General features: G+C 45.1%; 5 non-coding genes across 5 annotated transcripts; all 5 read left to right on the top strand.

Moving 5' to 3' along the window:
- Nucleotides 1-36,526: 36,526 nt before the first annotated feature.
- TRNAS-AGA (transfer RNA serine (anticodon AGA)) lies at nucleotides 36,527-36,608 on the top strand. The gene has a single exon. It is a non-coding gene; the product is annotated as a tRNA-Ser (tRNA).
- A 728-nt stretch (nucleotides 36,609-37,336) lies between these two features.
- Nucleotides 37,337-37,408, top strand: TRNAQ-CUG (transfer RNA glutamine (anticodon CUG)). Its single transcript has one exon. It is a non-coding gene; the product is annotated as a tRNA-Gln (tRNA).
- A 903-nt stretch (nucleotides 37,409-38,311) lies between these two features.
- TRNAS-AGA (transfer RNA serine (anticodon AGA)) lies at nucleotides 38,312-38,393 on the top strand. The gene has a single exon. It is a non-coding gene; the product is annotated as a tRNA-Ser (tRNA).
- An 18,757-nt stretch (nucleotides 38,394-57,150) lies between these two features.
- Nucleotides 57,151-57,222, top strand: TRNAQ-CUG (transfer RNA glutamine (anticodon CUG)). Its single transcript has one exon. It is a non-coding gene; the product is annotated as a tRNA-Gln (tRNA).
- A 901-nt stretch (nucleotides 57,223-58,123) lies between these two features.
- On the top strand, nucleotides 58,124-58,205 carry TRNAT-AGU (transfer RNA threonine (anticodon AGU)). The gene has a single exon. It is a non-coding gene; the product is annotated as a tRNA-Thr (tRNA).
- Nucleotides 58,206-72,089: the final 13,884 nt, after the last annotated feature.

Below are 72,089 nucleotides of genomic sequence, written 5' to 3'. Positions count from 1 at the left end.
ATGATTCCGCAAAATTGATGTTACCAGCAGATACTGTGGTTCTGTTACGGTTTGAGTGCTGAACACTTGACGGTCCCACGGTTGGCAAGTTGGAACTGTGAGATTCACTACGTGCACCACTGGTATTTTGTGGAAAAGCACATGTAAGATTCTGCAACAGTCTCTGCTGATACTCCTGCATGTGTGCATCCCTTTCTATGGCAGGAATAATTTCTGCAAATTTACTTTTGTACCGGGGATCTAACAGTGTGGCAACCCAGTAGTCAGGATTATTTCTAATTCTCACAATTCGAGGGTCATGTTGCAGGTAGTGCAGCAAGAAGGCACTCATGTGTGTTGCGCATCCTGGAGCACCAAGTCCCTGTTGTGTTGGTGGCGAGGTAACAATCATGCTTCCTTCCTCTGTCCTCTCCCCCCAACCTCGCACAACAGAAATGTGATCAAGGTCTCCCTCATCTGATGAGTCTTCCATCAGTTCGTCCTCCACTTCTTCCTGGGCTCCTGCACCTTCCTCACTAGTTTGGCTGCTACCATGCGCCCTGGTAAAACCATCTCCCCCACCCTCACATGCCTGCTGCCTTGGTGCTGCCGACCTTCTGGACCTTGCAGATGTTAGCCCTTCCGCATACAACTCCTCCTCCTCTACTTCCTCCACCTCCTCTTGTGCCACCACCTGACTCCGAATTCTGTTTAACATGTGCTCCAGCATGTAAATCACCGGAATACTCATGCTGATAATGGCATCGTCAGCACTAAACATCTTCGTCGCCATTTCAAAACTGTGCAGAAGGGTGCATAGGTCCCTGATCTGAGACCACTCCTCCAGCGTGATTTGCCCCACCTCTGAATCTCGTTGGCCCAGGCTATACGTCAGAACGTATTGCACCAGGGCTTGTCGGTGCTGCCACAGTCGCTGCAACATGTGCAGAGTTGAATTCCACCGGGTAGGCACATCGCATTTTAGCCGGTGAAGTGGCAGGCCCAACGACTTCTGTAGAGATGTAAGTCGCTGAGCTGCGGGATGCGAACGGCGGAAGTGAGCACACAGCGACCGTGCCCTCTGCAGAAGGCCATCTAGTCTGGGATAGTGGGCTAAAAATTGCTGGACAACCAGGTTCAACACGTGAGCCATACAAGGCACGTGTGTGACATTGCCCCGGCGAAGGACCGCACCCAGGTTTGCAACATTGTCGCACACGGCCTTCCCTGGTTTCAGGTCCAGTGGAGACAACCATTCATGAAATTGGTTCACCAGAGCTGACCACAACTCCTCAGCTGTGTGACTCACATTTCCCAGACATTTCAATGTAAAAACCGCCTGATGACGTTGAGCCCTACTGCCAGCATAGTAAGGAGGTGTGCAGGATCCCTTCTGCGCAGTTAGAAAGCTTGTGGCATGACCAGACAGGCTTTGGGTGCAGGTGGAAGACCGAGAGGAGGTTGAGGAGGCAGAAGCAGTGGAGGAACTTTGACATAAAGAGGATTGACGCACAACTCGTGGGGACGGCAAGACTTGGACAGCAGCCCCTTGTCCTGCTGTCACCATAGTTACCCAGTGCCCAGTCAGCGTCATGTAACCCCCCTGTCCATGCCTACTCGTCCAAGTGTCTGTGGTGAAATGCACCCTGTCACACACAGAGTTTCTCAAAGAAGCGGTGATGTTGTGTGCGACGTGCTGGTGGAGCGCAGGCACACCTTTCTTTGAGAAGTAGTGCCGACTGGGCATCTGGTACTGGGGCACTGCGACGGACATAAGGTCTCGAAAATCCTCTGTGTCCACCAGGCGGAAAGGCAGCATTTCTGTAGCCAAGAGCTTGCAGATGGTGAAATTCAACCTCTTAGCTTTCTCATGGCTAGGAGGAAATGGTCTTTTACTTGTCCACATCTGAGGGACCGAGGGCTGGCTATTGTGCTTAGACGGGGTTGATAAGGGGGTCCCCGGCAAACTGCCGGTCTGTGAGGAAGATGCAGGCGGACATGTTAGGTTGCCTTCATCCAAAGGTGGTGCTATCGATGTCGGACAGCGCTCAACACCAGCTGGTGTTACCACCTCCAAAGAAAATGATGACCTGCCAATCACGCTGGCTGTTGCGGGTAAAGAGGTGGCAGGTCTGCGCCCCAAAACAGGTGTGACTGCTGTCCCCCCAGTCACAGAGGATGAAGAGGCCGCGGATGCACAAGATATGGCAGACGGTGGTTGGCCCGGCCGGCTAGGCCGCATTGTAGCACACTGAGCTTCCCACTGCAACTTATGCTTCATGTCCATGTGCCGGTTCATGCATGAAGTACTCAAACTATGTATTTTTTGGCCTCTACTTAGCTTTTGCTGACAAATGTTACAGATAACACGAGTTGGGTCATCTTTATCGATCTGAAAAAATGCCCAGGCTATGCAAGGCTTAGCACCCATGCGACCTGAAGAGCCACCACGACTTGTGGTGAGAGGCAGAGTTGTGTTTGAGGATGCAGTTGTTGACGTGCTTCCAGTACTACGTCTCTGTCCAGGAAGGCGCAACCTGACCTCGTCGTCACTAGCTTCTTCCTCCACCTCCTCTGCTGACCTCATCTCTTGGCTGACTGTGGGTTGACAGTAAGTGGGATCTCCGACCTCATCATCACCACCCTGTGCGTTATCACACCCGTCGTCCTCAGAGCCAACCTGTTCCTGCCCTGACAAAAAACTAAAGTTGTCGCTCCAATCAGGTATTTGAGTCTTATCATCGTCTTCCTCTTGTCTCCACCAACAGGAGTTACAGTTTGGGAATGAGGGTCTACATTATGGTCAGAACCTTCTGCGTCTGGTCCTGGATCCGACTCAAAAAGATTCTGGGCATCAGTGCAGATCATTTCCTCGTCTGGATTCACAGAAGCGCTGGAGTCGACCTCTGATTCCCAGGCTATAGTATGAGTAAACAGTTCTGCAGACTCAACCATCTGTTCTACCTCATACTCAGACGGGCAGCTGGAGATTTGGGAGCTGTGAGGAAGCAAGTGCGATTTGGGTGACACCTTTGAGGACTGGAGTATTTGTGATGTTGAAGTTGATGTGGAGGAGAGCCCACTTAAAGGAACACTTGATATCCGTTGAAGCACCTGCTGTTTTTGTGCCTCATCTGGAATTTGTAGCGATTGGCGTGGCCGTAAGAAAGGGATCTTATCACATTGTCCGCTAAAAGAAGTAGACATTTTAGTTTGGCTGGAAGATGGTCTTTCTTCTGCAGATGTTACTGTTGCTTTAACACCTACCCCACGGACACAACCTTTTTTCCCCTTCCCAACACGCCTATTCCCCTTTCCACCAGCAGCAGGCCTTTTTCCACTCATTTTGGTGGTTAACTAATTCACAACTCTGGAGCTGTTTGCACAAAAAAACAATGGATGGTAACCGAGCAGTGCTGAGTGGCCAAACTGTGGTATTAGGCCAAAACTATTGACTGGGTTAGATGCAGAAAAAAATTATTTTGAATTTGCAACCTGATGGAGGTCAGTATAGATGGACTAATAGAGAAAGTCCGACACACTACTAGAAGGCCAAATATTTTTTCAGAGGTAGATGCAGAAAAAAATATATTCAGTTTGCAACCTGATGGAGGTCAGTATAGATGGACTAATACAACAAGTCCCGCACACAGCTAGAATCCCAAATATTTTTTCAGAGGTACTGTAGATGCAGATAAAAATTATTTTTAATTTGCAACCTGATGGAGGTCAGTATAGATGGACTAATAGAGAAAGTCTGACACACTACTAGAAGGCCAAATATTTTTTCAGAGGTAGATGCAGAAAAAAATATATTCAGTTTGCAACCTGATGGAGGTCAGTATAGATGGGCTAATACAACAAGTCCCACAAACAGCTAGAAGCCCAAATATTTTTTCAGAGGTACTGTAGATGCAGATAAAAATTAGTTTTAATTTGCAACCTGATGGAGGTCAGTATAGATGGACTAATAGAGAAAGTCCGACACACTACTAGAAGGCCAAATATTTTTTCAGAGCTAGATGCAGAAAAAAATTATATTCAGTTTGCAACCTGATGGAGGTCAGTATAGATGGACTAATAGAGAAAGTCCGACACACTACGAGAAGGCCAAATATTTTTTCAGAGGTAGATGCAGAAAAAAATATATTCAGTTTGCAGCCTGATGGAGGTCAGTATAGATGGACTAATACAACAAGTCCCGCACACAGCTAGAAGCCCAAATATTTTTTCAGAGGTACTGTAGATGCAGATAAAAATTATTTTTAATTTGCAACCTGATGGAGGTCAGTATAGATGGACTAATAGAGAAAGTCCGACACACTACTAGAAGGCCAAATATTTTTTCAGAGGTAGATGCAGAAAAAAATATATTCAGTTTGCAACCTGATGGAGGTCAGTATAGATGGACTAATACAACAAGTCCCACACACAGCTAGAAGCCCAAATATTTTTTCAGAGGTACTGTAGATGCAGATAAAAATTAGTTTTAATTTGCAACCTGATGGAGGTCAGTATAGATGGACTAATAGAGAAAGTCCGACACACTACTAGAAGGCCAAATATTTTTTCAGAGCTAAATGCAGAAAAAAATTATATTCAGTTTGCAACCTGATGGAGGTCAGTATAGATGGACTAATAGAGAAAGTCCGACACACTACTAGAAGGCCAAATATTTTTTCAGAGGTAGATGCAGAAAAAAATATATTCAGTTTGCAACCTGATGGAGGTCAGTATAGATGGATTAATAGAACAAGACCCACACACAGCTAGAAGCCCAATATTTTTTCAGAGGTAGATGCAGAAAAAAATATATTCAGTTTGCAACCTGATGGAGGTCAGTATAGATGGACTAATAGAACAAGTCCCACACACTGCTAGAAGCCCAAATATTTTTTCAGAGGTACTGTAGATGCAGATAAAAATTAGTTTTAATTTGCAACCTGATGGAGGTCAGTATAGATGGACTAATAGAGAAAGTCCGACACACTACTAGAAGGCCAAATATTTTTTCAGAGCTAGATGCAGAAAAAAATTATATTCAGTTTGCAACCTGATGGAGGTCAGTATAGATGGACTAATAGAGAAAGTCCGACACACTACTAGAAGGCCAAATATTTTTTCAGAGGTAGATGCAGAAAAAAATATATTCAGTTTGCAACCTGATGGAGGTCAGTATAGATGGATTAATAGAACAAGACCCACACACAGCTAGAAGCCCAATATTTTTTCAGAGGTAGATGCAGAAAAAACTATATTCAGTTTGCAACCTGATGGAGGTCAGTATAGATGGACTAATAGAACAAGTCCCACACACTGCTAGAAGCCCAAATATTTTTTCAGAGGTACTGTAGATGCAGATAAAAATTAGTTTTAATTTGCAACCTGATGGAGGTCAGTATAGATGGACTAATAGAGAAAGTCCGACACATTACTAGAAGGCAAAATATTTTTTCAGAGGAAGATGCAGAAAAAAATTATATTCAGTTTGCAACCTGATGGAGGTCAGTATAGATGGACTAATAGAGAAAGTCCGACACACTACTAGAAGGCCAAATATTTTTTCAGAGGTAGATGCAGAAAAAAATATATTCAGTTTGCAACCTGATGGAGGTCAGTATAGATGGATTAATAGAACAAGACCCACACACAGCTAGAAGCCCAATATTTTTTCAGAGGTATATGCAGAAAAAACTATATTCAGTTTGCAACCTGATGGAGGTCAGTATAGATGGACTAATAGAACAAGTCCCACACACTGCTAGAAGCCCAAATATTTTTTCAGAGGTACTGTAGATGCAGATAAAAATTAGTTTTAATTTGCAACCTGATGGAGGTCAGTATAGTTGGACTAATAGAGAAAGTCCGACACACTACTAGAAGGCCAAATATTTTTTCAGAGGTAGATGCAGAAAAAAATATATTCAGTTTGCAACCTGATGGAGGTCAGTATAGATGGATTAATAGAACAAGACCCACACAGAGCTAGAAGCCCAATATTTTTTCAGAGGTAGATGCAGAAAAAAATAAATTCAGTTTGCAACCTGATGGAGGTCAGTATAGATGGACTAATAGAACAAGTCCCACACACTGCTAGAAGCCCAAATATTTTTTCAGAGGTACTGTAGATGCAGATAAAAATTAGTTTTAATTTGCAACCTGATGGAGGTCAGTATAGATGGACTAATAGAGAAAGTCCGACACACTACTAGAAGGCCAAATATTTTTTCAGAGGTAGATGCAGAAAAAAATATATTCAGTTTGCAACCTGATGGAGGTCAGTATAGATGGATTAATAGAACAAGACCCACACACAGCTAGAAGCCCAATATTTTTTCAGAGGTAGATGCAGAAAAAAATATATTCAGTTTGCAACCTGATGGAGGTCAGTATAGATGGACTAATAGAACAAGTCCCACACACTGCTAGAAGCCCAAATATTTTTTCAGAGGTACTGTAGATGCAGATAAAAATTAGTTTTAATTTGCAACCTGATGGAGGTCAGTATAGATGGACTAATAGAGAAAGTCCGACACACTACTAGAAGGCCAAATATTTTTTCAGAGCTAGATGCAGAAAAAAATTATATTCAGTTTGCAACCTGATGGAGGTCAGTATAGATGGACTAATAGAGAAAGTCCGACACACTACTAGAAGGCCAAATATTTTTTCAGAGGTAGATGCAGAAAAAAATATATTCAGTTTGCAACCTGATGGAGGTCAGTATAGATGGATTAATAGAACAAGACCCACACACAGCTAGAAGCCCAATATTTTTTCAGAGGTAGATGCAGAAAAAACTATATTCAGTTTGCAACCTGATGGAGGTCAGTATAGATGGACTAATAGAACAAGTCCCACACACTGCTAGAAGCCCAAATATTTTTTCAGAGGTACTGTAGATGCAGATAAAAATTAGTTTTAATTTGCAACCTGATGGAGGTCAGTATAGATGGACTAATAGAGAAAGTCCGACACATTACTAGAAGGCAAAATATTTTTTCAGAGGAAGATGCAGAAAAAAATTATATTCAGTTTGCAACCTGATGGAGGTCAGTATAGATGGACTAATAGAGAAAGTCCGACACACTACTAGAAGGCCAAATATTTTTTCAGAGGTAGATGCAGAAAAAAATATATTCAGTTTGCAACCTGATGGAGGTCAGTATAGATGGATTAATAGAACAAGACCCACACACAGCTAGAAGCCCAATATTTTTTCAGAGGTATATGCAGAAAAAACTATATTCAGTTTGCAACCTGATGGAGGTCAGTATAGATGGACTAATAGAACAAGTCCCACACACTGTTAGAAGCCCAAATATTTTTTCAGAGGTACTGTAGATGCAGATAAAAATTAGTTTTAATTTGCAACCTGATGGAGGTCAGTATAGATGGACTAATAGAGAAAGTCCGACACACTACTAGAAGGCCAAATATTTTTTCAGAGGTAGATGCAGAAAAAAATATATTCAGTTTGCAACCTGATGGAGGTCAGTAAAGATGGATTAATAGAACAAGACCCACACACAGCTAGAAGCCCAATATTTTTTCAGAGGTAGATGCAGAAAAAAATATATTCAGTTTGCAACCTGATAGAGGTCAGTATAGATGGACTAATAGAACAAGTCCCACACACTGCTAGAAGCCCAAATATTTTTTCAGAGGTACTGTAGATGCAGATAAAAATTAGTTTTAATTTGCAACCTGATGGAGGTCAGTATAGATGGACTAATAGAATGATGCTATGCCCAAAAGATTTTACTTCATTAGGTGCAGTAAAAAAATTGGTATTCTATACACAGGTGGTATATCTTGCAACACAGATAGGCTACTCCACTGACTAACACACTCTGCAATAGGCCAAAAAGGATTAGCTTTGCTAGATTCAGCCCAATGCTGTGAAAAAAACTTGCACAGCACTGGCACAGACCTGCCTGGCAAAAACTGATAGGAACTCATGTAACCTAGTCCTGAAAAGGACTGCAATTACAATTAGTCTTTACTCCCACAACCGATCTATTTAAGAGCACAGACCTCCCTGATAAAAGTCGTAGGAAATGCTGTAACCTAGTCCTTAAAAGGACTGCAATCACAACTATTCCCTACTCCCAAGCTATCTGTATATTTGTGCGAAAATTGGCTTGAAATTAGCAAGGTATAGCGCACACAGCAACAGCGGTGCCGTCTAACACGCAGCTGCAGCAGTGAGAAAATGGTGGCGACGGGGAAAATGGCTTGGTCTTATAGGGCAAGGACATGTGACATACACTGCCAATGACACATGCCCTTGCTTGTGTGAAAAAAAGCACTTCGCTCCGTGTGTGCGCTGCTGATAGGCTGACAGATTGCACCTCCCCACTGTAAATGCGGGAAAGAGAAAAAAAAATGGAGATCTTCATTGTTCCTGCAGAGATCCATCCCCTGCCCCTCCCCCCACCCCGCTGTACACTCAAACTGCGTATTAACATTAATTTTCATCATTACTGAGAAAAAATCCAGTTATGATTTTGGTGCACGAACAGTTATCGAACATAACCTCGAACAGCCGAATTTTTCTCAAATTGTTCGTGTTCGCCGAACGGCTCGAACACTGCCCAAAACAGCTCGAATTTGAGATTGGCGAACAGTTCGAGTAGAACAACGCTCATCTCTACTTATGAGTTGTGGACAGCTGTGAAAGAGCAGGCAAATCTGTGGCTGAGACCGCTGAACCTACATCCCGGCATGGTCGTGTGTGTCAATGGCCGTAACCTGGTGGCGGCTCTGAGGCGAGGTGAGATCACACACGTACCATGCCTGGCTCATGTGCTTAACCTCGTGGTTCAGCGTTTTCTTAAATCGTACCCCGAGTTGCCAGATCTGCTCGTGAAAGTACGCCGCCTATCAGCTCATTTTCGCAAGTCGGCTACAGCTTCCGCCTCCTTTGCTGTGTTTCAGCAGCATTTGCAGCTTCCGGCACACCGACTGGTGTGTGATGTCCCCACACGTTGGAACTCTACCCTCCACATGTTGCAAAGGATTTGTGAGCAGAAGAGAGCAGTTGTGGAGTACCAGCTGCAACAAGGCCGTCGATATTCAGGTCAGACTCCACACATAAGACCTCAGGAGTGGACCTGGATGTCTGACATATGTACCATCCTGACAAACTTTGAGGAGGCCACCAAGATGGTGAGTGGCGATGACACCATCATTAGTGTCAGCATCCCACTTGTCTGTCTTTTGCAACGCTCTCTGCAGAGAATTAAAGAGGAGGCATTGCAGCCAGAGTATGATGAGATGGATCAAGAAGCCATAGCGGGCGATTACACACAGCCCAGCCTCATCTCATCCCAACGTGCATTGGGGGACAATGAGGGAGAGCAGGAGGAGGAGGAGGAGGAAGAACAGGAGCTGCTATCATGCATTGTAGACGGTAGTACCTGTACAAGTGTCATACCGTCGGTTCAGCGTGGGTGGCCTGAGGACAGGGGGGAGGAGGAAGAGGAGGAGGAATAGGAGAGCATGGTCAGTCGTCATCTTGGTGAGGACTCGGAAATCTTGCCCATTACCAGTCTGGCACGCATGGCTGACTTTATGTTACGCTGCCTTAACCGTGACCCTCGCGTTGTCAAAATGTTGGGTGACAGTCATTACTGGTTGGTGACACTTGTAGACCCCCGCTACAAGGAGAACTTTCACTCTCTTATTCCTGAGGTGGAGAAGTCTGCAAAAATGGGGCAATACCAGAAGGCCCTTGCTGCAGAACTCTTAAAAAAATTCCTATCTGAACACGCTAGCGGCAGAGGTCACAGTTCGTTGCCCAACCAAGGCGTACAGGCGAGAGAGATGCAACTCCAATCCAGCAGAGGCAGGGGAACACTGTCAACGTTCTTGGACAGTTTTCTGACATCCGCCCAGCTTACAGGCCCTGAGGCACAGGGTACTCTCACAAAGGAGTGGAAAGTTTCAAAAGATGGTGAGGGAGTACCTTGCCGATCGTACCAGCGTCCTCCGTGATTCCTCTGTGCCTTTTAATTATTGGGTATCCAAGCTGGACACTTGGAATGAACTCGCTCTGTATGCCTTGGAGGTCCTGGCCTGCCCTGCCGCTAGCGTGTTATCGGACCGTGTTTTTAGTGCCGCTGGGGGAATTATAATTGATAAGCGCACTCGCCTGTCAACTGACAATGCTGACAAGCTGACCCTTATCAAAATGAACAAGGGCTGGATTGTGCCAGACTTCTCATCACCACCAAATGACAGCAGAGTAACATAAAGTCAAATCCACTGTGTTATTTCGGGAGGTGTATTCACATGCACCGCTTCACTCCCACACATGGGTATACGCTTCCTCATTTCGGCTGTTTAATCTTCTTCTCCTTATCCTCAGCCGCCACCACCACTATACCACCAGGGTGCCAGCATTGCAAGTTCCTCCGTCCTAATTTTTGGCAGCTTTTGCTGGGAAAGCATAAGCAAATACCATGGGACACCCACTCCCCAATAATGGGACTTATGTTTGTAATATGCTGTACTGCATGGCTCTTGTAAGGGGTATTGCAAGTTGCTCCGTCCTAATTTTTGGCAGCTTTTGCTTGCAAGGCATAAGCAAATACTATGGGAGACCCACTCCCCAATAATGGGACTTATGTTTGTAATATGCTGTACTGCATGGCTCTTGTAAGGGGCATTGCAAGTTGCTCCATCCTAATTTTTGGCAGCTTTGCTAGCAAGGCATAAGCAAATACTATGGGACTCCCACTCCCCAATAATGGGACTTATGTTTGTAATATGCTGTACTGCATGTGACGCGCCCCCTGGGCCGTGTGTACACGTGTGTGGGATACCCGGTGCCGGGTCTCTGGGGTCTGTAGTCTCCGTGGCGTTGACCCGGTCCCGTGGCTCAGGCTGGTCAAACCAGTGGCAGTCTTACTTATGTTTTGAGGTTAATTGTCCGACTGCGCCACCCGTGGATTGCGGTCAGGGAGTACCACCGCTGCGAGGCAGACCGCTGAGGCTGGTGTTGTGTGCGCAGCATAGAATGGGATAACTCCCCTCGGGAGGAGTATAGCCTCAGGGCAGTGAGTGTGGATGATGGGGGTGATGGTGCACGAGCGCAGCAGGAACTACTCAGAGTCTTTGCAGTGCAGTTCAGGGTCTTTACTGATGAATATAAGGTAGACCCTCCCGGGAGTACTGGCTAGCATAAGAGGCCTGGTCAGTCTGTGAGCAAGCAGGAGTTCCCCTGGCCAGGTGGAGTTGTAGGCCTCCCCGTCTGTCTGCACTCTTCCTGGCTACCTTGCTGTAAGCGGGTAGAAGTAGCCCATGTCCCTGAGTGTACCGTGTAGTGCTCACCCGTATGGCTGGTGACTTGGGGCCTTCTGTTAGCCTCCACTCCACGATGGCGGTGCTGGTCCCTTGCTTGTGACTGAGCCTCCAGGCTTCTATGGCCAGAGGACCTGAAATCCCCTGCCCGCTGGTTTCTGCTGCTGGATATATAAGTCCTCACAGCTTCGGACTCCTGTGTCCGGTTCCTATTGTCTTCTGCCAGGGTGAGCTCTGCTCAGCTTCCAGCCCCTGGTCTTTAGCTCCTAGCTCCTACAGAGCTCCTTGCTGTTACTTTCCCTTGCTCTCACTCTGACTCTGACTGTTCTCTGACTCACTCAACCCGCCCCAGATCCAGTTTATAAGGGCAGAATTCTCCCCTCCCAGGACTGGGGCAGGAGGATGTTGCATGTTTAAGGGATCCTGACCAGGAAACCTCCCACTTGATCTCCGACGTAATATCTCTATTACTGTGGTGACCAGACCCCTGGGGTGCCACACATGGCTCTTGTAAGGGGCATTGCAGTTCCTCATAATTTTTGGAAAGCCTTCCATTCACTGCTTAGGCCAACAGTGCACGGGAGACCCAGTTGCTATAAATCGAAAAAAAGGTTTAGTTAACGCCCTCTGACCTCCATGTCATTTCCAAGGGGCATTGGAGTGGCTCGAAATTTTTGGTAGGCATTGCACTCACTGTATGCCCTATAACTGTGTAGCCGAACAGCTCCTTTTGTTACAGAAATATATCCTACAAGACATATCTGGTTGACTGGCCTGATATTGATGTGAATGGTCCCTGTTCCTCCTGCTCTTTCTCCTTTTGCCACCACCTCATCCATCATTTATCACCTGAAGCTTTGTTTTAAAGGGAGTCATAGAACTGGGATAGTAGCAGGAAAACATCCAGCAATCCTCGGAGGAGGTAGGATATGCGCCAAAACGCGGACCACCTCAGGCCTAGCCGCTACTACATACATGCGCTTGCATTCCAAGAAAACAAAGCAGATGCTAACTTCTATCATCATCATCATGCTCCTCACCTAGGCACTCTCAACTCCCCTGATGGAGAAGCCAGGGCCCACCGGAGGAGTCTGGTTCTCTGGTGGGCTCGTCCAATGCTGCCCTAAAGCAGGCCAGGCTAAGAAAAGTGTGGGGGAAGGTGACAGGAGAAATCAGGGCGGCTGGGGACCGAGTATGGACACCTGGCCGCCACCTGGCGGCTGGGGACCGAGCGTGGACACCCGGCCGCCGGGCGGCTGGGGACAGAGTATGGATACCTCGCTGCCGAAGCGGCCATGATGTAGTGGCCAGCTTCGGCCTCCTCCAAACTAAAAGGCCCCATTTCAAGTGAAAGCTAGCAGTATGGTATTGCAGCCTGCGGGTGGGTGGGTGGTTGGCTGCATATTTTCGCTTGCATTGCAAGGAATGGGGGAGGTACAATTGAACACTGCCCTGGGACAAGGACTTGCACGGGGATAGTTGCAAGTCTGCATCTTCTGATGCGGCAAGGATCACTTCTGATGGGCACACTTTTAGACAGTGACCTGGGGGTCAGAGATGCTTCCAGGGGTCTTCCCCATGCTGATCCCTTGACTTTTCAGCACTGTATGCATGTGTCACACAGCACATGGCCAGATAAGGTTGTAAAATGTTAAAATGACATTTCCCAGTGAACGCATTTGTCACGGTTGAAAGCAATACAAAAGTGCAAAAACGCATGAAAAATGCTACTTGTGAACATAGCCCAAGGTGTGGAGGAGTATTTTTGTTTTTGGTTATTTATTTTACCTTATACACAAGTTTTTACCCTGGAAAGGAAATTCATTAACATATTACCGCGCGCCGGTATTTTGAAGCTTTTTTTTTAAGCTTTTTTCACTGTTTTCAGAACATTAACAATAAGAACATGGAAGATTCCTGTAGCCATTTGGTGCGCTGCATATGCTGCTACATGTTCACAGACTTGCCAGTGGAAAAGCCAAACTTCACATGCCAGAAATGCAAGCTTGTGTCCCTGTTGGAGGAAAAGTTGTGAAATCTAGAAGAGAGGTTAACTACCTTGAAAATCATTAAGGAAGGTGAAGAGTTCTTAGACAAAGCAGAATTATCTCTTCATGATTCAGAAAGAGAAGAAATTCGAACTGCACCTGACGAAACAGAGGAATGGTAGCATGTGACCCACAGAAGCAGGAGGATCGAGAGGCAGTCAGCACCCATACTGCTCAGGAACCAGTACCAGGCTCTCACGCAGGAGAACCATGAAGAAATACAGCAAAATAAGACTTTGCCAGCAATGAATAACCTTGTAAGCCCTCAGAATCCTCCTGGATGGAGAAAGAAGAATGTTGTGAAGAAAAAACGGAGATTGGTGGTCATGGGGGATTCCCTGTTAAGAGGAACAGAGGCCGCTCTCTGCAGACCATACATAACCTCAAGAGAAATGTGCTGTCTTCCAGGAGCAAAAATTAAAGATGTGTCTGATGTAGTGCCGGCGTCCCTGCCCTCTGCTAGGCAGGGACGCTGCTCCTCTCACCGCTCTGCTCCGTGCCCGGCTTCCTCCCCCCGCTCTGCTGTCAGCGCGCGCTCCGTCCCGGCGTCCTCCTCCTGCTCTGCTCTCAGCGCGCGCTCCTTCCCGGCCCCTGTGCTTAGGGCGCGCGCGCGCGCGCTCCCCTCCTCTTAAAGGGGCCGCGCGCGCCGCCCTAAAGAGTCCCCGGCCAATGGCCGGAGGACTTCATCATATATAAGGCACCTCCTCCAAAATGGAGGTGCCCGAGCAATGTTGTTTGCACCTGTGTCTCACCTGTGCTTCAGCCCTCAGGTCCCGTTGCCAGTTACCTGCCAGTTACCTGCCAGTTACCTGCCAGTTTCCTGCCAGTTTCCTGCCAGTACCTGCCAGTTACCTGCCTGATTCCTGCCTGAATACTTGTTACCTGTCTGCCAGTCTGAGGTCCGACGGTCTGCCTTACTACTCCTGTCAGTCTGTCTAAAGGACCAGCCTGCCCGCTCACCTGGGAGCGCATATCAGCTACCTGCCTGCTTGCCTGAGGTCCGACGGTCTGCCTTACTACTCCGGTCAGTCTGTCTATGGACCAGCTTGCCCGCTCACCTGGGAGCGCTTCTCCGTTATCTGCCTGCTTGCCAGCCCGGAGGCTCCGTTGTCACGTGCTGTGACCACCAGCTACTCCAGACTCTTGCCCGCTCACCTGGGAGCGCATCTCCGTTACCTGCCTGCTTGCCAGCCCGGAGGTCCCGTTGTCACGTGCGGTGACCATCAGCTATTCCAGAGACTCTTGCCCGCTCACCTGGGAGCGCTTCTCCGTTACCTACCTGCCTGCCAGCCCGGAGGTTCCGCCGTCACGTGCCGTGACCACCTGCTATTCCAGAGACTCTCGCTTGCTCACCTGGGAGCACACATCTACCACCTGCCTGCTAGCCTACCCGGAGGTTCTGCCATCACAGGTCGTACCTACCCCTTACCCAGAGACTGCCCTGATCACTTGCCGTAACTCCCTGTCCGTTCACCCAGAGACTGCCACCCGCTCCCTTACAAGGGCCGCCCCCTTGTATAGTAGCTCAGAGGTTCCGCCTCCCGGACCCGTTACAGTCCGCCTCCCGGACCCGTTACAGTTTGCTCGGGCCATGGAACCCGGTGGCACCCAAGCTCCCTCGCTCTCGGACCTCGGTCTTGAACTGTCCCGTCAGAGGTCCCAACAGGAGGCCATCCTGGGTCACCTGCGGAATGTTAATACTCGCCTGAACACTCTGTCTGATCCACCAACAACCTCCGCCAGTGCCATATCTTGCAATCCGGCGGCTCCGCTGCTCACTAATATTATGGTATCCTACCCCGGACCCCGGCTTTCTGCACCTCCTCGCTTCGGAGGCGACCCCGTCCAGGCTCGGGGCTTCTTGAATCAGTGCACCCTGCATTTTGAACTTTTGTCCTACCAGTTTAACTCTGACCGGGCCAAAATTGCCTTCATCATGTCCCATCTCACCGGGGAGGCCCTGGCCTGGCTGAATCCTCTATGGGAGAGAGGAGACCCCCTGGTGTCCAACTTGCCTGCTTTTCTCACGGCTTTCCGGAAAGTCTTCGACGAACCCGGACGGAAGACCTCATCTGCATCATCGTTGCTACGCCTCCGTCAGGGGAGTCTCACCGTGGGCCAATATGCCATACGGTTCCGTACCCTTGCCTCGGAGCTGGCCTGGGATAACGACGCTCTGGTTTCCGTCTTCTGGGAGGGTCTGTCCGGCCGTATTAAAGATGAACTTGCCGGTCGGGACATTCCTACCACTCTCGATGACTTAATAACTCTTGCCACCCGAATTGACCTACGGTTTCAGGAGCGTGCCAAAGAGGTCACCCGTGAGAGAAGGATTCCACGTTTAGCTCCTACTTTCCAGAAACCCGTCATTCCCTCCATCTCTCCCCAGGTACACTCTCCTGAGCCTATGCAGGTCGACCAGACCAAGATGGTCAAAACCCGTCAGGACTCACGCCGTGCCGAGGGGAGCTGCTTCTACTGTGGCAGTAAGGAGCACCGGATCCGTGCCTGCCCGGAGAGGTCGGGAAACGCCTGTGTCTAGGTTCGCTCAGAGAGGTCCACCTAGACAAGAATAAATCCTCTCCATCCCTGCTGTTGTCAGTTTCGATCATCTACGGGGAGAACCGTTATTTCGAACTAGCCCAACTTGACTCTGGAGCAGCCGGGAACCTTATTTCACAGTCCCTGGTTGAGAAATACCGCATCCCCACCAAACCTCTGGCTGTACCCTTGTCTGTCGCTGCCGTGGATGGGGGCCTCTTACCTCGCCCCATTCAACTCATCACCGAATCCATTACCCTGCAGGTGGGAATGCTGCATTCTGAAAGTATCTCCTTTCATGTTCTGCCTGGACTCTCTCACGCCCTCTTGCTAGGTCTGCCCTGGCTCCAGAGACATGCACCCGTGCTAGACTGGCAAACCGGAGAGGTCCTTCGCTGGGGACAAGACTGTCATAAAACCTGCCTGGTTCCCGTCCATCCCGTCCGTCCCTCTCCTACCCCAGCTAATCTACCTGGACTTCCGATTCCTTATTGGTCTTATGCAGATGTCTTTAATAAAAAGGAGGCAGAGACATTACCACCACATAGACCATACGACTGTCCCATCGATCTGCTACCCGGTACTACTCCTCCCCGTGGGCGTATCTATCCTTTATCCGCTGCTGAGACCCGGTCAATGTCCGAATATATTGAGGAGAATCTGGCCAGAGGATTCATCCGGAAATCTACCTCCCCGGCGGGAGCAGGCTTCTTTTTCGTCAAAAAGAAGGACGGCTCTCTCCGTCCCTGTATAGACTATAGAGGCCTAAACCTGATCACGGTGAAGAATAAGTACCCCCTTCCGCTCATTCCAGAATTATTTGATCGTCTGAGGGGGGCTAGGATCTTCACCAAACTGGACCTTCGTGGGGCGTACAACCTGGTTCGTATTCGTCAGGGGGATGAATGGAAGACGGCATTCAACACCCGGGACGGCCACTATGAATACCTGGTAATGCCCTTTGGTCTCTGTAACGCTCCTGCCGTCTTTCAAGAGTTGGTCAATGACATCTTCCGGGACCTTCTCTACTCCTGCGTAGTGGTGTACCTGGACGACATCTTGGTCTTCTCTCCGGATCTCCAGACTCACCGGAGGGACGTTCGTCAGGTCCTGCTCAGGCTAAGGCAGAACCATCTCTACGCTAAATTTGAGAAGTGCCTCTTTGAGCAGACCTCGCTTCCGTTTCTGGGCTACATTATCTCTCAGACCGGCCTTCAAATGGATCCTGAGAAACTGTCTGCCATCGAGAAATGGCCCCGACCGGAGGGGTTGAAGGCCATTCAGCGTTTCCTGGGCTTCGCCAACTACTACCGCCTCTTCATACCACACTTCTCTTCCCGGACGGCCCCAATTTCTGCGCTCACCCGTAAAGGTACTAATCCCAAAGAGTGGCCACCCGAAGCAGAGGAGGCCTTTCTTTCCCTTAAACAGGCCTTCTCTTCCGCCCCGGTGCTGCATCGCCCAGATGGCAACAAGCAGTTCTTCCTGGAAGTTGACGCCTCCTCCTCTGGAGCCGGAGCGGTACTTACTCAAAAATCATCTTCCGGGAGGATGGTAACTTGTGGCTTCTTCTCTAAACTCTTCTCCTCCTCTGAGCGCAACTATTCCATAGGAGACCGAGAGTTATTGGCCATCAAACTGGCATTGGAGGAGTGGCGTTACCTGCTCGAGGGGGCTCTTCACCCGGTAATAATTTACACTGACCACAAGAACTTGGCTTACCTCCAGCATGCCCAGAGACTTAACCCGCGCCAAGCCCGGTGGTCCTTGTTTTTTGCTCGTTTTGATTTTGTCCTTCATTTTCGCCCGGCTGACAAAAACGTCAAGGCGGATGCCTTGTCTCGATCCTTTCTGGTGTCTGATCTCGAGGAGGATCCGAAACATATCATCGATCCCGCCAGAGTAATGCAGGTGGCTCCCGTGAGTCTAAATCGTCTTCCTCCTGGTAAGACGTTCGTACCAGTACCTGATCGGGAGAAGATTCTACACTGGGGTCATTCGTCTAAACTAGCTGGCCACGCCGGTCAGAAAAAGACCCTCCAGCTTATTACCCGGCACTACTGGTGGCCTAACCTGCACAAGGATGTAATAGACTTTGTTTCTGCCTGTGTGTCCTGCGCCCGCAACAAAGTTCCGAGACACCTGCCGGCCGGCCGCCTCCTACCTCTGCCAGTACCTGCTGCCCCCTGGCAGCATATAGCGATGGACTTCATTACTGATCTGCCCGTCTCTGCCGGTTGTACGGTCATTTGGGTGGTCGCTGACCGCTTCTCCAAGATGGCTCGCTTCATTCCACTGCCAGGTCTTCCGTCTGCACCCGAGCTGGCTAAAGACTTTATCCACCACATCTTCCGTCTTCATGGCCTGCCCCGTCACATCGTGTCGGATCGTGGGGTACAGTTCACTTCCCGTTTCTGGAGAGCCACTTGTAAATTGCTGGACGTCACCCTGGACTTCTCCTCCGCTTACCACCCACAGTCTAATGGTCAAGTGGAGCGGATCAATCAGAACCTGACCAGTTACCTTCGGCACTTCGTTAATGCCCACCATTCTGACTGGGTGGATCTCCTGCCATGGGCCGAATTCTCGTACAACAGTCACGAGAGCGAGTCTTCCTCCAAATCCCCGTTTTTTGTAGTCTACGGTCAGCATCCTCGGATCCCGTTTCCCGTCTCCACCTCGGCGGACAATCCGGCTGCGGAATCTCTTGTTAACAAATTTTCCTCCATATGGGAGAGTACCCGGTCCGCACTCCTTCTGTCATCCGAGCGTATGAAAAGACACGCTGACAAAAAACGTCTGGACCCTCCTCAATTCCGCCCTGGGGATAAAGTCTGGCTCTCGTCCAAATATATCCGGCTCAAGATCCCTTCCTATAAGTTAGGGCCTCGGTTCATCGGCCCACTGGAGGTCATCAGTCAGATCAACCCGGTGGCCTATAAATTGAAACTCCCGGCCAACTTACGGATCCCTAACTCCTTCCATGTGTCTCTCCTCAAACCTGTGGTACTTAACTCTTTTTCCAAGTCTACAGGTACGCCTCCTGCTCCGGTTTCTGCTGAGGACGAGTTTGAGGTAGAGAACATTCTTGCCACCAAAAGGGTAAGAGGAAAGACCTTTTTCCTGGTAGATTGGAAGGGGTTTGGTCCTGAGGAGAGAACGTGGGAGCCCCGGGAGAACATCCATGCCCCTCTCATCCTAGCTAAATTTCTGTCTGGCCTAAAAAAGGGGGGGCCTAAACGGGGGGGTACTGTAGTGCCGGCGTCCCTGCCCTCTGCTAGGCAGGGACGCTGCTCCTCTCACCGCTCTGCTCCGTGCCCGGCTTCCTCCCCCCGCTCTGCTGTCAGCGCGCGCTCCGTCCCGGCGTCCTCCTCCTGCTCTGCTCTCAGCGCGCGCTCCTTCCCGGCCCCTGTGCTTAGGGCGCGCGCGCGCTCCCCTCCTCTTAAAGGGGCCGCGCGCGCCGCCCTAAAGAGTCCCCGGCCAATGGCCGGAGGACTTCATCATATATAAGGCACCTCCTCCAAAATGGAGGTGCCCGAGCAATGTTGTTTGCACCTGTGTCTCACCTGTGCTTCAGCCCTCAGGTCCCGTTGCCAGTTACCTGCCAGTTACCTGCCAGTTACCTGCCAGTTACCTGCCAGTTTCCTGCCAGTTTCCTGCCAGTACCTGCCAGTTACCTGCCTGATTCCTGCCTGAATACTTGTTACCTGTCTGCCAGTCTGAGGTCCGACGGTCTGCCTTACTACTCCTGTCAGTCTGTCTAAAGGACCAGCCTGCCCGCTCACCTGGGAGCGCATATCAGCTACCTGCCTGCTTGCCTGAGGTCCGACGGTCTGCCTTACTACTCCGGTCAGTCTGTCTATGGACCAGCTTGCCCGCTCACCTGGGAGCGCTTCTCCGTTATCTGCCTGCTTGCCAGCCCGGAGGCTCCGTTGTCACGTGCTGTGACCACCAGCTACTCCAGACTCTTGCCCGCTCACCTGGGAGCGCATCTCCGTTACCTGCCTGCTTGCCAGCCCGGAGGTCCCGTTGTCACGTGCGGTGACCATCAGCTATTCCAGAGACTCTTGCCCGCTCACCTGGGAGCGCTTCTCCGTTACCTACCTGCCTGCCAGCCCGGAGGTTCCGCCGTCACGTGCCGTGACCACCTGCTATTCCAGAGACTCTCGCTTGCTCACCTGGGAGCACACATCTACCACCTGCCTGCTAGCCTACCCGGAGGCTCTGCCATCACAGGTCGTACCTACCCCTTACCCAGAGACTGCCCTGATCACTTGCCGTAACTCCCTGTCCGTTCACCCAGAGACTGCCACCCGCTCCCTTACAAGGGCCGCCCCCTTGTATAGTAGCTCAGAGGTTCCGCCTCCCGGACCCGTTACAGTCCGCCTCCCGGACCCGTTACATCTGACAGGATATCAAGACTCTTCAGACCTACAGATCACTACCCATTCCTGCTAATACATGTGGGGACAAATGACACCGCAGGAAAGGACCTGGAAACCATCTGCAGTGACTTTGAAGACTTAGGCAAGAAAGTGAAAGAATTGGGAGCGCAGGTGGTCTTCTTATCCATCCTCCCAGTGGATGGCCATGGAACAATGAGATGGAATAAAATTCTACAGGTGAACAACTGGCTACGTCGATGGTGCCGTCAACAAGGATTTGGATTTCTGGATCATGGAATGAATTACCTATACGATGGACTACTTTCTAGAGATGGGGTGCACCTTACGAAGACTGGAAAACATGTATTTGGAAGTCGCCTAGCTACACTCATCAGAAGAGCTTTAAACTAGAACAATGTGGGAAGGGAAGCAAAAGGCCAGAAAAAGCCATACAGCTGACAAATACTATTGAGATCTCTGCTACTGGAAGTGGAAAAGAAGAACAAAGACAAAAAAATCTAAATAATAAAAATATGGGAGGAAGAGAAACCAATCACAAACTAAAATGTTTTTATACAAATGCACAAAGCATGGGCAACAAACAAGGAGAATTGGAACTACTAATGCAGGAAAAGGAATATGATGTCATTGGAATCACTGAAACTTGGTGGGACGATGCACATGATTGGAATAAAAGGCTAAAAGGATACAACTTATTTGCAAGAAACAGACTTGATAAACGAGGAGGAGGTGTTGCATTGTATGTTAGAAAAGCGTATATCTGCACAGAGATTGAAGCTTCAGAGACTGGGAGTTCTGTGGAAACTGTTTGGGTAAGAATACAAGGAGAGAACAACGGAAAGGACACCATTGTAGGCATTTACTACAGGCCACCTGGGCAAGCTGAATATATGGATGAACTCTTTATGTATCAAATGACCAAGTTCTCCAAAAAATATGACGTAGTGGTCATGGGAGATTTCAACTATCCAGACATTTGTTGGGAATCTCTCTCAAGTAAAACTAACAGGTCAAGCAAATTCTTATCCTCTCTTGCTGACAACTTTATCTTCCAAAAGGTAGGGGAGAGAACAAGGGGATCTGCTACTTTGGATCTAATCCTTATAAACAGGGAGGAAATGGTTGAGGAGGTAAAGGTGGCCGGGACCCTAGGAGGCAGCGATCATGCTATTATAGAATTTTGGATAACTAGAGGAGGAAGACATGTGAAGACTCAAACTTCAAGGTTAGATTTTAGAAAGGCAGATTTTAAGAGTCTCAGAAAGAGAATAGGAGGGATCCAATGGCTGGATGTCTATAAGGACAAAAATGTCCAGGAAGGATGGGAAATTTTTAAAAATGAGATTCTCAAAGCACAATCGTTAACTATCCCGAAAAGTAGGAAGAATGGGAAGCATTTAAGGAAACCAGGATGGATGAACACAGAACTTAAACACATGCTAAAAAGAAAGAAAGAAATGTTTATTAAATGGAAAGAGGGAGGCATATCTAAAGAAGATTATAATGCAGTCTGCAGATCCTGCAGGGCACGTATCAGGTTAGCTAAAGCTGACAATGAATTAAGGCTTGCAAGAGATGTCAAAAGCAATAAAAAAGGATTTTGGGGGTATGTCAAAAGTAAAAGAAAAGTCAAAGATGCTACAGGATTTTTACAGGATGAAAATGGAGAAATGGTAAGAGAGGATGTTGAGAAGGCCGAACTTTTTAATTCCTATTTTGCATCTGTTTTCTCTCAGAAAGAAAATGTAACATCAACTGATCTTCACTGTCCTTTTAAAGGAATAGAGGAATCCAAGTTACCTGTAAACAGAAAGATTGTGAGGGAATATTTAGCTAACATAAATGAGTTCAAGTCTCCAGGTCCAGATGAACTACACCCCAGAGTACTGAAGGAGATCGTAGAAGAAATTTTAGAACCACTCTCCATAATCTTTGAAAATTCTTGGAGAACAGGAGAAGTCCCAGAAGACTGGAGAAGAGCAAATGTTGTTCCTATCTTCAAAAAGGGGAAGAAGGTGGACCCAGGGAACTATAGGCCGGTGAGTCTAACTTCTATACCAGGAAAGATCTTTGAACAAATTATTAAACAACATGTATGTAAGTACATGGATAAGAATGAAGTGATTAACCAGAGTCAGCATGGGTTTGTAACTAACAAGTCAAGTCAGACTAACTTAATTTCCTTCTATGACAGAATCACTGACTGGGTGGATCAGGGAAATGCTGTAGATATAGTATATCTTGACTTCAGCAAAGCATTTGACAAAGTATCTCACACCATCCTTATTGAAAAAATGACCAAGTATGCAATGGACCAGGCAACTGTTAGGTGGATTCATAACTGGCTTAGTGATCGGACTCAAAGGGTGGTTGTAAATGGCTTCACATCCAGCTGGATGAATGTCTCAAGTGGGGTACCACAGGGCTCCGTCCTGGGACCTGTATTGTTGAACATCTTTATCAATGATTTAGATGAAGGAATTGAGGGTAAACTGATTAAATTTGCTGATGACACAAAGCTAGGAGGGATAGCTAATACTAGAGAAGAGAGAGAGATGATTCAAAAAGACCTAAATAAACTGGAGCAGTGGGCAGCAACCAACAGAATGGTTTTTAACAGGGAAAAATGCAGAGTGCTACATCTGGGCAATAAAAATGAAAAAAGCATATACAGAATGGGAGGAATAGAGCTAAGCAACAGTACATGTGAAAAAGACTTAGGTATACTAATCGATCATAGACTGAACATGAGTCAACAGTGTGATGCAGCAGCAAAAAAGGCAAATACAATTCTGGGATGTATTAACAGAAGCATACAGTCTAGATCACGTGAAGTCATTATCGGTCTTTACTCCTCTTTGGTCAGACCTCATCTGGAATAATGTGTACAGTTTTGGGCACCACATTTTAAAAAAGACATAGACAAACTGGAGCAAGTTCAGAGAAGAGCGACCAGAATGGTGACTGGTCTGCAAACCATGTCCTATGAGGAACGGTTGCAGGATTTGGGAATGTTTAGCTTGCAAAAAAGAAGACTGAGAGGAGACTTAATAGCTGTCTACAAATATGTCAAGGGCTGTCACATTGTAGAAGGATCATCTTTATTCTCATTTGCACAAGGAAAGACTAGAAGCAATGGGATGAAACTAAATGGGAGGAGACACAGATTAGATATTAGAAAAAACTTTTTGACAGTTAGGGAGATTAATGAGTGGAACAGGCTGCCACGAGAGGTGGTGAGTTCCCCTTCAATGGACGTCTTCAAACAGAGGCTGGACAGACATCTGTCGGAGATGATCTAGTGAATCCTGCTTTGAGCAGGGGGTTGGACCAGATGACCCAGGAGGTCCCTTCCAACTCTACCATTCTATGATTCTATGATTCTATGATTCTATATTTCACAGGAAAACCGCTTCAGTTTCGTTTTTGAACGTTTTATTGTGAGCCCGCAAAAGTGGCTTAATACCTCTGACCACATTGTTGACAGCAGTGACCTGAGGGTCAGAAATGCTTCCAGGGGCGATCCCCATGCTGCCCCCATGTCTTTTGAGCACTGTCACTATCGTTTTGGGCACTTTTTAGGCTTTCTACAGACTGCCGGGGGTGCTGCCGCAAAAATGCTCGGGTCTCTCATAGACTAACATTGGGCTCGTTGCTCGGGTCGAGCACCCGAGTATCACGGTAAGCTCGGCCCGAGCTTCGAGCACCCGAGCATTTTAGTGATCGCTCAACACTATCAGTCGTCATCTTGGTGAGGACACGGAAGTCTTGCCCGTTACCAGTCTGGCACCCATGGCTGACTTTATGTTACGCTGCCTTAACCGTGACCCTCGCATTGTCAAAATGTTGGGTGACAGTCATTACTGGTTGATGACACTTTTAGACCCCCTCTACAAGGAGAACTTTCACTCTCTTATTCCTGAGTTGGAGAGGTCTACAAAAATGGGGCAGTACCAGAAGGCCCTTGCTGCAGAACTCTTAAAAAAATTCCCATCTGAACACGGTAGCGGCAGAGGTCACAGTTCGCTGCCCAACTAAGACATACAGGCGAGAGAGACGCAACTCCAATCCAGCAGAGGCAGGGGAACACTGTCAATGTTCTAGTACAGTTTTCTGAGACCTGCCCAGCTTACAGGCCCTGAGGCGCAGGGTACTCTCACAAGGAGTGGAAAGTGTAGCGCCGGCGTCCCTGCCCTCTGCCAGGCAGGGACGCTGTTCCCCTCACCTCCCTGCTCCGTGCCCGGCGTCCTCCTCCCGCTCTGCTGGCAGCGCGCGCTCCTTCCCGGCCACTGTGCTTAGGGCGCGCGCGCTCTCCCTCCCTCTTAAAGGGGCCGCACGCGCCGTCCTAAGGAGTCCCCGGCCAATGGCCGGAGGACTTCACCATATATAAGGCACCTCCTCCAAAATGGAGGTGCCCGAGCAATGTTGTTGCACTGTTCACTACTCTGCTTCAGCCCTCAGGTCCCGTTGCCAGTTACCTGCCAGTTACCTGCCAGATTCCTGCCTGATTATCTGCTACCTGCCTGCTAGTCTGAGGTCCGACGGTCTGTCTTACTACTCCTGTCAGTCTGTCTAAGGACCAGCCTGCCCGCTCACCTGGGAGCGCACATCAGCCACCTGCCTGCTTGCCTGAGGTCCGACGGTCTGCCTTCCAACTTCTGTCAGTCTGTCTATGGACCAGCTTGCCCGCTCACCTGGGAGCACACACCAGCTACCTGCCTGCTAGTCTACCTGGAGGCTCCGCCGTCACGTGCAGTGACCACCTGCCTGTCCAGAGACTCCTGCTCGCTCATCTGGGAGCGCTCATCTGCTGCCTGTCTGCTAGCCTACCTGGAGGCTCTGCAGTCACGTGCTGTGACCACCCGCCTGTCCAGAGACTTCTGTCCGCTCACCTGGGAGCGCTCATCTGCCGCCTGTCTGTTGGTCTTCCTGGAGGCTCCGCCGTCACATGCTGTGACCACCCGTTCATCCAGAGACTCTCGCCTGCTCACCTGGGTGCTCACGTCTATCATCAGCCGCTACAGGTCGTACCAACCCTTTACCTAGAGACTGCCCCGGTCACTTGCCGTGACCATCTGCTCGTTCATCCAGAGACTGCCCCGGTCACTTGCTGTGACCATCTGCCCGTTCATTCAGAGACTGCCCCGGTCACTTGCCGTGAACTTCAGCCCGTTCATCCAGAGACTGCCCCGGTCACTTGCCGTGACCTCCAGCCCGTTCACTCAGAGACTGTTCCGGTCACCCGCTGTGACCTCCTGCCCGTCTTCCCTGGTCGCCACCCGCTCCCTTACAAGGACTGCCCCCTTGTATAGTAGCTCAGAGGTTCCGCCTCCCAGACCCGTTACAGTTTGCTCGGGCCATGGAACCCGGTGGCACCCAAGCTCCCTCGCTCTCGGACCTGTGTCATGAACTGTCCCGTCAAAGGTCCCAACAGGAGTCCATCCTGGGTCACCTGCGGAATGTCAATACTCGCCTGGACACTCTGACTGCTCCACCAGCAACCTCCGCCAGTGCCATGTCTCGCAATCTGGCAGCTCCACTGCCCACTAATACCATGGTATCCTACCCCGGACCCCGGCTTTCTGCACCTCCTCGCTTCGGAGGTGACTTCGCCCAGGCTCGGGGCTTCATAAATCAGTGCACCCTGCACTTTGAACTCTTGTCCCACCAGTTTAACTCCGACCGGGCCAAAATTGCATTCATCATGTCCCATCTCACCGGGGAGGCCCTGGCCTGGCTAAATCCTGTATGGGAGAGAGGAGACCCCCTGGTGTCCAACTTGCCTGCTTTTCTCACGGCTTTCCGGAAAGTCTTCGACGAACCCGGACGGAAGACCTCATCCGCATCATCACTGCTACGCCTCCGTCAGGGAAGTCTCACCGTGGGCCAATATGCCATACGGTTCCGTACCCTTGCCTCGGAGCTGGCCTGGGATAACGACGCTCTGGTATCTGTCTTCTGGGAGGGTCTGTCCGGCCGTATTAAAGATGAACTTGCCGGTCGGGACATTCCTACCACTCTCGATGACCTAATAACTCTTGCCACCCGGATTGACCTACGGTTCCAGGAGCGTGCCAAAGAGGTCACCCGTGAGAGGAAGTTACCATGTCTAGCTCCTACTTTTCAGAAACCCGTCACTCCCTCCGTCTCTCCCCAGGTACACTCTCCTGAGCCTATGCAGGTCGACCAGACCAAGATGGTCAAAACCCGTCAGGACTTACGCCGTGCCGAGGGGAGCTGCTTCTACTGTGGCGGTAAGGAGCACCGGATCCGTGCCTGCCCGGAGAGGTCGGGAAACGCCTGTGTCTAGGTTCGCTCAGAGAGGTCAACCTAGACAAGAATAAATCCTCTCCATCTCTGCTGCTGTCAGTCTCAATCGTCTGCGGGGAGAACCGTTATTTCGAACTAGCCCAACTTGACTCTGGAGCAGCCGGGAATCTTATTTCACAGTCCCTGGTAGAGAAATACCGCATCCCCACCAAACCTCTGGCTGTACCCTTGTCTGTTGCTGCCGTGGATGGGGGCCTCTTACCACGCCCCATCCAACTCATCACCGAATCCATTACTCTGCAGGTGGGAATGCTGCATTCTGAGAGTATCTCCTTTCATGTTCTGCCTTGACTCTCTCACGCCCTCTTGCTAGGCCTACCTTGGCTCCAGAGACATGCACCCGTGCTTGACTGGCAGACCGGAGAAGTCCTTCGCTGGGGACAGGACTGCCATAAGACCTGTCTGGTTCCCGTCCATCCCGTCCGTCCTTCTCCTACCCCAGCTAATCTACCTGGACTTCCGATTCCTTATTGGTCTTATGCTGATGTCTTTAATAAAAAGGAAGCAGAGACACTACTTCCTCATAGACCATACGACTGCCCTATCAACCTGTTACCTGGTACTACTCCTCCCCGTGGGCGTATTTATCCTTTATCCGCTGCTGAGACCCGGTCGATGTCCGAATATATTGAGGAGAATCTGGCCAGGGGATTCATCCGGAAATCTACCTCCCCGGCGGGAGCAGGCTTCTTTTTCGTCAAAAAGAAGGACGGCTCTCTCCGTCCCTGTATAGACTATAGAGGCCTTAACCAGATCACGGTGAAGAATAAGTACCCCCTTCCGCTCATTCCGGAGTTATTTGATCGTCTGAGGGGGGCTAGAATCTTCACCAAACTGGACCTCCGTGGGGCGTACAACCTGGTTCGTATCCGTCAGGGGGATGAATGGAAGACGGCATTCAACACCCGGGACGGCCACTATGAACATCTGGTAATGCCCTTTGGTCTCTGTAACGCTCCTGCCGTCTTTCAAGAGTTGGTCAATGACATCTTCCGGGACCTTCTCTACTCCTGCGTAGTGGTGTACCTGGACGACATCTTGGTCTTCTCTCCGGATCTCCAGACTCACCGGAGGGACGTTCGTCAGGTCCTGCTCAGGCTCAGGCAGAATCACCTCTTCGCTAAATACGAGAAGTGCCTCTTTGAGCAGACCTCGCTTCCGTTTTTGGGCTACATTATTTCTCAGACCGGCCTACGAATGGATCCAGAGAAACTGTCTGCCATCGAGAAATGGCCTCAGCCGGAGGGGTTGAAGGCCATTCAGCGTTTCCTGGGCTTCGCCAACTACTACCGTCTCTTCATACCACACTTCTCTTCCCGGACTGCCCCAATTTCCGCGCTCACCCGTAAGGGTACTAATCCCAAAGAGTGGCCGCCCGAAGCAGAGGAGGCCTTTCTTTCCCTAAAACAGGCCTTCTCTTCCGCCCCGGTGCTGCATCGCCCGGACGGCAACAAGCAGTTCTTCCTGGAAGTTGACGCCTCCTCCTCTGGAGCCGGAGCGGTACTTACTCAAAAATCATCTTCCGAGAGAATGGTAACTTGTGACTTCTTCTCCAAACTCTTCTCCTCTTCTGAGCGCAACTATTCCATAGGAGACCGAGAGTTATTGGCCATCAAACTGGCATTGGAGGAGTGGCGTTACCTACTCGAGGGGGCTCTTCACCCGGTAATAATTTACACTGACCACAAGAACTTGGCTTACCTCCAGCATGCCCAGAGACATAACCCGCGCCAAGCCCGGTGGTCCTTGTTTTTTGCTCGCTTTGATTTTGTTCTTCATTTTCGCCCGGCTGACAAAAACGTCAAAGCAGATGCCTTGTCCCGATCCTTTCTGGTGTCCGATCTCGAGGAGGAACCTAAACATATCATCGATCCCGCCAGAGTAATGCAGGTGGCTCCCGTGAGCCTAAATCGTCTCCCTCCCGGTAAGACGTTCGTATCAGTACCTGATCGGGAGAAGATCCTACACTGGGGTCACTCGTCTAAACTAGCTGGCCACGCCGGTCAGAAAAAGACCCTCCAGCTTATTGCCCGGAACTACTGGTGGCCTACCCTGCACAAGGGCGTAATAGACTTTGTTTCTGCCTGTGTGTCCTGCGCCCACAACAAAATCCCGAGACACCTGCCAGCCGGTCGCCTTCTTCCGCTTCCTGTGCCTGCTGCGCCCTGGCAGCATATTGCTATGGACTTCATAACTGATCTCCCCGTCTCTGCCGGTTGTACGGTCATTTGGGTGGTCGCTGACCGCTTTTCCAAGATGGCTCACTTTATTCCCCTGCCTGGTCTCCTGTCTGCACCCGAGCTGGCTAAAGACTTTATCCGCCACATCTTCCGTCTTCATGGCCTGCCCCTCCACATCGTGTCGGATCGTGGGGTACAGTTCACCTCACGTTTCTGGAGAGCCACTTGTAAACTGCTAGACGTCACCCTGGACTTCTCTTCCGCTTACCACCCACAGTCCAATGGTCAAGTGGAGCAGATCAATCAGAACCTGACCAGTTACCTCCGGCACTTCGTTAATGCCCATCATTCTGACTGGGTGGATCTCCTACCATGGGCCGAGTTCTCCTATAACAATCACGAGAGCGAATCCTCCTCCAAATCCCCGTTTTTTGTAGTCTTCGGTCAGCATCCTCGGATTCCTTTTCCTGTCTCCACCTCTGTGGACAACCCGGCTGCGGAATCTCTCGTTAGCAAATTTTCCTCCATTTGGGAGAGTACCCGATCCGCACTCCTTCAGTCGTCCGAACGAATGAAAAGACACGCTGACAAAAAACGCCTGGATCCTCCACAATTTCGTCCTGGAGATAAAGTCTGGCTCTCATCTAAATATGTCCGACTCAAGATACCTTCTTACAAGTTAGGGCCTCAGTTCATCGGTCCTCTGGAGGTCATCAGTCAGATCAACCCAGTGGCCTATAAATTAAAACTCCCGGCCAACTTACGGATCCCTAACTCCTTCCATGTATCTCTCCTCAAACCTGTGGTACTTAACTCTTTTTCCAAGTCTACAGGTACGCCTCCTGCTCCGGTTTCTGCTGAGGACGAGTTTGAGGTAGAGAACATTCTTGCCACCAAAAGGGTAAGAGGAAAGACCTTTTTTCTAGTAGATTGGAGGGGGTTTGGTCCTGAGGAGAGAACATGGGAGCCCCGGGAGAACATCCATGCCCCTCTTATCCTAGCTAAATTTCTGTCTGGCCTAAAAAAGGGGGGGCCTAAAGGGGGGGGTACTGTAGCGCCGGCGTCCCTGCCCTCTGCCAGGCAGGGACGCTGTTCCCCTCACCTCCCTGCTCCGTGCCCGGCGTCCTCCTCCCGCTCTGCTGGCAGCGCGCGCTCCTTCCCGGCCACTGTGCTTAGGGCGCGCGCGCTCTCCCTCCCTCTTAAAGGGGCCGCGCGCGCCATCCTAAGGAGTCCCCGGCCAATGGCCGGAGGACTTCACCATATATAAGGCACCTCCTCCAAAATGGAGGTGCCCGAGCAATGTTGTTGCACTGTTCACTACTCTGCTTCAGCCCTCAGGTCCCGTTGCCAGTTACCTGCCAGTTACCTGCCAGTTACCTGCCAGATTCCTGCCTGATTATCTGCTACCTGCCTGCTAGTCTGAGGTCCGACGGTCTGTCTTACTACTCCTGTCAGTCTGTCTAAGGACCAGCCTGCCCGCTCACCTGGGAGCGCACATCAGCCACCTGCCTGCTTGCCTGAGGTCCGACGGTCTGCCTTCCAACTCCTGTCAGTCTGTCTATGGACCAGCTTGCCCGCTCACCTGGGAGCACACACCAGCTACCTGCCTGCTAGTCTACCTGGAGGCTCCGCCGTCACGTGCTGTGACCACCTGCCTGTCCAGTGGCTCCTGCTCGCTCACCTGGGAGCGCTCATCTGCTGCCTGTCTGCTAGCCTACCTGGAGGCTCTGCCGTCACGTGCTGTGACCACCCGCCTGTCCAGAGACTTCTGTCCGCTCACCTGGGAGCGCTCATCTGCCGCCTGTCTGTTGGTCTTCCTGGAGGCTCCGCCGTCACATGCTGTGACCACCCGTTCATCCAGAGACTCTCGCCTGCTCACCTGGGAGCTCACGTCTATCATCAGCCGCTACAGGTCGTACCAACCCTTTACCTAGAGACTGCCCCGGTCACTTGCCGTGACCATCTGCCTGTTCATCCAGAGACTGCCCCGGTCACTTGCTGTGACCATCTGCCCGTTCATTCAGAGACTGCCCCGGTCACTTGCCGTGACCTTCAGCCCGTTCATCCAGAGACTGCCCCAGTCACTTGCCGTGACCTCCAGCCCGTTCACTCAGAGACTGTTCCGGTCACCCGCTGTGACCTCCTGCCCGTCTTCCCTGGTTGCCACCCGCTCCCTTACAAGGACTGCCCCCTTGTATAGTAGCTCAGAGGTTCCGCCTCCCAGACCCATTACAGAAAGTTTCAAAAGATGGTGAGGGAGTACCAGCGTCCTCCGTGATTCCTCTGTGCCTTTTAATTATTGGGTATCCAAGCTGGACACTTGGAATGACCTCACTCTGTATGCCTTGGAGGTCCTGGCCTGCCCTGCCGCTAGCGTGTTATCGGAGCGTGTTTTTAGTGCCGCTGGGGGAATTATAACTGATAAGCGCACTCACCTGTCAACTGTCAATGCTGACAAGCTGACCCTTATCAAAATGAACAAGGGCTGGATTGGGCCAGACTTCTCATCACCACCAAATGACAGCAGAGTAACATAAAGTCAAATCCACTGTGTTATTTCGGGAGGTGTATTCCCATTCATCGCTTCACACCCACACATGGGTATACGCTTCCTCATTTCGGCTGTTTTTTGCTCTTCTCCTTATCCTCAGCCTCCATGACCACTATACCACCAGGGTGACCGTGGTCCATGTTGCCAGCATTGCAAGTTCCTCTGTCCTAATTTTTGGCAGCTTGTGCTTGGAAGGCATAGGCAAAGACTATGGGAGACCCACTCCCCAATAATGGGAATAATGTTTTTAATATGCTGTACTGCATGGCTCTTGTAAGGGACATTGCAAGTTCCCCCATCCTAATTTTTGGCAGCTTTTGCTTGGAAGGCATAGGCAAAGACTATGGGAGACCCACTCCCCAATAATGGGAATAATGTTTTTAATATGCTGTACTGCATGGCTCTTGTAAGGGGCATTAAAATCGTCTTGTTAAGCTACTGTGACCTCCATGTCTCTTCCAAGGGTCGTTAATATTGTCTTCTAATTCCACTGCGACCTCCACCACTCTTCCAAGGGGCATTAAAAGCGTCTTGTTAAGCTACTGTGACCTCCACGTCTCTTCCACAGGGCGTTGATATTGTCTTTTTATTCCACTGTAACCTCCACCACTCTTCCAAGGGGCATTGATATTGTCTTTTTATTCCACTGCTACCTCCACCACTCTTCCAAGGGGCATTAAAACCGTCTTGTTAAGCTACTGCGACCTCCACATCTCTTCCAAGGGGCATTAAAACTGTCTTTTTAAACCACTCTGAACTCCACGTCTCTTCTAAGGGGCATTAAAACCGTCTTGTTAAACCACTCTGAACTCCACAGCTCTTCCAAGGGGCATTGACATGTTGTTTTTAATTACCTCTAACCTCCACGACTCTTGCAACGGGCATTGCATTTCCTCCTAATTTTTGTCAGCTTTTGCTTTTCAATGCATAGGCAAACACTAAGGGAGACCCACTCCCCAATAATGGGTAGAAGGTTTTTAATACACTGTAATCCACATCTGTTTCAAGGGGCATTGCAGTGCCTAATAATTTTTGGAAAGCCTTCCATTCCCTGCTTAGGCCAACAGTGTACAGGAGATCCAGTTGCTATAAATGGAAAAAACGGTTTAGTTAAGGCCCTCTGACCTCCATGTCACTTCCAAGGGGCATTGGAGTGCCTCGAAATTTTTGGTAGGCATTGCATTCACTGTATGCCTTATAACTGTGTAGCTGAACCGCTCCTTTTGGTACAGAAACATATTCTACAAGACATGTGTGGTTGGCTGGCCTGATATTGATGTGAATGGTCCCTGTTCCTCCTGCTCTTTCTCCTTTGCCACCACCTCATCCATCATTCATCACCTGAAGCTTTGTTTTAACGGGAGTCATAGAACTGGGATAGTAGCAGGAAAACATCCAGCAATCCTCGAAGGAGGTAGAATATGCGCCAAAATGCTGACCACCTCAGGCCTAGCTGCTACTACATACATGCGCTTGCATTCCAAGGAACAGAAAGCCAAGGAGGTGGATGGCCTCATGATCATGAATAATTTACTCATTGTGTAGGAGGCCGATCACTGCTGCTGTCTACCTATTGAACTTTGTTTTGAAGCCTGTTTGACCCAGGACCCGCAATCCTCTATGTCTGGAGGACGTGTTGCATCCCAGTGTCCAACTGTGTCCCGGCTTCCACAATATTAACCAAGTGTGAAGGCGTCAGTGAGATGGACCATTCCTGGCCACATTCACTTGTCCACGTGTTTGTGGTTAGGCTGTCCTTCCCACTAAATGCACTGGGGAGGGCACAGGTAATGTTTTGGTATGCACGCTTGTGTATAAGGCGCACCGGGACAAATAGGGGCAGCTGGGGACCGTTTATGGACACCCGGCCACCCCCACGCGGCTGGGGACTGTGTGTGGGCACCCGGCCGCGGGGCGGCTGGGGACTGAGTATGGACACCCGGCCGCCCCCTGGCGGCTGGGGACCAAGCGTGGACACCCGGCCGCCGGGCGGCTGGGGACTGAGTATGAATACCAGACTACCGACGCAGCCATGACGTGGTGGCCAGATTCCACCTCCACATGCCTAAAAGGCCCAATTTCAAGTGCAAGCAAGCTAGCAGTATGGTATTGCAGCCTGGGGGTGGGTGGGTGGCAGGCTGCATACTTGCGCTTGTATTGAAAGTTATGGGGGAGGTACAATTGAACACTGCCCTGGGACAAGGACTTGCACAGGGATAGTTGCAAGTCTGCATCTTCTGATGCGGCAAGGATCACTTCTGATGGGCACACTTTTAGGCAGTGACCTGGGTGTCGCAGATGCTTCCAGGGGTCTTCCCCATGCTGTTCCCATGTATTTTTAGCACTGTATGCATGTGTCACACAGCACATGGCCAGATAAGGTTGTAAAATGTTAAAATGACATTTCCCGGTGAATGCATTTGTCACGGTTGAAAGCAATACAAACGTGCAAAAACTCATAAAAAATGCTACTTGTGAACATAGCCCAAGGTGTGGAGGAGTATTTTTGTTTTTGGTTATTTATTTTACCTTATACACAAGTCTTTACCCTGGAAAGGATGTTCCTTAACCCCTTTCCGTCCTGGTCAGTAATAGTACGCACCAGGTCGGGAAGGCCGGTTCAGCGGGGGCTCCGGCGGTGAGCCCACACTGAAGCGAGCACATGTCAGCTGATTATTCGAATCGCAATCCACCCGCAGCTGTTAACATGTTAAATCTCTGACAGTTGCATTTAACTCGTGCTTCCGGGAGTCCTAAGCCCCGCCCATCAGTGACCCCGTCACGTGATCGCGGGTCACCAATGGGTGGGCATGACAACTCAGGGTCTGCAGCAGATGCCTGTGGTTGTCATGTCTCAATTGCTATGAGCGCCACCTAGTGGTCAGCACTCATAGCAAGTGAGCATTTCTCCTGCATACAAGCGATCTGCTCATCGCTTGTATGCAGTAGAAGCAATCAGACAACTGCTGCTTCTAGTCTCCTCTGGAGACTATAGAAGCAAGCAGAAAGTGTAAAAAAAAAGTTTTTTAAAAAATAAAAAAAATAAAAAATATATAAAAGTTTAAGTCACCCCCCTTTCGCCCCATTCAAAATAAAATATATATATATATATAAAAAAAAAACACATACACATATTTAGTATCGCCGCGTTCAGAATCGCCCGATCTATCAAAATAAAAGAAGAATTAATACAATCATTAAACGGCGTAACGAGAAAAAAATTTTAAACGCCAGAATTAAGTTTTTTTGGTCGCTACAACTTTGCAATAAAATGCAATAACGGGCGATCAAAACATCGGATCTACCCCAAAATGGTATCAATAAAAACATCAGCCCGGCACGCAAAAAATAAGCCCTCAACTGGCCCCAGATCCCGAAAAATGGAGAAGCTAAGGGTCTCAGAAAATGGCGTCATTTTTTTTGGTTTTTTTAGCAAGCTTTGGATTTTTTTTTCACCCCTTAAATAAAAAAGAACTTATACATCTTTGGTGTCTATGAACTCGTAACGACCTGGAAAATAATGATGGCAGGTCAGTTTTAGCAATCTGTGAACGTGGTAAAAAAAGGACCCAAAAAACAACTGTGGAATTGCATTTTTTTTGCAGTTTCACTGCACTTGGAATTTTTTTCCCATTTTCCAGCACACAATATGGTAAAACCAGTGATGGTGTTTAAAATTACAACTCGTCCCGCAAAAAATAAGCCCTCACATGGCCATATTGAACGAAAATTAAAAAAGTTCTGGCTCTGGGAAGAAGGGGAGCAAAAAAGGAAAACACAAAAACAGAAAGACCCATGGTCGTTAAGGGGTTAACATATTTCACAGGAAAGCACTTTCACTTTCATTTTTGAACGTTTTATTATGAGCCTGTAAAAGTGGCTTAATACCTCTGACCACGTTGTTGACAGCAGTGACCTGGGGGTCAGAAATGCTTCCAGGGGCGATCCCCATGCTCTCCCCATGTCATTTGAGCACTGTCACTATCGTTTTGGGCACTATTTAGGCTTTCTACAGACTGCCGGGGGAGCCGTCGCAAAAATGTTCGGGTCTCCCATAGATTAACATTGGGCTCGCTGCTCAGGTCGAGCACCCAAGTATCACAGTGAGCTCGGCCCGAGCTTCGAGCACCCGAGCATTTTAGTGCTCGCTCAACACTAATTAGAACTCAGATCACTGGATTCAGAGTGAATTTCTCACATTTCCACAATGTACACATGCTATTTTACCATTTTCAAAAGAAAATCCAGCCAGCTTCTTTGGTCAAATCTCAGTGGAACCTGCGAAATTCTTTGTTCACAGCGGTTTTATCTTTTCTGCTCACACTCAATTTGCCAATGCACATGGTTTAACATAAAAAGAGAAAGTTAAAATCCACATGGCAAAAAAGATATATCTATCAAGAAAGTTTAACTCAAATGTTAAACTTGACTTCATGAAGCAAAACTCATATAATCTATCTCACACCAAGCAATCGTACTCTATGACTTGTGCCAATGTTCGCATGTCACTTTTTCCAGGTGGTTGAAACTGACCAGGATTTCAAGCCAAAACGGCCTCAAGAAACGACAGCGATTCTTTTCCTGAATCACCCTTTTAAGTGTTTTCCAGCATTTTTGTAAACATAGTTTGGTGACGTTTTTCTAAGTATTGTTTTGGGCATCAATTGAGTTTGTTTAAGGTTCTTTTTTGCTCGCAAAATGCTGTGAACGTCACTCAGGAACCTTCCAGGGGTCTTTCTAACCTACTCATTGACTTGTATAGCAAGTATAAAGCAAGCAAAATATACCTGAAAAATGATATGCTCACTTCTATTAACCGCTTGGCGTTTTGGGAAATGTAATGAGGTTAAAAGACGCTCAATACCTGATCATATGAACAGCAAGTCTTTTTGCATGGAAATGAATCAGTTCAAACTTTTGAGCATTTTCAAAGCCTTTTTCAGGAGGTGTTTGGAACAAAGTCACTCGAAATCCGCCTTATGAATTTTAATAAACCTTGAACTGTAAAAGGTTCCAATTGATGATACGTTTAAATCAGATTTTTACATTTCAGTGAGGCCTGGAATTTTGTTTCCAATTGAAATCTTCCATTTTCTGAAATGTCTTCCAGAAGGATAATGACTGATATTGATCATGGTGCTCTAAGAAATGGTGTGAAACTCATAAGGATGAAACAACATCTGAGTAGTTGTGGCCGAGTGGTTAAGGCGATGGACTAGAAATCCATTGGGGTCTCCCTGCGTAGGTTCCAGTCCTGCCAACTACATTTAACTTCATGCAACATTTTGACGAATTATCTGAGTAGATCAATTTCCACATTCCCAAGTCTATCCCCCACAGAAATGGTCTGTAATCTTTGGATTGTATTTGTAGAACCAGCTTAACAGCATCTGTAGATCTTCTTTAGAGTAGTCAGCCTGGTGTGATGTCACTTGTGCATCACACCACCAATCAAACAAAGCTCAGAGGGTGCCATCAGGTATGTGGTGCAAATCCTCCTTTTTTTCAGTGAACACATATCACTGCCGTGACCGATGGACTGGGATATGAACTTTGATTTGCACCAACTCTATTTGAATTATCTTTCCGATGGAACCTTTTAGCACACCATGAAAAATCTTTAGGGACTTTTGGATGAGCAGAAGTTTTGCAATTTCTTTTTTTCTCACCCTTTTTCCAGCTAATAGATCCAGCACGCTAATTATTAGCCAGATTTCATCAACATTTTAAAACTGTCCTTGTTGTGATATCATGGAACTTTAAGCACACTTGTGGAATGAAAAGGGAGGAGATATTAATTTACCAATGTGTATTAGATATACATTTGCGGAACAGCTTTAGAACCAGTTTTCATCATAATGCATGAATTCCCAGGTTCCACTGAGATTAGAACTCAGATCACTGGATTCAGAGTGAATTTCTCACATTTCCACTATTTACACATGCTCTTTTACTGTTTTCAAAAGAAAATCCAACCAGCTTTGTTGGTTATGTGGTTCCATGGTGTAATTGTTAGCACTCTGGACTCTGAATCCAGGGATCTGAGTTCTAATCTCAGTGGAACCTGAGAAATTCTTTGTGCACAGCGGTTTTATCTTTTCTGCTCAAACTCAATTTGCCAATGCACATGGTTTAACATAAAAAGAGAAAGTTAAAATCTACATGGCAAAAAAGATCTACCTATCAAGAAAGTTTAACTCAAAAGTTAAACTTGACTTCATGAAGCAAAACTCATATCATCTATGTCACATCAAGCAATCGTACTCTATGACTTGTGCCAATGTTCGCTTGACACTTTTTTCAGGTGGTTGAAACTGACCAGGATTTCAAGCCGAAACGGCCTCAAGAATTGAGAGCGATTCTTTTCCTGAATCACCCTTTTTAGTGTTTTCCAGCATTTTTGTAAACATAGTTTGGTGATGCTTTTCTAAGTATTGTTTTTGGCATCAATTTAGTTTGTTTAAGTTTCTTTTTGCTCGCAAAATGCTGTGAACGTCACTCAGGAACCTTCCAGGGGTCTTTCTAACCTACTCATTGACTTGTATAGCAAGTATAAAGCAAGCAAAATATACATGAAAAATGATATGCTCACTTCTGTTAATCGCTTGGCGTTTTGGTAAACTTAATGAGGTTAAAAGACGCTCAATACCTGATCATATGAACAGCAAGTCTTTTTGCATGGAAATGAATCTGTTCAAACTATTGAGCATTTTCAAAGCCTTTTTCAGGAGGTGTTTGGAACAAAATCACTCTAAATCCGCCTTATGAATTTTAATAAACCTTGAACTGTAAAAGGTTCCAATTGATGATACCTTTAAATCAGATTTTTACATTTCAGTGAGGCCTGGAATTTTGTTTCCAATTGAAATCTTCCATTTTCTGAAATGTCTTCCAGAAGGATAATCACTGATATTGATCATGGTGCTCTAAGAATAGGTGTGAAACTCATAAGCATGAAACAGCAGCTGAGTAGTTGTGGCCGAGTGGTTAAGGCGATGGACTAGAAATTCATTGGGGTCTCCCTGCGTAGGTTTGAATCCTGCCAACTATGTTTAACTTCATGTAATATTTTGACAAATTACCTGTGTAGATCAATTTCCACATTCCCAAGTCTATCCCCCACAGAAATGGTCTGTTATCTTTGGGTTGTATTTGTAGAACCAGCTTAACAGCATCTGTAGATCTTCTTTTGATTAGTCAGTCTGGTGCGATGTCACTTGTGCATCACACCACCAATCAAACAAAGCTCAGAGGGTGCCATCAGGTATGTGGTGCAAATCCTCCTTTTTTCCAGTGAACACAGATCACTGCCGTGAATGATGGACTGGGATATGAACTTTGATTTGCACCAACTCTACTTGAATTATGTTTCCGATGGAACCTTTAAGCACACCATGAAAAATCTTTAGTGACTTCTGGATGAGCAGAAGTTTTGCAATTTCTTTTTTTCTCACCCTTTTTCCAGCTAATAGATCCAGCACGTTAATTATTAGCCAGATTTCATCAACATTTTAAAACTGTCCTTCTTGTGATATCATGGAACTTTAAGCACACTTGTGGAATAAAAAGGGAGGAGATATTAATTTACCAATGTGTATTAGATATACATTTGCGGAACAGCTTTAGAACCAGTTTTTATCATAATTAGAGATGAGCGTTGTTCGATTCGAACTGTTCGCCAATCTCAAATTCGAGCTGTTTTGGGCGGTGTTCGGGCCATTCGGCGAACATGAACGATTTGAGAAAAATTCGGCTGTTCGAGGTTATGTTCGATAACTGTTCGTGCACCAAAATCATAACTGGATTTTTTCTCAGTAATGATGAAAATTAATGTTAATACGTAGTTTGAGTGTACAGCGGGGCGGGGGGAGGGGAAGGGGATGGATCTCTGCAGGAATAATGAAGATTTTCATTTTTTTTTCTCTTTCCCGCATTTACAGTGGGGAGGTGCAATCTGTCAGCCTATCAGCAGCGCACACACGGAGCGAAGTGCTTTTTTTCACACAAGCAAGGGCATGTGTCATTGGCAGTGTATGTCACATGTCCTTGCCCTATAAAATCCAGACATTTTCCCCGTCGCCACCATTTTCTCACTGCTGCAGCTGCGTGTTAGACGGCACCGCTGTTGCTGTGTGCGCTATACCTTGCTAATTTCAAGCCAATTTTCGCACAAATCTACAGATAACTTGGGAGTAGGGAATAGTTGTGATTGCAGTCCTTTTAAGGACTAGGTTACAGCATTTCCTACGACTTTTATCAGGCTGGTCTGTGCTCTTAAATAGATAGGTTGTGGGAGTAAAGACTAATTGTAATTGCAGTCCTTTTCAGGACTAAGTTGCATCAGTTCCAATCAGTTTTTGCCACGCAGGTCTGTGCCAGTGCTGTGCAAGTTTTTTTCACAGCATTTGACTGAATCTAGCAAAGCTAATCCTTTTTGGCCTGTGTTAGTCAGTGGAGTAGTCTATCTGTGTTGCAAGATACACCACCTGTGTATAGAATACCAATTTTTTTACTACACCTAGTGAAGTAAAACCTTTTGGGCATAGCATCATTCTATTAGTCCATCTATACTGACCTCCATAAGGTTGCAAATTGAATATAATTTTTTTCTGCATCTAGCGCTGAAAAAATATTTGTCCTTCTAGCAGTTTGTGGGACTTGTTCTACTAGTCCATCTATACTGACCTCCATCAGGTTGCAAATTAAAAATAATTTTTATCTGCATCTAGCTCTGAAAAAATATTTGGCCTTCTAGCAGTGTGTGGGACTTGTTCTATTAGTCCATCTATACTGACCTCCATCAGGTTGCAAACTGAATATAATTTTTTTCTGCATCTACCTCTGAACAAATATTTGGGCTTCTAGCAGTGTGTGGGACTTGTTCTATTAGTCCATCTATACTGACCTACATCAGGTTGCAAATTAAAAATATTTTTTTGTCTGCATCTAGCTCTGAAAAAATATTTGGCCTTCTAGCTGTGTGTGGGACTCGGTCTATTAGTCCATCTATACTGACCTCCATCAGGTTGCAAATTGAATATAATTTTTTTCTGCATCTGGTTCTGAAAAAATATTTGTCCTTCTAGCAGTGTGTGGGACTTGTTCTACTAGTCCATCTATACTGACCTCCATCAGGTTGCAAATTAAAAATATTTTTTTGTCTGCATCTAGCTCTGAAAAAAAAATGTTGTCCTTCTAGCAGTGTGTGGGACTTGTTCTATTAGTCCATCTATACTGACCTCCATCAGGTTGCAAACTGAATATAATTTTTTTCTGCATCTACCTCTGAAAAAATATTTGGGCTTCTAGCAGTGTGTGGGACTTGATCTATTAGTCCATCTATACTGACCTCCATCAGGTTGCAAATTGAATATAATTTTTTTCTGCATCTTGCTCTGAAAAAATATTTGGGCTTCTAGCAGTGTGTGGAACTTGGTCTATTAGTCCATCTATACTGACCTCCATCAGGTTGCAAATTGAATATAATATTTTTCTGCATCTAGCTCTGAAAAAATATTTGGCCTTCTAGCAGTGTGTGGGACTTGTTCTATTAGTCCATCTATTCTGACCTCCATCAGGTTGCAAACTGAATATAATTTTTTTCTGCATCTACATCTGAAAAAATATTTGGGCTTCTAGCAGTGTGTGAGACTTGTTTTATTAGACCATCTATACTGACCTCCATCAGGTTGCAAATTAAAAATATTTTTTTGTCTGCATCTAGCTCTGAAAAAATATTTGGCCTTCTAGCAGTGTGTGGGACTTGTTCTATTAGTCCATCTATACTGACCTCCATCAGGTTGCAAATTGAATAAAAAAAATTTCTGCATCTAGCTCTGAAAAAATATTTGTCCTTCTAGCAGTGTGTGGGACTTGTTCTACTAGTCCATCTATACTGACCTCCATCAGGTTGCAAATTCAAAATAATTTTTTGTCTGCATCTAGCTCTGAAAAAATATTTGGCCTTCTAGCAGTGTGTGGGAGTTGTTCTATTAGTCCATCTATACTGACCTTCATCAGGTTGCAAATTAAAAATAATTTTTAACTGCATCTAGCTCTGAAAAAATATTTGTCCTTCAAGCAGTGTGTGGGACTTGTTCTACTAGTCCATCTATACTGACCTCCATCAGGTTGCAAACTGAATATAATTTTTTTCTGCATCTACCTCTGAAAAAATATTTGGGCTTCTAGCAGTGTGTGGGACTTGTTTTATTAGTCCATCTATACTGACCTCCATCAGGTTGCAAATTAAAAATAATTTTTTGTCTGCATCTAGCTCTGAAAAAATATTTGGCGTTCTAGCTGTGTGTGGGACTTGTTCTCTTAGTCCATCTATTCTGACCTCCATCAGGTTGCAAATTGAATATAATATTTTTCTGCGTCTAGCTCTGAAAAAATATTTGGCCTTCTAGCAGTGTGTGGGACTTGTTCTATTAGTCCATCTATTCTGACCTCCATCAGGTTGCAAACTGAATATAATTTTTTTCTGCATCTACATCTGAAAAAATATTTGGGCTTCTAGCAGTGTGTGAGACTTGTTTTATTAGTCCATCTATACTGACCTCCATCAGGTTGCAAATTAAAAATATTTTTTTGTCTGCATCTAGCTCTGAAAAAATATTTGGCCTTCTAGCAGTGTGTGGGACTTGTTCTATTAGTCCATCTATACTGACCTCCATCAGGTTGCAAACTGAATATAATTTTTTTCTGCATCTACCTCTGAACAAATATTTGGGCTTCTAGCAGTGTGTGGGACTTGTTCTATTAGTCCATCTATACTGACCTACATCAGGTTGCAAATTAAAAATATTTTTTTGTCTGCATCTAGCTCTGAAAAAATATTTGGCCTTCTAGCAGTTTGTGGGACTCGGTCTATTAGTCCATCTATACTGACCTCCATCAGGTTGCAAATTGAATATAATTTTTTTCTGCATCTAGTTCTGAAAAAATATTTGTCCTTCCAGCAGTGTGTGGGACTTGTTCTACTAGTCCATCTATACTGACCTCCATTAGGTTGCAAATTAAAATTAATTTTTTGTCTGCATCTAGCTCTGAAAAAAAAGTTTTGTCCTTCTAGCAGTGTGTGGGACTTGTTATATTAGTCCATCTATACTGACCTCCATCAGGTTGCAAACTGAATATAATTTTTTTCTGCATCTACCTCTGAAAAAATATTTGGGCTTCTAGCAGTGTGTGGGACTTGATCTATTAGTCCATCTATACTGACCTCCATCAGGTTGCAAATTGAATATAATTTTTTTCTGCATCTTGCTGTGAAAAAATATTTGGGCTTCTAGCAGTGTGTGGAACTTGGTCTATTAGTCCATCTATACTGACCTCCATCAGGTTGCAAATTGAATATAATATTTTTCTGCATCTAGCTCTGAAAAAATATTTGGCCTTCTAGCAGTGTGTGGGACTTGTTCTATTAGTCCATCTATTCTGACCTCCATCAGGTTGCAAACTGAATATAATTTTTTTCTGCATCTACATCTGAAAAAATATTTGGGCTTCTAGCAGTGTGTGAGACTTGTTTTATTAGTCCATCTATACTGACCTCCATCAGGTTGCAAATTAAAAATATTTTTTTGTCTGCATCTAGCTCTGAAAAAATATTTGGCCTTCTAGCAGTTTTGGGACTTGTTCTATTAGTCCATCTATACTGACCTCCATCAGGTTGCAAATTGAATAAAAAAATTTTCTGCATCTAGCTCTGAAAAAATATTTGTCCTTCTAGCAGTGTGTGGGACTTGTTCTACTAGTCCATCTATACTGACCTCCATCAGGTTGCAAATTAAAAATAATTTTTTGTCTGCATCTAGCTCTGAAAAAATATTTGGCCTTCTAGCAGTGTGTGGGAGTTGTTCTATTAGTCCATCTATACTGACCTTCATCAGGTTGCAAATTAAAAATAATTTTTAACTGCATCTAGCTCTGAAAAAATATTTGTCCTTCAAGCAGTGTGTGGGACTTGTTCTACTAGTCCATCTATACTGACCTCCATCAGGTTGCAAACTGAATATAATTTTTTTCTGCATCTACCTCTGAAAAAATGTTTGGGCTTCTAGCAGTGTGTGGGACTTGTTTTATTAGTCCATCTATACTGACCTCCATCAGGTTGCAAATTAAAAATAATTTTTTGTCTGCATCTAGCTCTGAAAAAATATTTGGCGTTCTAGCTCTGTGTGGGACTTGTTCTATTAGTCCATCTATTCTGACCTCCATCAGGTTGCAAATTGAATATAATATTTTTCTGCATCTAGCTCTGAAAAAATATTTGGCCTTCTAGCAGTGTGTGGGACTTGTTCTATTAGTCCATCTATTCTGACCTCCATCAGGTTGCAAACTGAATATAATTTTTTTCTGCATCTACATCTGAAAAAATATTTGGGCTTCTAGCAGTGTGTGAGACTTGTTTTATTAGTCCATCTATACTGACCTCCATCAGGTTGCAAATTAAAAATATTTTTTTGTCTGCATCTAGCTCTGAAAAAATATTTGGCCTTCTAGCAGTGTGTGGGACTTGTTCTATTAGTCCATCTATACTGACCTCCATCAGGTTGCAAACTGAATATAATTTTTTTCTGCATCTACCTCTGAACAAATATTTGGGCTTCTAGCAGTGTGTGGGACTTGTTCTATTAGTCCATCTATACTGACCTACATCAGGTTGCAAATTAAAAATATTTTTTTGTCTGCATCTAGCTCTGAAAAAATATTTGGCCTTCTAGCAGTTTGTGGGACTCGGTTTATTAGTCCATCTATACTGACCTCCATCAGGTTGTAAATTGAATATAATTTTTTTCTGCATCTAGCTCTGAAAAAATATTTGTCCTTCTAGCAGTGTGTGGGACTTGTTCTACTAGTCCATCTATACTGACCTCCATCAGGTTGCAAATTCAAAACAATTTTTTGTCTGCATCTAGCTCTGAAAAAAAAAAATTGTCCTTCTAGCAGTGTGTGGGACTTGTTCTATTAGTCCATCTATACTGACATCTATCAGGTTGCAAACTGAATATAATTTTTTTCAGCATCTACCTATGAAAAAATATTTGGGCTTCTAGCAGTGTGTGGATCTTGGTCTATCAGTCCATCTATACTGACCTCCATCAGGTTGCAAATTGAATATAATATTTTTCTGCATCTAGCTCTTAAAAAATATTTGGCCTTCTAGCAGTGTGTGGGACTTGTTCGATTAGTCCATCTATAATGACCTCCATCAGGTTGCAAACTGAATATAATTTTTTTCTGCATCTACCTCTGAAAAAATATTTGGGCTTCTAGCAGTGTGTGGGACTTGTTTTATTAGTCCATGTATACTGACCTCCATCAGGTTGCAAATTAAAAATAATTTTTTGTCTGCATCTAGCTCTGAAAAGATATTTGGCCTTCTAGCAGTGTGTGGGACTTGTTCTATTAGTCTATCTATACTGACCTCCATCAGGTTGCAAATTGAATATAATTTTTTTCTGCATCTAGCTCTGAAAAAATATTTGTCCTTCCAACAGTGTGTGGGACTTCTTCTACTAGTCCATCTATGCTGACCTCCATCAGGTTGCAAACTGAATATAATTTTTTTCTGCATCTACCTCTGAAAAAATATTTGGGCTTCTAGCAGTGTGTGGGACTTGTTTTATTAGTCCATCTATACTGACCTCCATCAGGTTGCAAATTAAAAATCATTTTTATCTGCATCTAGCTCTGAAAAAATATTTGGGCTTCTAGCAGTGTGCGGGACTTGTTCTATTAGTCCACTATACTAACCTCCATCAGGTTGCAAATTAAAAATATTTTTTTGTCTGCATCTAGCTCTGAAAAAATATTTGGCCTTCTAGCAGTGTGTGGGACATGGTTTATTAGTCCATGTATACTGACCTCCATCAGGTTGCAAATTAAAAATAATTTTTTGTCTGCATCTAGCTCTGAAAAGATATTTGGCCTTCTAGCAGTGTGTGGGACTTGTTCTATTAGTCTATCTATACTGACCTCCATCAGGTTGCAAATTGAATATAATTTTTTTCTGCATCTAGCTCTGAAAAAATATTTGTCCTTCCAACAGTGTGTGGGACTTCTTCTACTAGTCCATCTATGCTGACCTCCATCAGGTTGCAAACTGAATATAATTTTTTTCTGCATCTACCTCTGAAAAAATATTTGGGCTTCTAGCAGTGTGTGGGACTTGTTTTATTAGTCCATCTATACTGACCTCCATCAGGTTGCAAATTAAAAATCATTTTTATCTGCATCTAGCTCTGAAAAAATATTTGGGCTTCTAGCAGTGTGCGGGACTTGTTCTATTAGTCCACTATACTAACCTCCATCAGGTTGCAAATTAAAAATATTTTTTTGTCTGCATCTAGCTCTGAAAAAATATTTGGCCTTCTAGCAGTGTGTGGGACATGGTTTATTAGTCCATCTATACTGACCTCCATCAGGTTGTAAATTGAATATAATTTTTTTCTGCATCTAGCTCTGAAAAAATATTTGGCTTTCTAGCAGTGTGTGGGACTTGGTTTATTAGTCCATCTATACTGACCTCCATCAGGTTGCAAATTGAATATAATTTTTTTCTGCATCTAGCTCTGAAAAAAAAAAATTGTCCTTCTAGCAGTGTGTGGGACTTGTTCTATTAGTCCATCTATACTGACATCTATCAGGTTGCAAACTGAATATAATTTTTTTCAGCATCTACCTATGAAAAAATATTTGGGCTTCTAGCAGTGTGTGGATCTTGGTCTATCAGTCCATCTATACTGACCTCCATCAGGTTGCAAATTGAATATAATATTTTTCTGCATCTAGCTCTTAAAAAATATTTGGCCTTCTAGCAGTGTGTGGGACTTGTTCGATTAGTCTATCTATAATGACCTCCATCAGGTTGCAAACTGAATATAATTTTTTTCTGCATCTACCTCTGAAAAAATATTTGGGCTTCTAGCAGTGTGTGGGACTTGTTTTATTAGTCCATGTATACTGACCTCCATCAGGTTGCAAATTAAAAATAATTTTTTGTCTGCATCTAGCTCTGAAAAGATATTTGGCCTTCTAGCAGTGTGTGGGACTTGTTCTATTAGTCTATCTATACTGACCTCCATCAGGTTGCAAATTGAATATAATTTTTTTCTGCATCTAGCTCTGAAAAAATATTTGTCCTTCCAACAGTGTGTGGGACTTCTTCTACTAGTCCATCTATGCTGACCTCCATCAGGTTGCAAACTGAATATAATTTTTTTCTGCATCTACCTCTGAAAAAATATTTGGGCTTCTAGCAGTGTGTGGGACTTGTTTTATTAGTCCATCTATACTGACCTCCATCAGGTTGCAAATTAAAATCATTTTTATCTGCATCTAGCTCTGAAAAAATATTTGGGCTTCTAGCAGTGTGCGGGACTTGTTCTATTAGTCCACTATACTAACCTCCATCAGGTTGCAAATTAAAAATATTTTTTTGTCTGCATCTAGCTCTGAAAAAATATTTGGCCTTCTAGCAGTGTGTGGGACATGGTTTATTAGTCCATCTATACTGACCTCCATCAGGTTGTAAATTGAATATAATTTTTTTCTGCATCTAGCTCTGAAAAAATATTTGTCCTTCTAGCAGTGTGTGGGACTTGTTCTACTAGTCCATCTATACTGACCTCCATCAGGTTGCAAATTCAAAATAATTTTTTTCTGCATCTAGCTCTGAAAAAAAAAATTGTCCTTCTAGCAGTGTGTGGGACTTGTTCTATTAGTCCATCTATACTGACCTCCATCAGGTTGCAAACTGAATATATTTTTTTTCTGCATCTACCTATGAAAAAATATTTGGGCTTCTAGCTGTGTGTGGGACTTGTTCTATTAGTCCACCTATACTGACCTCCATCAGGTTGCAAATTGAATATAATTTTTTTCTGCATCTACCTCTGAAAAAATATTTGGGCTTCTAGCAGTGTGTGGAACTTGGTCTATTAGTCCATCTATACTGACCTCCATCAGGTTGCAAATTGAATATAATTTTTTTCTGCATCTAGCTCTGAAAAAATATTTGTCCTTCTAGCAGTGTGTGGGACTTGTTCTACTAGTCCATCTATACTGACCTCCATCAGGTTGCAAATTCAAAATAATTTTTTGTCTGCATCTAGCTCTGAAAAACTATTTGTCCTTCTAGCAGTGTTTGGGACATGTTCTATTAGTCCATCTATACTGACCCCCATCAGGTTGCAAACTGAATATAATTTTTTTCTGCATCTACCTCTGAAGAAATATTTGGCCTTCTAGCAGTGTTTGGGACTTGGTTTATTAGTCCATCTATACTGAACTCCATCAGGTTGCAAATTGAATATAATATTTTTTCTGCATCTAGCTCTGAAAAAATATTTGGCCTTCTAGCAGTGTGTGGGACTTTCTCTATTAGTCCATCTATACTGACCTCCATCAGGTTGCAAACTGAATATAATTTTTTTCTGCATCTACCTCTGAAAAAATATTTGGGCTTCTAGCTGAGTGCGGGACTTGGTCTATTAGTCCATCTGTACTGACCTACATCAGGTTGCAAATTGAATATAATTTTTTTCTGCATCTAACCCAGCCAATAGTTTTGGCCTAATACCACAGTTTGGCCACTCAGCTCTGCTCGGTTCCCATCCATTGTTTTTTTGTGCAAGCAACTCCAGAGTTGTGAATTAGTTAACCACCAAAATGAGTGGAAAAAGGCCTGCTGCTGATGGAAAGGGGAATAGGCGTGTTGGGAAGGGGAAAAAAGGTTGTGTCCGTGGGGTAGGTGTTAAAGCTACAGTAACATCTGCAGAAGGAAGACCATCTTCCAGCCAAACTAAAATGTCTACTTCTTTTAGCGGACAATGGGATAAGATCCCTTTCTTACGGCCACGCCAATCGCTACAAATTCCAGATGAGGCACAAAAACAGCAGGTTCTTCAACGGATATCAAGTGCTCCTTTAAGTGGGCTCTCCTCCACATCAACTTCAACATCACAAATACTCCAGTCCTCAAAGGTGTCACCCCAATCGCACTTGCTTCCTCACAGCTCCCAAACCTCCAGCTGCCCGTCTGAGTATGAGGTAGAACAGATGGTTGAGTCTGTAGAGCTGTTTACTCATACTATAGCCTGGGAATCAGAGGTCGGCTCCAGCGCTTCTGTGAATCCAGACGAGGAAATGATCTGCACTGATGCCCAGAATCTTTATGAGTCGGATCCAGGACCAGACGCTGAAGGTTCTGACCATAATGTAGACCCTCATTCCCAAACTGTAACTCCTGTTGGTGGAGACAATGAGGAAGACGATGATGAGACTCAAATACCTAATTGGAGCGACAACTTTAGTTTTTTGTCAGGGCAGGAACAGGTTGGCTCTGAGGACGACGGGTGTGATAACGCACAGGGTGATGATGATGAGGTTGGAGATCCCACTTACTGTCAACCCACAGTCAGCCAAGAGATGAGGTCAGCAGAGGTGGTGGAGGAGAATGCTAGTGACGACGAGGTCAAGTTGCTCCTTCCTGGACAGAGACGTAGTACTGGAAGCACGTCAACAACTGCATCCTCAAACACATCTCTGCCTCAAGTCGTTGTGGCTCTTCAGGTCGCATGGGTGCTAAGCCTTGCATAGCCTGGGCATTTTTTCAGATCGATAAAGATGACCCTATTCGTGTTATCTGTAACATTTGTCAGCAGAAGCTAAGTAGAGGCCAAAAAATACATAGTTTGAGTACTTCATGCATGAACCGGCACATGGACATGAAGCATAAGTTGCAGTGGGAAGCTCACTGTGCTACAATGCGGCCTAGCCGGCCGGGCCAACCACCGTCTGCCATATCTTGTGCATCCGCGGCCTCTTCATCCTCTGTGACTGGGGGGACAGCAGTCACACCTGTTTTGGGACGCAGACCTGCCACCTCTTTACCCGCAACAGCCAGCGTGATTAACAGGTCATCATTTTCTTTGGAGGTGGTAACACCAGCTGGTGTTGAGCACTGTCCGACATCGATAGCACCACCTTTGGATCAAGGCAACCTAACATGTCCGCCTGCATCTTCCTCACAGACTGGCAGTTTGCCGGGGACACCCTTATCAACCCCGTCTAAGCACAATAGCCAGCCCTCGGTCCCTCAGATGTGAACAAGTAAAAGACCATTTCCTCCTAGCCATGAGAAAGCTAAGAGGTTGAATTTCACCATCTGCAAGCTCTTGGCTACAGAAATGCTGCCTTTCCGCCTGGTGGACACAGAGGATTTTCGAGACCTTATGTCCGTCACAGTGCCCCAGTACCAGATGCCCTGTCGGCACTACTTCTCAAAGAAAGGTGTGCCTGCGCTCCACCAGCATGTCGCACACAACATCACCGCTTCTTTGAGAAACTCTGTGTGTGACAGGGTGCATTTCACCACAGACACTTGGACAAGTAGGCATGGACAGGGGCGTTACATGTCGCTGACTGGGCACTTGGTAACTATGGTGACAGCAGGACAAGGGGCTGCTGTCCAAGTCTTGCCGTCCCCACGAGTTGTGCGTCAATTCTCTTTATCTCAAAGTTCCTCCACTGCTTCTGCCTCCTCAACCTCCTCTCGGTCCTCCACCTGCACCCAAAGCCTGTCTGGTCATGCCACAAGCTTTCTAATTGCGCAGAAGGGATCCTGCACACCTCTTTATTATGTTGGCAGTAGGGATCAACGTCATCAGGCGGTTTTTACTTTGAAATGTCTGGGAAATGTGAGTCACACAGCTGAGGAGTTGTGGTCAGCTCTGGAGAACCAATTTCATGAATGGTTGTCTTCACTGGACCTGAAACCAGGGAAGGCCGTGTGCGACAATGCTGCAAACCTGGGTGCGGCCCTTTGCCGGGGCAATGTCACACACGTGCCTTGTATGGCTCACGTGTTGAACCTGGTTGTCCAGCAATTTTTAGCCCACTATCCCGGACTAGATGGCCTTCTGCAGAGGGCACGGTCGCTGTGTGCTCACTTCCGCCGTTCGTATCCCGCAGCTCAGCGACTTACATCTCTACAGAAGTCGTTGGGTCTGCCACTTCAGCGGCTAAAATGCGATGTGCCTACCCGGTGGAATTCAACTATGCACATGTTGCAGCGACTGTGGCCGCACCGACAAGCCCTGGTGCAATACGTTCTGACGTATAGCCTGGGCCAACGAGATCCAGAGGTGGGGCAAATCACGCTGGAGGAGTGGTCTCAGATCAGGGAACCTTCTGCACAGTTTTGAAATGGCGACGAAGATGTTTAGTGCTGACGATGCCATTATCAGCATGACTATTCCGGTGATTTACATGCTGGAGCACATGTTAAACAGAATTCGGAGTCAGGTGGTGGCACAAGAGGAGGTGGAGGAAGTAGAGGAGGAGGAGTTGTATGCGGAAGGGCTAACATCTGCAAGGTCCAGACGGTCGGCAGCACCAAGGCGGCAGGCATGTGAGGGTGGGGGAGATGGTTTTACCAGGGCTCATGGTAGCAGCCAAACTAGTGAGGAAGGTGCAGGAGCCCAGGAAGAAGTGTAGGACGAACTGATGGAAGACTCATCAGATGAGGGAGACCTTGATCACATTTCTGTTGTGCGAGGTTGGGGGGAGAGGACAGAGGAAGGAAGCATGATTGTTACCTCGCCACCAACACAACAGGGTCTTGGTGCTCCTGGATGCGCAAGACACATGGGTGCCTTCTTGCTGCACTACCTGCAACATGACCCTCGGATTGTCAGAATTCGAAGTAATCCTGACTGCTGGGTTGCCACACTCTTAGATCCCCCACACTCTTCGATCAACCTTTTCATTTTAATAAAGACCAAAAAATGGTCATTTTTGAAATTATAAGCATTAGCAGGTTATTAGAAACTGAAATCAAACAGTTTTCAAATCAAAACTTTATTCTAGGTGATGTTAGATTTGCACATAGGACCCCTTGTTCGAAAGGAGCTTCTGAACTCTCTCGTCCATTGAATTTGTCAGGTTTTGGATGGTTTCTGCTTCAATTGTTTTGCATGAGGACAGAATACCCTCCCAGAGCTGTTGTTTAGATGTGAACTGCCTCCTGCCATCATAGACACTCCTTTTGATGATGCTCCAGAGGTTCTGAATGGGGTAGAGGTCAGGGGAGCATGGGGGTCACACCATAAGTTTGTCCCCTTTTATGCCCATATCAGCCAGAGATGCAGATGTGTTATGTGCAGTATGAGACGGTGCATTATCATGCATAAAAATGATCTTGCTGTGGAATACACGGTTCTTCTTCTTGAACCATGGCAGGAGGTGCTGTTGGAGAAACTCCACATACATTATGGAGTTCATCTTTACCCCTTCAGGTATCCTAAAGGGGCCGACAATCTCTCTCCCCATGATTCCAGCCCAAAACATTACTCCACCTCCTCCTTGTTGGTGCTGTAGCCGTGTTTGCGTGGGGTGTCCATCAACCAGCCATCCTCCACTCCATCCATCTGGACCATCGAGCGTTGCACGGCACTCATCCGTGAACAAAACAGTTTTGAAATCAGTCTTCATGTAATGTTTGGCCCACTGGAGCCGTTTCTGCTTGTGTGAAGTGGATAGAGGAGGTCGACAGGATGGCGTACGCACAGCTGCAAACCTCTGAAGGACCCTGCATCTTGTTGTTCGGGGGACGTTGGAGGCACCAGCAGCTTCAAAAACTTGTCTGCTGCTATGACAAGGCTTTTTTGCCGCTGCTCTTTTAACCTGACGTAATTGCCTGTAGGAAAGAGTCCTCAATTTGCCCTTATCAGCACGCACACGTGTGTACTGTGAATCAGCTACATACTTCTTGATTGCCAAGACACTTCATCCTGATCATCGCACAATGTTGATTGTAGTCATGCCTTGACCTAAACACTCAACAATTTGTTGCTTCTCAGCAGCCGACACATCCTTTTTCTTTCCCATTTTGGCAGAAAATGTAGGCTGCTTAATAATGTGGGACAGCCTTTTTAAGTAGTCTTGCCTTTCATTGGACACACCTGCCAAACTAATTAGCACAGGTGTCGGCATTTGCTTACAGTGATATAAAGAGCCCTGACACACATCACCATCAATGAGTTTAACTGACAAACAAACAAATTCTTCCCTTATCACTCCTAAACACTTTTTGCATAATAATTTGGAACACGGTGTACATGTGCTTTTCCACAAAACACCAGTGGTTCACGTAGTGAATCTTACAGTTCTAACTTGCCAACCGTGGTCTGTATGGAGTTGTTCAATAAAGGGCCCAAAATTAAGATAACATAGACGGGAGAGGTCTCTATGAATAGGAATTCCTAAGAATTTGATACCCTGTGAGGGCCAGGCAAAGGGAAAGTTGGACTGGATGGAATCCTGTATGGATTTGGGGAGGGAGACATCGAGGGCCTCAGACTTCGCTGCATTGATTTTAAAATTTGACCATGTATCAAAGTGATCTATTTCAGCCATAACAGCATGGATGGATATATGTGATTGAGTGATATATACTAGGATATCATCAGCAAATAGAGAGCACTTGTACTCGGTGCCTCCCACCTCAATCCACCTAATATTGGGGTTATGGCGAATTGATGAGAGCAGGTGCTCCGTCACTAGGATGTATAAGAGAGGGGACAGAGGACATCCCTGCCTTGTCCCATTGGTGATTATGAAAGGTGATGAAAATGTTCTGATGCGCCCCCTGGGCCTTGGGACACCCGGAGCCGGACCCTTTTTGGTGGATGCTGGTGGTTGTAGTCTCCGTGGCGGCGACCCGGTTCCGTGGCTCAGGGCGGTCAAACCAGTGGCGGAACTATTTATGTGGTTTTGATGTTTAAAAATCCGACTACGCCACCCGTGGATTGCGGTCAGAGTGAACCGCCGCTGCAGGGCAGACCGCTGAGGCTGGTGTTGTGGGTGCAGCAGAGCGTAGCATAACTCCCCACGGGAGGAGTATAGCCTCAGGGCAGTGTATGCGGAGGATGGGGGTGATGGTGCAGGGCAGCAGCAGTAACGACACGGAGTCAGTGAAGCAGTCCAGGGCCTTTACTCACAGTTCTTATTATCCAGACCACTTCTGCAGGTAACGGCTGCCCACGTCGTACTGTGCTCACCAGGTGAGGGGCTCAGACAACTCCCAGATAACTTTGGAGCGCTTCACAGGACCCCCTTTGTGTGTCCTTTGTCTGGCCTTTCTTACCAACCCTTCTGTCCGGCTGCCTCGGGCCTCCTCTTGGTAAACTTGGCGTCAGTTTCCCTGACCCTATGTGGTGCCTTCCTAGTGGATGTAGTGAGGGGCTGCGCCACATAAAATGTCACAGCCTCCGGTTTCTAGCTGAGGGTCGTTTCCCGCCTCCACTAGTTTCGGGGACCGGTCTCCCCCTTTGGCCTGACCCCTCCACGCAGGTGGATTCGGGCGTGCGGTGGCGACTCGCCTGTCCGCACCCCTGGGATCCCTTCGTTACTCAATCCTGGAGCCTTCTCCGCTCCTCTTCCTTCCTTCTCCCTCTTTCAGGCCTGGGCTTCTGTTACTAGGCCCGCCTCCGGAGCAGAGCTCATGCAGAGCCCCTGCTCCCTGTCACTTCTGCTCAGACTTCTCTGCACTGAACTAAGATGGTGCCCACCTTTTATACTCCCTTCTCAATGCACCCAGGAACTGCTTACTCCCTGCTCCTGCACTACAGGGTTCCCCTTCCTCAGTGTTCCCTCCCCCCACTCCAGATAGGGACAGGGACTGTCGTGCCCATCTCAGGGGCATATTGGTCGCCCTGCCCCACGGCAATGTGGTGTAATGCATGCAGGTGTCGGGTCCTGATCCACACTCCATACTTACCTGAGAGTGAGATATCACACCTCTGGGTGAGGTGCAATACCTCTGTAGAAACCGAACTCTCAGGGTGCTACAGTTCCATTTATCTTCAGCCTAGGTGACCTATTGCGATACAGGGCCGTGATTGTGGCTATAAAAGGGTCCCCTAGACCCCTACCCCAAGCTTTTTAAGAGAATAATATATGGCGTGCCAGGAGACTCTATGGAATGCTTTCTCAGCATCCAACGAGAGTATCTAATTACAAATTTTTAACTGCATCTAGCCCAGGAAATACTTTGTGCCTAGTAGCAGTGTCTGCTAGTCAGCAGATTATCGGGCTGTTAAGCAAGCTACACCACCTGTAGTTTGGACACTTAATTTTTTCAAAGGAAATGCTTCGGGACCACGGGATACTCAGTGAAGAGCATCAGGAGGCACCTCGAGGCATAGGGGCTGGGACTGGCGGTAGGATGCCTTGCGGTGGACAGCCGAGCTCGATCCTTATAAAAACTTTTTAACTGCAGCAGCTTTAGTGGACGCTACTGGAGCTGGAATTACGCGGCTGCTAGCATGAGACTTGCCCTTCAATAGATCCTTGTAAAAGGATTTAAAGTGTATTCATTCAAATTAGAGAGACAATTTAAATTAAAAAGCTTAGAGCTGCCTCCACCACAGGGGTGCTCGCTCGACCCACCAGCGGATAGGCACCTGTATTGGGAGAGGGGGGCTGGTAGTCAGGGTCCACCGCGGCTCTGGCACAAACCCGGCGACACGGAGGTGGCACGGGCAGGAGCTGACTGGCCGTGTCGGCTTCTCACTTTTTGGATTTTAGAAGGGCATGACATGCCTATATCTGTGTCTCCCCCTCCTTTTACTCCTCCACCTCTTTTCTTTTCGCATGAGTAAATGTACTTGTCACTTTTCCATGTGTTAGTTATGTCTTCTGAGCAGTTTGTCAGCTTTTGGACACCTTTTGAAGGTGTTTTCTATGTGTTTCTATGTGTTTTTGTTTGCCTGCCATTGGTTTTAACGGTGTTCGACGAACAGTTTGGCGAACACAAGGGTGTTCGACGAACCGAACCGAACTCGAACACTACGGAGGAGGCTCAACACTAATCATAATGCATGAATTTCCCAGTTTCCACTGAGATTAGAACTCAGATCACTGGATTCAGAGTGAATTTCTCACATTTCCACAATGTACACATGCTCTTTTACCATTTTCAAAAGAAAATCCAGCCAGCTTCATTGGTCATATGGTTCAATGGTGTAAGGGTTAGGACTCTGGGCTCTGAATCCAGTGATCTGAGTTCAAATCTCAGTGGAACCTCAGAAATTCTTTGTGGAAAGCGGTATTATCTTTCTGCTCACACTCAATTTGCCAATGCACATGGTTTAACATAAAAAGAGAAAGTTAAAATCCACATGGCAAAAAAAATCTATCTATCAAGAAAGTTTAAATCAAAAGTTAAACTTGAGTTCATGAAGCAAAACTCATATCATCTTTGTCACACCAAGCAATCGTACTCTATGACTTGTGCCAATGTTCGCATGACACTTTTTCCAGGTGGTTGAAACTGACCAGGATTTCAAGCCGAAACGGCCTCAAGAAACGACACCAATTCTTTTCCTGAATCACCCTTTTTAGTGTTTTCCAGAATTTTTGTAAACATTGTTTGGTGATGTTTTTCTAAGTATTGTTTTGGGCATCAAATGAGTTTGCTTAAGTTTCTTTTTTGCTCGCAAAATGCTGTGAACGTCACTCAGGAACCTTCCAGGGGTCTTTCTAACCTACTCATTGACTTGTATAGCAAGTATAAAGCAAGCAAAATATACCTGAAAAATGATATGCTCACTTCTGTTAACCGCTTGGCGTTTTGGGAAACTTAATGAGGTTAAAAGACGCTCAATACCTGATCATATGAACAGCAAGTCTTTTTGCATGGAAATGAATCTGTTCAAACTATTGAGCATTTTCAAAGCCTTTTTCAGGAGGTGTTTGGAACAAAGTCACTCTAAATCCGCCTTATGAATTTTAATAAACCTTGAACTGTAAAAGGTTCCAATTGATGATACCTTTAAATCAGATTTTTACATTTCAGTGAGGCCTGGAATTTTGTTTCCAATTGAAATCTTCCATTTTCTGAAATGTCTTCCAGAAGGATAATCACTGATATTGATCATGGTGCTATAAGAAAAGGTGTGAAACTCATAAGAATGAAACAATGTCTGAGTAGTTGTGGCCGAGTGGCTAAGGCAATGGACTAGAAATCCATTGTGGTCTTCCCGTGTAGGTTCAAATCTTGCAAACTACGTTTAACTTCATGTAATATTTTGACGAATTATCTGAGTAGATCAATTTCCACATTCGCAAGTCTATCCCCCACAGAAATGGTCTGTAATCTATGGATTGTATTTGTAGAACCAGCTTAACAGCATCTGTAGATCTTCTTTTGATTAGTCAGCCGGGTGAGATGTCACTTGTGCATCACACCACCAAACAAAGCTCAGAGGGTGCCATCAGGTATGTAGTGCAAATCCTCCTTTTTTCCGGCGAAAACAGACCACTGCCGTGGCTGATGGACTGGGATATGAACTTTGATTTGCAACAACTCTACTTGAATTATCTTTCCGATGGAACCTTTTAGCACACCATGAAAAATCTTTAGTGACTTCTGGATGAGCAGAAGTTTTGCAATTTCTTTTTTTCTCACCCTTTTTCCAGCTGATAGATCCAGCACGCTAATTATTAGCCAGATTTCATCAACATTTTAAAGCTGTCCTTGTTGTGATATCATGGAACTTTAAGCACACTTGTGGAATAAAAAGGGAGGAGATATTAATTTACCAATGTGTGTTAGATATAAATTTGCTGAACAGCTTTAGAACCAGTTTTCATCATTATGCATGAATTCCCAGGTCCCACTGAGATTAGAACTCAGATCACTGGATTAAGAGTGAATTTCTCACATTTCCACTATTTACACATTCTCTTTTACTGTTTTCAAAAGAAAATCCAGCCAGCTGCATTGGTCATGTGGTTCCATGGTGTAATGGTTAGCACTCTGGACTCTGAATCCAGTGATCTGAGTTCAAATCTCAGTGGAACCTGAGAAATTCTTTGTGCATAGAGGTTTTATCTTTTCTGCTCACACTCAATTTGCCAATGCACATGGTTTAACATAAAAGGAGAAAGTTAAAATCCACATGTCAAAAAGATCTATCTATCAAGAAAGTTTAACTCAAAAGTTAAACTTGACCTCATGAAGCAAAACTCATATCATCTATGTCACACCAAGCAATCGTACTCTATGACTTGTGCCAATGTTCGCATGACACTTTTTCCAGGTGGTTGAAACTGACCAGGATTTCAAGCCGAAACTGCCTCAAAAACGACAGCGATTCTTTTCCTGAATCACCCTTTTTAGTGTTTTCCAGCATTTTTGTAAACATAGTTTGGTGATGTTTTTCTAAGTATTGTTTTGGGCATCAAATGAGTTTGTTTAAGTTTCTTTTTTGCTCGCAAAATGCTGTGAACGTCACTCAGGAACCTTCCAGGGGTCTTTCTAACCTACTCATTGACTTGTATAGCAAGTATAAAGCAAGCAAAATATACCTGAAAAGTGATATGCTCACTTCTGTTAACCGCTTGGCGTTTTGGGAAACTTAATGAGGTTAAAAGATGCTCAATATCTGATCATATGAACAGCAAGTCTTTTTGCATGGAAATTAATCTGTTCAAACTATTGAGCATTTTCAAAGCCTTTTTCAGGAGTTGTTTGGAACAAAGTCACTCTAAATCCGCCAAATGAATTTTAATATACCTTGAACTGTAAAAGGTTCCAATTGATGATACCTTTAAATCAGATTTTTACATTTCAGTGAGGCCTGGAATTTTGTTTCCAATTGAAATCTTCCATTTTCTGAAATGTCTTCCAGAAGGATAATCACTGATATTGATCATTGTGCTATAAGAAAGGTGTGAAACTCATAAGAATGAAACAGTGTCTGAGTAGTTGTGGCCGAATGCTTAAGGCGATGGACTAGTAATCCATTGGGGTCTTCCCGCGTAGGTTCAAATCCTGCCAGCTGCATTTAACTTCATGTAACATTTTGACAAATTATCTGAGTAGATCAATTTCCACATTCCCAAGTCTATCCCCCACAGAAACGGTCTGTAATCTATGGATTGTATTTGTAGAACCAGCTTAACAGCATCTGTATATCTTCTTTTGATTAGTCAGCCGGGTGAGATGTCACTTGTGCATCACACCACCAATCAAACAAAGCTCAGAGGGTGCCATCAGGTATGTGGTGCAAATCCTCCTTTTTTCCAGCGAACACAGACCACTGCCGTGGCTGATGGACTGGGATATGAACTTTGATTTGCACCAACTCTACTTGAATTATCTTTCCGATGGAACCTTTTAGCACACCATGAAAAATCTTTAGTGACTTCTGGATGAGCAGAAGTTTTGCAATAGAGATGAGCGTTGTTCCACTCGAACTGTTCGCCAATCTCAAATTCGAGCTGTTTTGTGCGGTGTTCGAGCCATTCGGCAAACACGAACGATTTGAGACAAATTCGGCTGTTCGAGGTTATGTACGATAACTGTTCGTGCACCAAAATCATAACTGGATTTTTTCTCAGTAATGATGAAAATGAATGTTAATACGCAGTTTGAGTGTACAGCGTGGTGGGGGGAGGGGCAGGGGATGGATCTCTGCAGGAATAATGAAGATCTCCATTTTTTTTTCTCTTTCCCGCATTTGCAGTGGGGAGGTGCAGTCTGTCAGCCTATCAGCAGCGCACACACGGAGCGAACTGCTGTTTTTCACACAAGCAAGGGCATGTGTCATTTGCCGTGTATGTCACATGTCCTTGCCCTATAAGACCAAGCCATTTTCCCCGTCGCCACCATTTTCTCACTGCTGCAGCTGCGTGTTAGACGGCACCGCTGTTGCTGTGTGCGCTATACCTTGTTAATTTCAATACAATTTTTAGATAGCTTGGGAGTAGGGAATAGTTGTGATTGCAGTCCTTTTAAGGACTAGGTTACAGCATTTCCTACGACTTATCAGGCAGTTCTGTGCTCTTCAATAGATAGATTGTGGGAGTAAAGACTAATTGTAATTGCAGTCCTTTTCAGGACTAGGTTACATCAGTTCCTATCAATTTTTTGCCAGGCAGGTCTGTACCAGTGCTGTGCAAGTTTTTTTCACAGCATTTGGCTGAATCTAGCAAAGCTAATCCTTTTTGGCCTATTGCAGAGTGTGTTAGTCAGTGGAGTAGCCTATCTGTGTTGCAAGATATACCACCTGTGTATAGAATACCAATTTTTTTACTGCACCTAGTGAAGTAAAATCTTTTGGGCATAGCATCATTCTATTAGTCCATCTATACTGACCTCCATCAGGTTGCAAATTGAATATAATTTTTTTCTGCATCTAGCTCTGAAAAAATATTTGGGCTTCTAGCAGTGTGTGAGACTTGTTCTCTTAGTCCATCTATACTGACCTCCATCAGGATGCAAACTGAATATAATTTTTTTCTGCATCTAGCTCTGAAAAAATATTTGGCCTTCTAGCAGTGTGTGGGACTTTCTCTATTAGTTCATCTATACTGACCTCCATCAGGTTGCAAATTAAAAATAATTTTTATCTGCATCTACCTCTGAAAAAATATTTGGGCTTCTAGCTGTGTGTGGGACTTGTTCTATTAGTCCATCTATACTGACCTCCATCAGGTTGCAAACTGAATATAATTTTTTTCTGCATCTAGCTGTGAAAAAATATTTGGCCTTCTAGCAGTGTGTGGTACTTTCTCTATTAGTCCATCTATACTGACCTCCATCAGGTTGCAAATTAAAAATAATTTTTATCTGCATCTAGCTCTGAAAAAATATTTGGCCTTCTAGCAGTTTGTGGGACTTTCTCTATTAGTCCATCTATACTGACCTCCATCAGGTTGCAAATTAAAAATATTTTTTATCTGCATCTACCTCTGAAAATATATTTGGGCTTCTAGCTGTGTGTGGGACTTGTTCTATTAGTCCATCTATACTGACCTCCATCAGGTTGCAAACTGAATATAATTTTTTTCTCTATCTAGGTCTGAAAAAATATTTGACCTTCTAGCAGTGTGTGGGACTTTCTCTATTAGTCCATCTATACTGACCTCCATCAGGTTGCAAATTAAAAATAATTTTTATCTGCATCTACCTCCGAAAAAATATTTGGGCTTCTAGCTGTGTGTGGGACTTGTTCTATTAGTCCATCTATACTGACCTCCATCAGGTTGCAAACTGAATATAATTTTTTTCTGCATCTAGCTCTGAAAAAATATTTGGCCTTCTAGCAGTGTGTGGGACTTTCTCTATTAGTCCATCTATACTGACCTCCATCAGGTTGCAAATTAAAAATAATTTTTTTTCTGCATCTACCTCTGAAAAAATATTGGGCTTCTAGCTGTGTGTGGGACTTGTTCTATTAATCCATCTATACAGAACTCCATCAGGTTGCAAACTGAATATAATTTTTTTCTGCATCTACCTCTGAAAAAATATTTGGGCTTCTAGCTGTGTGTGGGACTTGTTCTATTAGTCCATCTATACTGACCTCCATCAGGTTGCAAGCTGAATATAATTTTTTTCTGCATCTAGCTCTGAAAAAATATTTGGCCTTCTAGCAGTGTGTGGGACTTTCTCTATTAGTCCATCTATACTGACCTCCATCAGGTTGCAAATTAAAAATAATTTTTATCTGCATCTAGCTCTGAAAAAATATTTGGCCTTCTAGCAGTATGTGGGACTTTCTCTATTAGTCCATCTATACTGACCTCCATCAGGTTGCAAATTAAAAATAATTTTTATCTGCATCTACCTCTGAAAAAATATTTGGGCTTCTAGCTGTGTGTGGGACTTGTTCTATTAGTCCATCTATACTGACCTCCATCAGGTTGCAAACTGAATATAATTTTTTCTACATCTAGCTCTGAAAAAATATTTGGCCTTCTAGCAGTGTGTGGGACTTTCTCTATTAGTCCATCTATACTGACCTCCTTCAGGTTGCAAATTAAAAATAATTTTTATCTGCATCTACCTCTGAAAAAATATATGGGCTTCTAGCTGTGTGTGGGACTTGTTCTATTAGTCCATATAAACTGACCTCCATCAGGTTGCATACTGAATATAATTTTTTTCTGCATGTAGCTCTGAAAAAATATTTGGCCTTCTAGCAGTGTGTGGGACTTTCTCTATTAGTCCATCTATACTGACCTCCATCAGGTTGCAAATTAAAAATAATTTTTTTTCTGCATCTACCTCTAAAAAAATATTGGGCTTCTAGCTGTGTGTGGGACTTGTTCTATTAATCCATCTATACAGACCTCCATCAGGTTGCAAACTGAATATAATTTTTTCTGCATCTACCTCTGAAAAAATATTTGGGCTTCTAGCTGTGTGTGGGACTTGTTCTATTAGTCCATCTATACTGACCTCCATCAGGTTGCAAATTGAATATAATTTTTTTCTGCATCTAGCTCTGAAAAAATATTTGGCCTTCTAGCAGTGTGTGGGACTTTCTCTATTAGTCCATCTATACTGACCTCCATCAGGTTGCAAATGAAAAATAATTTTTATCTGCATCTAGCTCTGAAAAAATATTTGGCCTTCTAGCAGTGTGTGGGACTTTCTCTATTAGTCCATCTATACTGACCTCCATCAGGTTGCAAATTAAAAATAATTTTTATCTGCATCTACCTCTGAAAAAAATATTTGGGCTTCTAGCTGTGTGTGAAACTTGTTCTATTAGTCCATCTATACTGACCTCCATCAGGTTGCAAACTGAATATAATTTTTTTCTGCATCTAGCTCTGAAAAAATATTTGGCCTTCTAGCAGTGTGTGGGACTTGTTCTATTAGTCCACCTATACTGACCTCCATCAGGTTGCAAATTAAAAATAATTTTTATCTGCATCTACCTCTGAAAAAATATTGGGCTTCTAGCTGTGTGTGGGACTTGTTCTATTAGTCCATCTATACTGACCTCCATCAGGTTGCAAATCGAATATAATTTTTTTCTGCATCTAACTCAGCCAATAGTTTTGGCCTAATACCACAGTTTGGCCACTCAGCTCTGCTCGGTTCCCATCCATTGTTTTTTTGTGCAAACAACTCCAGAGTTGTGAATTAGTTAACCACCAAAATGAGTGGAAAAAGGCCTGCTGCTGGTGGAAAGGGGAATAGGCGTGTTGGGAAGGGGAAATAAGGTTGTGTCCATGGGGTAGGTGTTAAAGCAACAGTAACATCTGCAGAAGAAAGACCATCTTCCAGCCAAACTAAAATGTCTACTTCTTTTAGCTGACAATGTGATAAGATCCCTTTCTTACGGCCACACCAATCGCTACAAATTCCAGATGAGGCACAAAAACAGCAGGTGCTTCAACGGATATCAAGTGCTCCTTTAAGTGGGCTCTCCTCCACATCAACTTCAACATCACAAATACTCCAGTCCTCAAAGGTGTCACCCCAATCGCACTTACTTCCTCACAGCTCCCAAATCTCCAGCTGCCCGTCTGAGTATGAGGTAGAACAGATGGTTGAGTCTGCAGAGCTGTTTACTCATACTATAGCCTGGGAATCAGAGGTCGACTCAAGCGCTTCTGTGAATCCAGACGAGGAAATGATCTGCACTGATGCCCAGAATCTTTATGAGTCGGATCCAGGACCAGACGCAGAAGGTTCTGACCATAATGTAGACCCTCATTCCCAAACTGTAACTCCTGTTGGTGGAGACAATGAGGAAGACGATGATGAGACTCAAATACCTGATTGGAGCGACAACTTTAGTTTTTTGTCAGGGCAGGAACAGGTTGGCTCTGAGGACGACGGGTGTGATAACGCACAGGGTGATGATGATGAGGTTGGAGATCCCACTTACTGTCAACCCACAGTCAGCCAAGAGTTGAGGTCAGCAGAGGAGGTGGAGGAAGATGCTAGTGACAACGAGGTCAGGTTGCGCCTTCCTGGACAGAGACGTAGTACTGGAAGCACGTCAACAACTGCATCTTCAAACACAACTCTGCCTCTCACCACAAGTCGTGGTGGCTCTTCAGGTCGCATGGGTGCTAAGCCTTACATAGACTGGGCATTTTTTCAGATCGATAAAGATGACCCAACTCATGTTATCTGTAACATTTGTCAGCAAAAGCTAAGTAGAGGCCAAAAAATACATAGTTTGAGTACTTCATGCATGAACCGGCACATGGACATGAAGCATAAGTTGCAGTGGGAAGCTTAGTGTGCTACAATGCGGCCTAGCCGGCCGGGCCAACCACCGTCTGCCATATCTTGTGCATCCGCGGCCTCTTCATCCTCTGTGACTGGGGGGACAGCAGTCACACCTGTTTTGGGGCGCAGACCTGCCACTAGAGATGAGCGTTGTTCTACTCGGACTGTTCGCCAATCTCAAATTCGAGCTGTTTTGGGCGATGTTCGAGCCGTTCGGCGAACACGAACAATTTGAGAAAAATTCGGCTGTTCGAGGTTATGTTCGATAACTGTTCGTGCACCAAAATCATAACTGGATTTTTTCTCAGTAATGATGAAAATTAATGTTAATACGCAGTTTGAGTGTACAGCGGGGTGGGGGGAGGGGCAGGGCATGGATCTCTGCAGGAACAATGAAGATCTCCATTTTTTTTTTCTCTTTCACGCATTTACAGTGGGGAGGTGCAATCTGTCAGCCTATCAGCAGCGCACACACGGAGCGTAGTGCTTTTTTTCACACAAGCAAGGGCATGTGTCATTGGCAGTGTATGTCACATGTCCTTGCCCTATAAGACCAAGCCATTTTCCCCGTCGCCACCATTTTCTCACTGCTGCAGCTGCGTGTTAGACGGCACCGCTGTTGCTGTGTGCGCTATACCTTGTTAATTTCAAGCCAATTTTCGCACAAATCTACAGATAGCTTGGGAGTAGGGAATAGTTGTGATTGCAGTCCTTTTAAGGACTAGGTTACAGCATTTCCTATGACTTTTATCAGGCAGGTCTGTGCTCTTAAATAGATAGGTTGTGGGAGTAAAGACTAATTGTAATTGGAGTCCTTTTCAGGACTAGGTTACATCAGTTCCTATCAGTTTTTGCCAGGCAGGTCTGTGCCAGTGCTGTGCAAGTTTTTTTCAAAGCATTTGGCTGAATCTAGCAAAGCTAATCCTTTTTGGCCTATTGCAGAGTGTGTTAGTCAGTGGAGTAGCCTATCTGTGTTGCAAGATATACCACCTGTGTATAGAATACCAATTTTTTTACTGCACCTAGTGAAGTAAAATCTTTTGGGCATAGCATCATTCTATTAGTCCATCTATACTAACCTCCATCAGGTTGCAAATTGAATATAATTTTTTTCTGCATCTAGCTCTGAAAAAATATTGGGCTTCTAGCTGTGTGTGGGACTTGTTGTATTAGTCCATCTATACTGACCTCCATCAGGTTGCAAACTGAATATATTTTTTTCTGCATCTACCTCTGAAAAAATATTGGGCTTCTAGCTGTGTGTGGGACTTGTTCTATTAATCCATCTATACAGACCTCCATCAGGTTGCAAACTGAATATATTTTTTTCTGCATCTACCTCTGAAAAAATATTGGGCTTCTAGCTGTGTGTGGGACTTGTTGTATTAGTCCATCTATACTGACCTTCATCAGGTTGCAAATTAAAAATAATTTTTATCTGCATCTACAGTACCTCTGAAAAAATATTTGGGCTTCTAGCTGTGTGTGGACTTATTCTATTAGTCCATCTATGCTGACCTCCATCAGGATGCAAATTGAATATAATTTTTATCTGCATCTAGCTCTGAAAAAATATTTGGCCTTCTAGCAGTGTGTGGGACTTTCTCTATTAGTCCATCTATACTGACCTCCATCAGGTTGCAAATTAAAAATAATTTTTATCTGCATCTACCTCTGAAAAAATATTTGGGCTTCTAGCTGTGTGTGGGACTTGTTCTATTAATCCATCTATACAGACCTCCACCAGGTTGCAAACTGAATATATTTTTTTCTGCATTTACCTCTGAAAAAATATTGGGCTTCTAGCTGTGTGTGGGACTTGTTGTATTAGTCCATCTATACTGACCTCCATCAAGTTGCAAACTGAATATATTTTTTTCTGCATCTACCTCTGAAAAAATATTGGGCTTCTAGCTGTGTGTGGGACTTGTTCTATTAATCCATCTATACAGACCTCCATCAGGTTGCAAACTGAATATATATTTTTCTGCAACTACCTCTGAAAAAATATGTGGCCTTCTAGCAGTGTGTTGGACTTTCTCTATTAGTCCATCTATACTGACCTCCATCAGGTTGCAAACTGAATATAATTTTTTTCTGCATCTAGCTCTGAAAAAATATTTGGCCTTCTAGCAGTGTGTGGGACTTTCTCTATTAGTCCATCTATACTGACCTCCATCAGGTTGCAAATTCAAAATAATTTTTTGTCTGCATCTAGCTCTGAAAAAATATTGGGCTTCTAGCTGTATGTGGGACTTGTTGTATTAGTCCATCTATACTGACCTCCATCAGGTTGCAAATTAAAAATAATTTTTATCTGCATCTACAGTACCTCTGAAAAAATATTTGGGCTTCTAGCTGTGTGTGGGACTTGTTCTATTAGTCCATCTATACTGACCTCCATCAGGTTGCAAATTGAATATAATTTTTATCTGAATATAGCTCTGAAAAAATATTTGGCCTTCTAGCAGTGTGTGGGACTTTCTCTATTAGTCCATCTATACTGACCTCCATCAGGTTGCAAATTAAAAATAATTTTTATCTGTATCTACCTCTGAAAAAATATTGGGCTTCTAGCTGTGTGTGGGACTTGTTGTATTAGTCCATCTATACTGACCTCCATCAGGTTGCAAACTGAATATATTTTTTTCTGCATCTACCTCTGAAAAAATATTGGGCTTCTAGCTGTGTGTGGGACTTGTTCTATTAATCCATCTATACTGACCTCCATCAGGTTGCAAACTGAATATATTTTTTTCTGCATCTACCTCTGAAAAAATATGTGGCCTTCTAGCAGTGTGTGGGACTTTCTCTATTAGTTCATCTATACTGACCTCCATCAGGTTGCAAATTAAAAATAATTTTTATCTGCATCTACCTCTGAAAAAATATTTGGGCTTCTAGCTGTGTGTGGGACTTGTTCTATTAGTCCATCTATACTGACCTCCATCAGGTTGCAAACTGAATATAATTTTTTTCTGCATCTAGCTGTGAAAAAATATTTGGCCTTCTAGCAGTGTGTGGTACTTTCTCTATTAGTCCATCTATACTGACCTCCATCAGGTTGCAAATTAAAAATAATTTTTATCTGCATCTAGCTCTGAAAAAATATTTGGCCTTCTAGCAGTTTGTGGGACTTTCTCTATTAGTCCATCTATACTGACCTCCATCAGGTTGCAAATTAAAAATATTTTTTATCTGCATCTACCTCTGAAAATATATTTGGGCTTCTAGCTGTGTGTGGGACTTGTTCTATTAGTCCATCTATACTGACCTCCATCAGGTTGCAAACTGAATATAATTTTTTTCTCTATCTAGGTCTGAAAAAATATTTGACCTTCTAGCAGTGTGTGGGACTTTCTCTATTAGTCCATCTATACTGACCTCCATCAGGTTGCAAATTAAAAATAACTTTTATCTGCATCTACCTCCGAAAAAATATTTGGGCTTCTAGCTGTGTGTGGGACTTGTTCTATTAGTCCATCTATACTGACCTCCATCAGGTTGCAAACTGAATATAATTTTTTTCTGCATCTAGCTCTGAAAAAATATTTGGCCTTCTAGCAGTGTGTGGGACTTTCTCTATTAGTCCATCTATACTGACCTCCATCAGGTTGCAAATTAAAAATAATTTTTTTTCTGCATCTACCTCTGAAAAAATATTGGGCTTCTAGCTGTGTGTGGGACTTGTTCTATTAATCCATCTATACAGAACTCCATCAGGTTGCAAACTGAATATAATTTTTTTCTGCATCTACCTCTGAAAAAATATTTGGGCTTCTAGCTGTGTGTGGGACTTGTTCTATTAGTCCATCTATACTGACCTCCATCAGGTTGCAAACTGAATATAATTTTTTTCTGCATCTAGCTCTGAAAAAATATTTGGCCTTCTAGCAGTGTGTGGGACTTTCTCTATTAGACCATCTATACTGACCTCCATCAGGTTGCAAATTAAAAATAATTTTTATCTGCATCTAGCTCTGAAAAAATATTTGGCCTTCTAGCAGTATGTGGGACTTTCTCTATTAGTCCATCTATACTGACCTCCATCAGGTTGCAAATTAAAAATAATTTTTATCTGCATCTACCTCTGAAAAAATATTTGGGCTTCTAGCTGTGTGTGGGACTTGTTCTATTAGTCCATCTATACTGACCTCCATCAGGTTGCAAACTGAATATAATTTTTTCTACATCTAGCTCTGAAAAAATATTTGGCCTTCTAGCAGTGTGTGGGACTTTCTCTATTAGTCCATCTATACTGACCTCCATCAGGTTGCAAATTAAAAATAATTTTTATCTGCATCTACCTCTGAAAAAATATATGGGCTTCTAGCTGTGTGTGGGACTTGTTCTATTAGTCCATCTATACTGACCTCCATCAGGTTGCATACTGAATATAATTTTTTTCTGCATGTAGCTCTGAAAAAATATTTGGCCTTCTAGCAGTGTGTGGGACTTTCTCTATTAGTCCATCTATACTGACCTCCATCAGGTTGCAAATTAAAAATAATTTTTTTTCTGCATCTACCTCTGAAAAAAAATTGGGCTTCTAGCTGTGTGTGGGACTTGTTCTATTAATCCATCTATACAGAACTCCATCAGGTTGCAAACTGAATATAATTTTTTTCTGCATCTACCTCTGAAAAAATATTTGGGCTTCTAGCTGTGTGTGGGACTTGTTCTATTAGTCCATCTATACTGACCTCCATCAGGTTGCAAACTGAATATAATTTTTTTCTGCATCTAGCTCTGAAAAAATATTTGGCCTTCTAGCAGTGTGTGGGACTTTCTCTATTAGTCCATCTATACTGACCTCCATCAGGTTGCAAATTAAAAATAATTTTTATCTGCATCTAGCTCTGAAAAAATATTTGGCCTTCTAGCAGTATGTGGGACTTTCTCTATTAGTCCATCTATACTGACCTCCATCAGGTTGCAAATTAAAAATAATTTTTATCTGCATCTACCTCTGAAAAAATATTTGGGCTTCTAGCTGTGTGTGGGACTTGTTCTATTAGTCCATCTATACTGACCTCCATCAGGTTGCAAACTGAATATAATTTTTTCTACATCTAGCTCTGAAAAAATATTTGGCCTTCTAGCAGTGTGTGGGACTTTCTCTATTAGTCCATCTATACTGACCTCCATCAGGTTGCAAATTAAAAATAATTTTTATCTGCATCTACCTCTGAAAAAATATATGGGCTTCTAGCTGTGTGTGGGACTTGTTCTATTAGTCCATCTATACTGACCTCCATCAGGTTGCATACTGAATATAATTTTTTTCTGCATGTAGCTCTGAAAAAATATTTGGCCTTCTAGCAGTGTGTGGGACTTTCTCTATTAGTCCATCTATACTGACCTCCATCAGGTTGCAAATTAAAAATAATTTTTTTTCTGCATCTACCTATAAAAAAATATTGGGCTTCTAGCTGTGTGTGGGACTTGTTCTATTAATCCATCTATACAGACCTCCATCAGGTTGCAAACTGAATATAATTTTTTCTGCATCTACCTCTGAAAAAATATTTGGGCTTCTAGCTGTGTGTGGGACTTGTTCTATTAGTCCATCTATACTGACCTCCATCAGGTTGCAAATTGAATATAATTTTTTTCTGCATCTAGCTCTGAAAAAATATTTGGCCTTCTAGCAGTGTGTGGGACTTTCTCTATTAGTCCATCTATACTGACCTCCATCAGGTTGCAAATGAAAAATAATTTTTATCTGCATCTAGTTTTGAAAAAATATTTGGCCTTCTAGCAGTGTGTGGGACTTTCTCTATTAGTCCATCTATACTGACCTCCATCAGGTTGCAAATTAAAAATAATTTTTATCTGCATCTACCTCTGAAAAAAATATTTGGGCTTCTAGCTGTGTGTGAAACTTGTTCTATTAGTCCATCTATACTGACCTCCATCAGGTTGCAAACTGAATATAATTTTTTTCTGCATCTAGCTCTGAAAAAATATTTGGCCTTCTAGCAGTGTGTGGGACTTGTTCTATTAGTCCACCTATACTGACCTCCATCAGGTTGCAAATTAAAAATAATTTTTATCTGCATCTACCTCTGAAAAAATATTGGGCTTCTAGCTGTGTGTGGGACTTGTTCTATTAGTCCATCTATACTGACCTCCATCAGGTTGCAAATCGAATTTAATTTTTTTCTGCATCTAACTCAGCCAATAGTTTTGGCCTAATACCACAGTTTGGCCACTCAGTTCTGCTCCGTTCCCATCCATTGTTTTTTTGTGCAAACAACTCCAGAGTTGTGAATTAGTTAACCACCAAAATGAGTGGAAAAAGGCCTGCTGCTGGTGGAAAGGGGAATAGGCGTGTTGGGAAGGGGAAAAAAGGTTGTGTCCATGGGGTAGGTGTTAAAGCAACAGTAACATCTGCAGAAGAAAGACCATCTTCCAGCCAAACTAAAATGTCTACTTCTTTTAGCTGACAATGTGATAAGATCCCTTTCTTACGGCCACACCAATCGCTACAAATTCCAGATGAGGCACAAAAACAGCAGGTGCTTCAACGGATATCAAGTGCTCCTTTAAGTGGGCTCTCCTCCACATCAACTTCAACATCACAAATACTCCAGTCCTCAAAGGTGTCACCCCAATCGCACTTACTTCCTCACAGCTCCCAAATCTCCAGCTGCCCGTCTGAGTATGAGGTAGAACAGATGGTTGAGTCTGCAGAGCTGTTTACTCATACTATAGCCTGGGAATCAGAGGTCGACTCAAGCGCTTCTGTGAATCCAGACGAGGAAATGATCTGCACTGATGCCCAGAATCTTTATGAGTCGGATCCAGGACCAGACGCAGAAGGTTCTGACCATAATGTAGACCCTCATTCCCAAACTGTAACTCCTGTTGGTGGAGACAATGAGGAAGACGATGATGAGACTCAAATACCTGATTGGAGCGACAACTTTAGTTTTTTGTCAGGGCAGGAACAGGTTGGCTCTGAGGACGACGGGTGTGATAACGCACAGGGTGATGATGATGAGGTTGGAGATCCCACTTACTGTCAACCCACAGTCAGCCAAGAGTTGAGGTCAGCAGAGGAGGTGGAGGAAGATGCTAGTGACAACGAGGTCAGGTTGCGCCTTCCTGGACAGAGACGTAGTACTGGAAGCACGTCAACAACTGCATCTTCAAACACAACTCTGCCTCTCACCACAAGTCGTGGTGGCTCTTCAGGTCGCATGGGTGCTAAGCCTTACATAGACTGGGCATTTTTTCAGATCGATAAAGATGACCCAACTCATGTTATCTGTAACATTTGTCAGCAAAAGCTAAGTAGAGGCCAAAAAATACATAGTTTGAGTACTTCATGCATGAACCGGCACATGGACATGAAGCATAAGTTGCAGTGGGAAGCTTAGTGTGCTACAATGCGGCCTAGCCGGCCGGGCCAACCACCGTCTGCCATATCTTGTGCATCCGCGGCCTCTTCATCCTCTGTGACTGGGGGGACAGCAGTCACACCTGTTTTGGGGCGCAGACCTGCCACTAGAGATGAGCGTTGTTCTACTCGGACTGTTCGCCAATCTCAAATTCGAGCTGTTTTGGGCGATGTTCGAGCCGTTCGGCGAACACGAACAATTTGAGAAAAATTCGGCTGTTCGAGGTTATGTTCGATAACTGTTCGTGCACCAAAATCATAACTGGATTTTTTCTCAGTAATGATGAAAATTAATGTTAATACGCAGTTTGAGTGTACAGCGGGGTGGGGGGAGGGGCAGGGCATGGATCTCTGCAGGAACAATGAAGATCTCCATTTTTTTTTTCTCTTTCACGCATTTACAGTGGGGAGGTGCAATCTGTCAGCCTATCAGCAGCGCACACACGGAGCGTAGTGCTTTTTTTCACACAAGCAAGGGCATGTGTCATTGGCAGTGTATGTCACATGTCCTTGCCCTATAAGACCAAGCCATTTTCCCCGTCGCCACCATTTTCTCACTGCTGCAGCTGCGTGTTAGACGGCACCGCTGTTGCTGTGTGCGCTATACCTTGTTAATTTCAAGCCAATTTTCGCACAAATCTACAGATAGCTTGGGAGTAGGGAATAGTTGTGATTGCAGTCCTTTTAAGGACTAGGTTACAGCATTTCCTATGATTTTTATCAGGCAGGTCTGTGCTCTTAAATAGATAGGTTGTGGGAGTAAAGACTAATTGTAATTGGAGTCCTTTTCAGGACTAGGTTACATCAGTTCCTATCAGTTTTTGCCAGGCAGGTCTGTGCCAGTGCTGTGCAAGTTTTTTTCAAAGCATTTGGCTGAATCTAGCAAAGCTAATCCTTTTTGGCCTATTGCAGAGTGTGTTAGTCAGTGGAGTAGCTTATCTGTGTTGCAAGATATACCACCTGTGTATAGAATACCAATTTTTTTACTGCACCTAGTGAAGTAAAATCTTTTGGGCATAGCATCATTCTATTAGTCCATCTGTACTAACCTCCATCAGGTTGCAAATTGAATATAATTTTTTTCTGCATCTAGCTCTGAAAAAATATTGGGCTTCTAGCTGTGTGTGGGACTTGTATTAGTCCATCTATACTGACCTCCATCAGGTTGCAAACTGAATATATTTTTTTCTGCATCTACCTCTGAAAAAATATTGGGCTTCTAGCTGTGTGTGGGACTTGTTCTATTAATCCATCTATACAGACCTCCATCAGGTTGCAAACTG

The sequence above is a fragment of the Phyllobates terribilis genome, unplaced genomic scaffold (assembly GCF_046119375.1).
Source record: "Phyllobates terribilis strain yellow unplaced genomic scaffold, ASM4611937v1 Scaffold_13__5_contigs__length_258822181, whole genome shotgun sequence".
NCBI classification, from domain to species: Eukaryota; Metazoa; Chordata; class Amphibia; order Anura; family Dendrobatidae; genus Phyllobates; species Phyllobates terribilis.
The sequence above is the reverse complement of the archived record's forward strand: the minus strand, read 5'-3'. Positions and strand labels throughout refer to the sequence as shown.